This window comes from Rhinichthys klamathensis, unplaced genomic scaffold (genome assembly GCF_029890125.1).
Source record: "Rhinichthys klamathensis goyatoka isolate OS25496 unplaced genomic scaffold, OSU_Roscu_1.1 h1tg000449l_1, whole genome shotgun sequence".
Taxonomy (NCBI): domain Eukaryota; kingdom Metazoa; phylum Chordata; class Actinopteri; order Cypriniformes; family Leuciscidae; genus Rhinichthys; species Rhinichthys klamathensis.
The window spans coordinates 1-72089 of record NW_026606942.1 but is presented as its reverse complement, the minus strand read 5'-3'; the positions used below and the strand labels follow the sequence as shown (position 1 = coordinate 72089).

At 38.4% G+C, this 72089-nt stretch overlaps 1 protein-coding gene across 1 annotated transcript; it reads right to left on the bottom strand.

Moving 5' to 3' along the window:
• Positions 1-16645: 16645 nt before the first annotated feature.
• Positions 16646-71975, bottom strand: cpne4a (copine IVa). The gene is made up of 15 exons (XM_056236501.1): positions 71770-71975; positions 51123-51302; positions 50147-50218; positions 49619-49693; positions 45073-45156; positions 44903-44992; positions 40761-40859; positions 39239-39325; positions 38875-38934; positions 37544-37677; positions 29535-29589; positions 26413-26464; positions 20678-20811; positions 20363-20599; positions 16646-17526 (listed from the first exon to the last, which is right to left on the bottom strand). The coding sequence occupies exons 1-15, from the start codon at positions 71938-71940 to the stop codon at positions 17395-17397; spliced, it is 1662 nt and encodes a 553-aa protein (XP_056092476.1). The 5' UTR covers positions 71941-71975; the 3' UTR covers positions 16646-17394.
• Positions 71976-72089: the final 114 nt, after the last annotated feature.

Sequence of the window (72089 nt, the reverse complement as noted above, 5' to 3'; positions counted from 1 at the left end):
CGAAAGTAAATCGCTACTTTTTTCTAAAAAGAATCACTACTTTTTCAAAAAAGAATCGCTACTTTTTCAAAAAGACTATAATATACAAAATAATAATGTAAGAAATGTATAATAATAACAAATGTATAATTACATTGTAATAAATGTATAATTACATTGTAATAAACGTATAATTACATTGTAAAAAAGTATAATAACACTGTAATAAACGTATAATTACATTGTAATAAACGCAGAATAACACTGTAATGTATAATTACTTTGTAATAAACGTATAATTGCATTGTAAGAACTTATAATAACACTGTAATAAAAGTATAATTACATTGTAATAAACGTATAATAACACTGTAATGTATAATTCCTTTTAATAAACGTATAATTATATTGTAATAAACGTATAATTACATTGTAACAAATGTATGATAACACTAATGTATAATTACATTGTAATAAATGTATAATAACACTGTAATAAATATATAATTACATTATATCAAATGTATAATAATACTGTAACAAATGTGTAATTACATTGTAATAAATGTATAATAACACTGTAAAAAATGTTTAATTACATTGTAATAAACGTATAATAACACTGTAATGCATAATTACATTGTAATAAACGTATAATTATATTGTAAAAAAAACATAATAACACTCTAATAAATGTATAATTACATTGTAACAAATGTATAATAACAGTGTAATGAGTAATTACATTGTAACAAATGTATAATAACATTGTAATAAATGTATAATAACGTTGTAATACATGTATAATTACATTGTAACAAATGTATAATTACATTGTAATAAACGTATAATAACACTGTAAAAATGTATAATTACATTGTAAAAAACGTATAATTATATTGTAAAAAACATATAACACTGTAATAAATGTATAATTACATTGTAACAAATGTGTAATTACATTTTAATAAATGTATAATAACACTGTAAAAAATGTTTAATTACATTGTAATAAACGTATAATAACACTGTAATGCATAATTACATTGTAATAAACGTATAATTATATTGTAAAAAAACATAATAACACTCTAATAAATGTATAATTACATTGTAACAAATGTATAATAACAGTGTAATGAGTAATAACACTGTAATAAATGTATAATTACATTGTAACAAATGTATAATAACATTGTAATAAATGTATAATAACGTTGTAATACATGTATAATTACATTGTAACAAATGTATAATTACATTGTAATAAACGTATAATAACACTGTAAAAAATGTATAATTACATTGTAAAAAACCGTATAATTATATTGTAAAAAACATATAACACTGTAATAAATGTATAATTACATTGTAACAAATGTATAATAACATTGTAATAAATGTATAATAACACTGTAACAAATGTATAATTACATTGTAACAAACCTATAATAACACTGTAATAAATGTATAATTACATTGTAACAAATGAATAATAACATTGTAATAAATGTATAATTACATTGTAACAAATGTATAATTACATTGTAATAAACGTATAATAACACTGTAATAAATGTATAATTACATTGTAAAAACGTATAATTATATTGTAAAAAACATAACACTGTAATAAAATGTATAATTACATTGTAACAAATGTATAATTACATTGTAACAAATGTATAATTACATTGTAATAAACGTATATTTACATTGTAATAAACGTTTAATTACATTGCATAAATGTATAATTACATTGTAATAAATGTATAATAAGACTGTAACAAATGTATAATTACATTTTTACGCTACTTTTTTCAAAAGAATCGCTACTTTTTTCAAAAAGAATCGCTACTTTTTCTAAAGTGAATCGCTACTTTTTTCTAAAAAGAATCACTACTTTTTCAAAAAAGAATCGCTACTTTTTCAAAAAGAATATAATATACAAAATAATAATGTAAGAAATGTATAATAATAATAAATGTATAGTAATAAACGTATAATAACACTGTAATGTATAATTACATTGTAATAAACGTATAATTACATTGTAAAAATGTATAATAACACTGTAATAAACGTATAATTACATTGTAATAAACGCACAATAAAACTGTAATGTATAATTACTTTGTAATAAACGTACAATTACATTGTAATAAACGTATAATAACATTGTAATAAACGTATAATAACACTGTAATGTATAATTACATTTTAATAAACGTTTAGTTACATTGTATAAAATGTATAATTACATTGCAATAAATGTATAATTACATTGTAATAAACGTATAATAACACTGTAATTTATAATTACATTTTAATAAACGTTTAGTTACATTGTATAAAATGTATAATTACATTGCAATAAATGTATAATTACATTGTAATAAACGTATAATTACATTGCAATAAACGTATAATAACACTAATGTATAATTGCATTGTAATAAATGTTTAATTACATTCTAATAAACGTATAATAACACTAATGTTTAATAACATTGTAATAAATGTATAATGAGACTGTAACACATTTTATGATTACATTTTTTACGTTACTTTTTTCAAAAAGAATCCTGTCAAAAAAGACACCTGTCAAGTTTGAAATCCATTGGACTAACGGTTCGAGAGAAATTCAATTAACAGACAGACAGACAGACGTTCCTGTAATTTATAGATAATAGTATACACTAAATCGCTACTTTTTCAAAAATGAATCGCTACTTTTTCAAAAGTGAATCTAGTGTACACTTGATAGTAAGTACATTAGATAGGGAGTACACTAGATAGTGCACTAGATAGGAAGTACACTAGATATTATTTATATATATATATTTTTTTTTCATTCAACCAATGAAATATTATGCAACTGATTATGCTGTAGAAAATGTATGCTTTTTCCTTTGAGTATAATAAGATAGTATAATAATAATTATAATAATAAAATTAAACCTGTAGCTGTATTTTGCCTTTTTTACCAAATCATTTTGTCAGATAAATACCTTAACCAAGTTTAGAGTTTGTTCTTCCCTCATATTATAGGGTCATTTAAAACAAATATCCCCTCCGGACATCACTACTGTACAGTGACTTTAGAAGTCGTACGGACTCTTTTTATGGTGCTTTAAATGATGGTGTTTTTGTCATGTTCCAAACATGACAGCTGTTTTGACTGCATAAAAAGAGCTGTTGAAGAAGATAGTAAATGATGACTGAACTGTTCTGTTTATTCAAGAAAACTGCAATATGACAGGGCATTTAAATACCACAACATCAGCGTCATTCACCATTATTGTGCCATATCATACCATAGCAGACAAAACAATCCATCATTTTCCCCTCTGAGTCCTTCCCAGCATGCACCAGGACATCACTGATCAAACATTAAATGTACACCATGAAACTTTCGGCCCTCTAGCAGTTCAAAAACAAAACTGCATACTTTTTACGGAAGAAGATTGTTGAGGTTGTGCTTCGGCTCTGCGTGACTGTGCGGATGAATATGGATATTCTGCTCATAAAACATTCACTACTATAGATGTATAACCAGTTTATATATAAAAGGATCTCAAGCTAGTTAATATAAATTTGCATGACTGCGATGTCTTCAAATGTTGCTTTGGTAGGCAGCTCACTAGGGTTTGGCTAATGCATAAAAAACAGAAGGAGGTGGGCTGCTTTATCAAAGAGTCTTTATCCCTGATGTTTACTGAAGAAGATTTTTTTTTTTTTTTAATGGCAGCATATATAAGCTGACACACAGCAGCTGGTAATTAACAGACCCGACTTCAAAGTGTCCGCCAGAGAACTGATCTCAGATGGACGGGAGAAATGGACTCTGTCTCTGTCCTGTCTTCCTCTGTCAGGCCCTGAACCTTTTTAGGCCAATTTCAACCTTCAGTCAGGCGGAGGTCTGACTGATTATTAAATTAAATAGTTTGAAATTGGCCCAAAAACTTTGCAGATATCTCTAAAAAAAAATGCTGGGTTGTTTTAACCCAATTTTGGGTCAAATATGGACAAACCCAGCCATTGGGTTACCTTTTTTTATTACCGGTACATTTTTAACCCAATGTTTGAGTTTGTCCATATTTGACCCAAAATTGGATTAAAACAACCCAGCATTTTTTAGAGTGCCATTTTTCCAGGAAGAGGACAGTCTTTCACTGTCCTTTTTTTTGTTGATGTATTTGGATTGGATTTTGATTTTGTTTTAGACACTTGCTTTGCTTTCTGATTGTTGATGTAAGAACTGATAAATTGAAAATAAAAAATAATAAAAACACTATTCTCGATTTCAGAATATGCATTATGTTTTAGAACAAACCCCCTTTAGATGCGTGGTTTCATTTCAGATCTAAATTAGGACATAGATCAGGATATGTGGCTGTGGAAAGAGATCCGGTTTTGATATCACGACCGGATGAAGAACGCTTTCACTATGTTTCCTCAGATCTGCTCTTCGCAGGCTTGATCTATTGTGCTCAGCATAGAAACTCTGGGTGTCAATAGCCCAAACTTCCTCTATATTTAACCCCCCAGCACTACACAGGTGATATAACCTTGAGCAGTGTCCCGGCACATTAGTCCAGTGAATATCTGGACTTGCTCTGTGACCCATTTTTTTAGTTTACACTTTTTTTTTGCAACCTAGCACCCCTATCTCATCCTCAAAATATTGTTTATTATGTTTAACAGGAGAAAGAAAGTCATACAGATTTGGAAAGAAATGAAGGTGGGTAAATTATGACTGAATTTTCATTTTTGGGTGAACTATCTCTTTAAGTTATACAGTTTGCACAAAGTGCTTGCAAATGGTCAACAGTTTTACGATGCCAAGTTTACATCTTTGGCCTAAGGTTGTGACCCCAAAGTTGAGCCTCTGCTGTAGTCAGAGCGACTGACATGTTCATGAAATAAACATGTTGGGTTTTTATAATTTGTCATTTTAATTATTTAATTATAATTTCTTCATCATCAGATTTCCCTTCCAAAACATGTATCTGCATGTTCTGCATAGGATGGTCTCAGCACTCTAAAAAAAAAGCACTCTAAAGTTCAGGTTTCCATTTAATATCAATTTAAACTAAAATACATTTTCATCAGTTGCAATTAATATGCATTAGATGTCTGAAAACATTCCATTCAGTTTGCACTGAAGTAAAAAAAAGTATGCTAAAGTGTACTACTTTCTCACAGGGGATAATCTGAACGAGTTATTTCCATGCAAGTTTGGTGTTATTGTAAGGTGGAAATTAAACCAGACTATATACCACACTATTTAAAAACATCTTTTGACAGCATCCTACATATTTCATGACATATTTGCTGGTGTGGTAAAATAGCCCTCCCCTCCTCAGACAAGAGTCTTCACTGGCGGTGGCTAATTTGAGTATGATACACACGCTCAGAGAAAGTGAGAAATACAAAGAGAGAGAAAGGTTGCGGGAACACGCAGAGACAGAAAAATTCCTCCACTGATCCAAACATACTCAGTCGGCTGGATCTCATTTGCATTCATTATTCAAAAAGATGTTCATTTTAGTGGAATATGTAAATATCAGCTCTAGTAGAGCCAGAAACATGCCCAAGCTCTGTTTGCTCTATAAGTAGAGCGCTTCTCTGGCTATATTAATTAAACCACAGCTATAGGTCACTTCTCTACTGGTATGTTGTGAAATGGGTCACAGACAATGAGAAAAAAAAACAATGCTAAATTAAAACTTACCTTAAAATAATGCAGAGTTATCATAGAAAAATAGGCTTAACATTTTTTAAAAAGGAGGGCAAAATGCTCTTTACCGTACACTGTAAAAAATAAAAATGCCATTTTTACGGTAAAATACCGGCAGCTGTGGTTGCCAGAACTTTACCGTCAAAAATATGGTACAGACGTTATTGGTTTTACAGACTTAACTTAAAATTTACAGTAATAAACCGTATTTCATTATCTGATATAATGTTAATTTACCAACCTATTTATGTATTAATATCTGTTTTGTACAAGTCACATGATAAATCAAAGCTCATCACAAGCAGCTTCTTGAACAAAACTGTAAGGAAAAAGAAAAAAACTGTGAATATTCCTATTCAGCCCACATTGTTTGATTCTCAGGGCATTTTGTTTACTTTTGCACAATAAAAATGTAAAATCTGGATCTTGATCTTGATCAAACCCTGTTGAGAAACCCTGCAATCTTTCTCTCAATGAAAGACGTGTAGATTTATATCACGGTTTTCTTTGTTATGATACACTGTATCGGTATCAGCGTGACAGCAGATCAAGGGAAGGTAGGACATGGATCCACAGAGGATAAAAAAAAAAAGTTACATTTTTTCAATGTTTTAACTTGAAATGTTGCCATGGGAACTGGTCAAAGACAGTGAAATCCCCCATCCTGAACAAGCTTTGCCTACGGAGGGGTTCTGGGTAGAGGAACTGTCATCAGCAAACCGCAACAGTGAGCTGGAATATCACATCGAAAAATATCAACGTTCCATTATATTCAAGATTATTATGCATAAATCAGTGCTCAAAAAGCACATACTTTCACCCTTTTTTTTTAAAGAATCGATAAGAAATGTAATAATACGCCTCTTTTTATGGAGCCACATGATTTGAGGTATCAATTATATCTATACAGCACAAACAACGTGGGAGCAAACTCTAATCAAAAGTATTACAATTGCACTATTACAATCAAATCACCCAATTACAAAATCAAAAACGACAGCAGGAGCCCAAAGAGTGTGATTACAGGACAGTAAGAGAGGATTCATTCCCGTGTCCCTAAGGCGGAAGTGGTGGACCGTCCCACTCACACACTCTTCAAGGCCAGCTCTGCGCTCCAAATGGAGCCGACAGCAGTGCCAATCACCTTCTTCCAACTGACACCCCCCTCGAGCCCAAAAAGTCCTCCTGCTGAGCATGTTTACAGGCAAGTGGGTAAATGTCACGAGGAAATGTCAGCGGACATGAGGGTTGCAAAAAACCCTAAAATGTGTTTGAAAATCTCCTGAAAAGCAGCATCTGGTTAGCCTGCCAGGTACAGAATAATAATGTTGCAGGTTTCCGAGGAATAGTGGTAATTTATACAAAACAGTAATCTCTCCCGAGGACCAGCTCGCTACCACAACTCAATTAGTTTAATTCCACAGGACTCACAGTATGCTAATGGATGCCTCACTTTTACTCTTTCACTGCAACCTAGACCGCAGAGGATCAGCACTCGTTCACCTTAAACCATATTCCTCCTCAATAACGTTAAAGGATTAGTTGTGAAAGGTCTGTGTGCTTTCAGAGTCGCAGGGGGTCCTTTGCAGCTGAGAACATAACATAACATATTAATAAGAATATTTATTTATTACATAATTTTACTTATTTGAGCAGAATATTTAAAGAAAAACAACAAATATTTACATTTTAGTTTATTCATTAAATAAATAAACCAACAAAGTAATAGATCATTAATGGACATTATTTTAAGATGGAAGTAGAAAGATACTGACGAGTATTACAAGAAGACTAGTACAGCTACTGTATGTAGAAAAATCCATTGACAAAAAATATACAATTACATTAAAGGATTATGTGGATAAAGGTGTATACTGTGTACCTTTAGATGAAATGCACTGTAAATGGTGAGTATATATTTCACAACATATTAGTGCTGTCAAATCGATTCATCGCGCTTGACATAACTTTTTTTTGCTCACCAGTCGCTGTGGCTAGTGGTTTTTTAAAGTTACAAGCCACTCAGCATTTTCACTGTCCACAATTTTGACATCGATACCATGAGGGGAAACTGCCATATAGATATTTTTTTATATTATCTCATAATATGTGTTATTTTCCATGATTTTATAGTTAGAACAACACTTTTAAGTGAGATGTATCTTAAAGGGGTCATATAATGGTACATGCACTTTTACAAGTTGATTGTACTGAAATGTGTGTTGGCAGTGCCTGTACACAACCATCATATAATGATAAAAATCCATCCAGTGTTGTTGTTTTAATCTCCTTATGTTTTCCCCTGCCTCAAATTGAGCCGTTCGATTTTGTGACGTCACAAGCTTGCACGCCCCTCCCACGATTGTTGATTGACAGGAGCGTTTCAACACAGACCCGCCCTCGCTCGTGAGCGAGCTGTCAATCATAGTCCGCGCGGACGGGCGCAGTCATTATTGATATGCTGAATCACTGTCTATGAGCAGAATGGCGTCTAAGCGATTGTGGTGTTCTGTTCTTGGGTGCAATAAGGAACACAGCAGTCATTTTAATGTTCCCAAATCCGAACCGCTGAAGACGCAGTGGCTGAGTTTGTTTTCGAAGGGAATATTCCCCACGAGCAACGTCAATGCTTTCATGTTTCCGCGAATCATTTCTCACCAGACTGCTTTATAATCGAGGGTCAGTATAAAGCTGGTTTTGCTAAGAAGCTGCTGATGAAAAAAGGATCGGTACCAACTATTCGTGTTCCTGCTGAACCTCTAGAACAACTGAAGTGAGTGTAACGTCTTATTAAACTTTATATTAATATTTATATTAGAGGTGGGCATAGATTAATTTTTTTAATCTAGATTAATCTAGATTAATATTGAAATTAATCTAGATTAATCTAGATTAAAATGGCTCATTTGAATTCTCCCGAAGGCATTCAGAATATGTGTGCTACCCAAATAATGACTAAAAGTAAGTCTTTGAGAATAGTTTGCCTCGCGTAGGGATGTGGATTTCTGCCAAAAATGCCGCAAAAAGTCGAATATCGTAAAAAAAAAAAAAAAAAAAAAAACGCAATGACAGAAAGGGAGGCCAATTTCATCTTTAGCGATTTGTCATCAAACAAACTGTTTATTAATTGAACAAGTAACATGTTTTCGTCCTTTTTTTTAACATAGTAGGCTAATTGGAAGAAGAAGAAAAACAATACGCACGACAGTCCGCTTTTGCATCGCCAATGCTCGTTAGATCAAAAAATAATGTCATCATATTTTATGTGAACCTGCCTTGTTGCTGCAATAGCCTCATTTTTAAACAAATTAGTTTCAATCAATGTAAACTATTCGTGTGATTATGCCACTGCGCAATACACGCGCAATACACACACAATGTATTACCTGAATGAAATGAAATCGAATGTATCGTCCTGTGGAATCATTCATTCACAGACAGCTTACGAAGATGTTCAACTAATAAAGATCTTCATTGCTGGCAAAAATATGATGCATTTGCAGATTTGCATTCACTAGACTAGACTGTAGATCGGCCACTTCATCCAACGCTCTTGATGCTCTTAAATCTTCCTGTTTCGACTCCGAGTGTGAATTGAAAGCGCTTCAGACGATTCAGTGCGCGAGGAACTGAACAGATCAACTGATTCGCGAACCGATTTGGAAAGATCATCTGACAACTTGTTTGATGAAGTCTTTGAACAGAATCGACTCAAAAGAGTGATTCATTTGTAAATGAGCATCGCTCATGCCCATACAAAGGACACAGCGCGCTTGGAATAAACTCATTTAACAACGTATTGCATTACAATAAAGTAAAGAGAGGAACGTCGCCCAACGTAACAAAGTAAAAGTACACCTTGTGTCCCTGACAGGAAAATACCCTACTGCGCGATCTGTGACAGTAGGCGCGGCGTCATACTACACATTAGAATTGCGCGAAAATATAACGATATTCGAAAAAGCTATTTATGATCCCAGCCCAACTTTGATTAACGGCGATATTTTTTTTATCGCCCGATAATAGTCTCACGTTAACGCAGCACGTTAACGCCGATAACGGCCCAGCACTAATTTATATTAATCTTTGCAAATCGCTAGCTGCATGCTTCACAATGAATGCGTCTAAGGTGTACACTTAGGGTACATTACGGCATGTTTTCTATGTATGATGTTCTCAATATAATTCATAATCCCACGTTTATACTGAACAACGCGTTATGGTTATTGTGTTACAAACAGTGTACGCACAGAACAGAGAGGCGGGGTGAGCAAAGCTCATTATCATTTAAAGTCATATGCACTGAAACGGCGTGCTGAAAACAGAGCTGTTTTTGACCAAGTAAAATAACTCTTTTCTTACAATACTAATGAGAATTTGTAATTAAAGTATATTACAAACTTTTAATTTAGACCCTAAAGAATCATACTAGCTTGTACAAAAATGGCATTATATGACCCCTTTAAAGAAAGAGACCATATAACTTTGTTTAGCATGTCTGTTTAATTTGTAGAGTGTTAGGCAATGGGTGTCCCTCTAAACCACAGTGGTTACATGGTGTGTGTGTGTGTGTGTGTGTGTTTACAACTTTTATGTTTGATGTGATTAATCGCGATTAATCGATTTGACAGCACTACAACATGTTATAGAAATATTTATTTTTACATAATTGGATGGATGGATGGATAAAATAGCTTATTTAACTGATTTAGCTTATTGTTTTAAAGGGCCTATATGTAGAATTCAGAAACCCTTGATATTACCCTTTTTACATACAGTATAGCCCCTTTAATATAGGAGTAGAGATTAGTTAATGATACAAGAACCTTAGTACAACTGTACAGGAAATCCATTGACAAAAATAGGCAGTTATTATTTAAAAAAAAAAAAAATTAAATGAACAAAAATAGTCGACCATATAACGCCGCAAGTGACCAAACAGAATGAACTACTTACTTACTTACTTAAAGTTTCTTTGTTTTCACTTTAAGCAAGGTTTCCCCTTTGTCCAAAACTCAAGATTGACAGGTACATTCAGACACTCACTGTCAAAGCCTGTGCCCGGTTGCATAAAGCACCTTAAGTGTAATTTTCCCTTAAAGTCGCCCTTATGTTTCTCTTAAACCTAAAGGTGTTGCAGAAAAATAAGTGTTACTTAACGGTTTTTTTAAGTGAAACGTCATAAACACTTAGAATTTCCCTTAAATGCTGTTTTTTCACTTAAGTAATCGTTAAGTGTTGCATAAAACCCCTTAACGGTAATTTCCCTAAGTATAACTTAAGGTTTGGAAATCGTAACCTTAAAGGAGAACTCCGGCGCAAAATGAACTTTTGGTCTAATTACACATTGTTACCTAGTCAACCGTTATCTGAGATTTGTTTTCATTTTATTTATTTATTTTATTTTTATTTATTCATTTTAGCTGACGCTTTTATCCAAAGCGACTTACAATTGCTATATATGTCAGAGGTCGCACGCCTCTGGAGCAACTAGGGGTTAAGTGTCTTGCTCAGGGACACATTGGTGACTCACAGTGGATTCGAACCCGGGTCTCTCACACCAAAGGCATGTGTCTTATCCACTGCGCCATCACCACCCCATGATTATCGAATGTAAATAGTTTTATCTCTAAAAACAGTTTAGCCTATAAAGCTAGTATAACGGTAGTATATTGGGCATAGATCAATGACAAATAAAAATCGCTTGTTAATACCACTAACAAGGCTCAAAATAGCCCCACACTACCACGGTAGCATAATGAGGCTCCCTACCTTCAAACCGAAGCATTGAGAACTTTGTCAGTGTCCAGACAGTTTAATAAGAAGATATTTTAAACATACAGTCAACTTCGCGTATACAGGCAGAAGCCATATTTGAAATACAGCCTTTACCAGTCGATCTACGAACGCCGATCCAAGCCTGCTGTTCGCGCTCACCTTATCATTCTCACCAGCGCACTTGGATCGGCGTTCGTAGATCGACTGGTAAAGGCTGTATTTCAAAGATGGCTTCTGCCTGTATACACGAAGTTGACTGTATGTTTAAAATATCTTCTTATTAAACTGTTTGTACACTTACAAAGTTCTCAATGCTTCGGTTTGAAGGTAGGGACCCTCATTATGCTACCGTGTTAGTGTGGGTCTATTTTCAGCCTTGTTAGTGGTATTAACAAGCGATTTTTATTTGTCATTACACTATGCCCAATATACTAGCGTTATACTAGCTTTATAGGCTAAACTGTTTTTAGAGATAAAACTATTTACATTCGATAATCATGAAAACAAATCTCAGATAACGGTTGACTAGGTAACAATGTGTAATTAGACCAAAGGTTCATTTTGCGCCGGAGTTCTCCTTTAAGAGTAACGCGGACAAAAATAAGACGACATGGCTGAATTTATGAAACCAGCTGAAGATCATAGGGAATAAGGAGAACCCTTTGGACCAATTTAGCCATGAAAAATTGTTGCAAGAATACCGATTTGATCGAGGCGCAATATTTGACATCGCTATCAAACTAGACGGCTGTCTGTCTGTCATTACACGCGACTCGCATGTAAACTATCACAACGTTAAGTCAGTGCGCGCACGGAGAGTGTGTGGCCGACAAAAAATTTACAGGAGAATGAGCTGATTCTGTGTTTTAAAAGGAATCATGACAGAAGAAAACAGGTATGCTATGGAAATATACTCAGCTGTATTTCGAGACACAGAGCCAGAAGTGCATTCACAAAACCTAAACAAATGCCAAAGCATGAGACGGTGAACAACACAAACTGCCGCAACGTTCGGAGCTAACGCTGTGTTGCGTGATAGCGTCACTGGACTGACACTTGATATTCCCATAGACAGTAAAAGAAATGGACAGAGCCATCTCATTGGAACTCAGTTGAGACAGTTGAAGCCCATTTTTAGCGATTTTTGAGAACTTCCGTTCCTGACGCACCGACTCAAACTAAGCTTGATGACGTGAGCAACCTGTCTGACAGACATTAATCTTCTAGTAGCTGTGCGTGAAAACTGCCAACGTTAATCTGGCAGAGACGGGGAACTTGAGCAAAGAGTTATTTGGCGTGAGTGAGCAGGAGTAAGTATTCCGTTGCTTTTATGGACTCATTATCTACGGGCTTCTCTCTTGACGGGACGTCCCCCCGATTGCCTGCGAGCTTCTCCTCCTGTCTGTACGGTAATTTTTGTACAGCGCGACAGAGAGTCGAGTGGTTATGACGCAATCGTTAGCCTATTTTTACTAAATCTGTTTCTACGGGGCCATAATGTAACATAGAAGGTAATGGAGCCCTTTATACATTGCCGTGTTTCTTTAGAAATAAATAATGGACAAATGGAGTCTTTAAACGCCTCAGATGTAAAGTTATTCGCTGTCAAAGTGACGCCAAAATGAATGGGAGTCAATGGAAATGCTAACGCAAGTGAAGTTCTGCTACAACATGGCGGCACCCGGCCGGCTTCAACTTCCGGTCGATGGATTACCCCCTTGGATATTCCGACATGTTAGTGTTTTGCATATCTATGGCAACAACAGACTTTTATAACATGAATCCTTGATCGCTGTCGTGAAACACTTAAATGTTTCCCTTACCTAAGAGAACCGTTTAAGAGATTATATGCAACACCCTTAAGTTGTTCTCTTAGGTAAGGGTAAATCGCCCCTTAAGTATCATACTTAAGGGAAAAACTTAAGGTGCTTTATGCAACCGGGCACAGGACTTTATAAGAGAGCATGAGGTTACCATGGCGATTTAGAAAACGGCATACATTGCTGTTTAATGAATGATCCACTGGACTGTTTTCTATTAACGCGTGCAGCCTTAAAGCCCTTATGTTGCTAAAGTATTCAATATGTATTTTAATCTTAATGAAAGTGAAACAGGCTCTGAGAACACAAAAAGAAGCTTTAAAGAATGGCAGGACCTTTTTAAGCTCATATGCAGCGCAGAGCCCTTCCTGATCCTTTGTTCAGTGAAGCTAATCAGCTCCAATCACGGATCTGTTCCTCTAGACTAGACCCTCATTAGACTAATACCTGTCTTTAGACTATTTATAAACCGCTGCCGAAACAAAAGAAAATCTTAGAAGTTTTAATCACTTGGCAAATTGGGACGAGACAAGCTTGTTGCCTTATAATTACAAGGCAGATGCCAGAAGGGTCATTGTTTAAGATGCTCCGAATATGAAACGTTGATTGGTGAATTTGAGCATGCACACAGAATTAATCAGCTTCATGTCAAATTAGCATTGGATTTCCTGTCCTGAATTTTAATTATCTGCTTTATATGTAATAGGAAGTGATTTTTTACTGCTTGCATCTCGATGTTACTCACAATCAATCTGGACCTTAATTTATTCATTTATTTTGATGACTAGATGTATATACTTACTGCAGAAGAAAATAATGCTATTGAACTGGGACATGACTTTCTCTTTATATTCATACGTTTTATTGGAATGTATCTCATGTTACACTTCTAAACTGCAGCCTGGGCCACAGATCTCCATGACAACTACACAAACTGATCCAATCACCAACCAAAGCTCTTCCGAATGCATTGGCCTAATGATATAGGATCCTGTTGTCGTCCTCAAGTGGCAGATCAATGATGGACCTAATAAAAAATACAAATGACCCGTGCAGGCTTTTAGGGAGTCACGACATGCTCTGATTGAGAACAAATGAGATAATGAAGTACCGAGAGCGCTAAAGCCTCCAGAGACTTCTGTCTGGATGTGGTTTTACCACATTCTTCTCGCATTTCACTCAATAAAAAAATGTGGCTTCAACACATCCACCAGGAAGTTTTTTTTTTTTTTTTTCTAGATTTAGAGCCATTTTGGAAGGGACCAGGCTTGGAAACTCTTTTATTTATCCAAAGTTTGTGCAGATGCTGTTGTAAAATAGTTTATGGTCACACAGCTCAAACAATCCGAATAAAGTCCCGACATTATTGTAGCAATGTTTTTTTTTCTTCAAAAAACATTGTTAGTGCATATAGTTAACATCTTGTGTGTTTTTGTCTTGTTAACAGTGTTTTAATGAAATATCATTTTCAGGTTTCCCCCTTTTTATATCTTGTCTTTTTTGATTGTGGAAATAAAAAATAATAACCTTTAGCAGTGTTGGGAAAAGTTACTTTTAAAAGTAATGCATTGCAATATTGCTTTACTCCCCAAAAAGTAACTAGTTGTATTACTTATTTACTTTTTATGGAAAGTAATGCATTACATTACTTTTGCGTTACTTTTTCTCATCTGGGCTGTGTTGGGCTTGCTTGTTTGTTTTTAATAAAAGTTCTATTTTTGGCAAATGTAAAGGACCTTTCACATCAAAAGTGAAATGAATAAGCCTCAGGCTGAAGGAAATGCAAATTCACGCCACAGCTGCTGGATTGCAAAAAAAAATAGGATGCAGGAGGTTCAACACTTCAGCAATACAAAAAAATTAAACACAAATGTGGTTTATCTTAAGATTTTGTTGAATTGGGTCATCGAAGGATAGCAGCAAAGACATTGCTTAATAAAGTGTATATAAATACAGTATATTTGTGTAATTTAACATTTAAGTATTACAGGTTTATTAAATATTATCAGTTTGCGTTTCACTGTTTTTATTCATTTTGAGGAATACTGAATCTGTTTTTACGAGTGAGATGAGTAAATGCAAACTCACATTAGAACAATAGCCATCATGTTCACACACTATGCATTTACTCCCGGTTTCTCTCAGTATGGGGACAGAAGAGGTGTCTGGCAATAACTGTAACTTGTGTTACTTATTTGAAAAAAGTAACTCAGATATTTTGTGAATTTAAAAGTAATGCGCGGTTTCACTTTATTTTGATGGTCCCTTTAACACATTCTGTTGACTATAAGTAACGCTGCACATGTCTACTAACTGTCATTAGAGAGTTAGTAGAGTGTTAGTAGACTAGGGTCAGGGTTAGAATAAGTTGACATGTAGTTGCAAAGTTACTAGTAAGTACAATGTCTGTTAGGGGAGCATCACAATAAAGAGTTAGCAGATAAGCAGACAGTCTACTAATACTCTGATGAGAGTTAGTTGATATGTAGTTGCAAAGTTACTTATAGTCAACAGAATGTTCAAAAGGGACCATCAAAATAAAGTGTTACCTAATGCGCTACATTACTAGTTACTTGAAAAAAGTAATCTGATTACTTTACTTGTAATGCGTTACCCCCAACACTGTTCTTAAGCAAACATTTTTGAGAGTAAATTTGTTGACAAGATTACCAAAAACACATGTTAAAGTGACCCAGATCCAGTTATAGTAGTGATGTACATGCAAAGGTTTCTCTGTGATGGTCTTCAGGGGAAAGCTGGAGTCCCGTAGCAGCCGTGTGTGAGCGCAGCGGCTCATCAGGTTCATGGCAGGTCTGTCAGCACGCATTATGACAGTTTGAGGACCCACACACATTGTTGGTGCTTTTTGTGTTTTATTTTAAAAATTGTCCCCTGACATTGCTTATAATGAGCATGTCTAGCGGTTTCTAAAATACAGTTCTCAGCTCTGGGAAGCCTGAAACTGAAGAACTGCGTACTGCAAAGATAAATGGAAATCTCATTACAAAGTGTGTATCACTTGTAAAAAAAAAAGAAATATATATATATATATATATATATAGGCCAACTTATAAGTGCTTTTTCAACAGTATGTAGTAGTCTAGATAGATAGATAGATAGATAGATAGATAGATAGATAGATAGATAGATAGATAGATAGATAGATAGATAGATAGATAGATAGATAGATAGATAGATAGATAGATAGATAGATAGATAGATAGATAGATAGATAGATAGATAGATAGATAGATAGATAGATAGATAGATAGATAGATAGATAGATAGATAAACTACAGTGTGGCCAGTAAATGATTACAAAATGTTAATTTTTGGGTGAACATTTCTTTAATGAGTTTATCAAAACATCAATTAACATTATTTTTGTTTGGTTGCTTCAACATCGGTCAAAATCCACACAAAAATACATCATTCATAACACAAACATTATTTTCAAACAATTTGTCACATCATCACTTATAACTACCAAAAAAATACTTCATTCTAAAGTCGTATTTGTGGACAGGTCAGAAGAGCAGCTTCACATGAACTCATATCACTGGCCCCAAAAGGAACCGATAGAAAAACGAGGCTGGTTTATTATTAACATGCAAAATACAATCATGCATCTGGCCCTGCATTTGCAAAAAAAGAACGAGAGAGAGAGAGAGAGAGAGAGAGAGAGAGAGAGAGAGAGAGCCTGAATGTCCACAGATATTCTAATTCAAATAGCTGTTCATTCTCTAAGATCCAAAATGCTTTACAATGTAAGAACATTACGAAATTTAGCAAAATCTCAATAAACCTTTATATAAAAGAAAACAACAGACATTCCATGTATTTCTTCAACTACTGTAATCCCAGTCATCATGCTTAATTCAGTAGGTCTTTTTGAGTTTTTGCTTTCTTCATAGTTGTAAGTCTGTACATGTACACATGTACATAAGAACGGTAGCATTGCAACACCTATGCAAGCCTCACAGGCTACGCATGCAAACAGAACAAAGTAGAACAGATTAGGTTTCAAATTCACAGAAACGTGCTAGTTTTTGTAATGAGCGAAAGCTCGGCGCTTCAGTGACCAAACGTCCTGGAAGACTCATACTCGCTGGGGCACTTGGGCTTGATCCCCTTGCTGTTGTAATAGTCAACCACCTGGTTTGGGACTTCAGCTAAGACACTTTTTGCCAAAGCAGCAGGAGAGGCCTGAGAAGAAGAACAGAAACAAAAATTTGCAGGGCCATTTTTCCATTTCGCCATCTGGTCCTGCACTAATGATGTGTGAAGATACTGTACTTGCTGAAACCCACATGCACACTGATGAAAAACATCCTGAACCTTCAGCAAAAGTGACTCAAAGACGCCTCGAGGAGCTGAGAGGAAATCAGAGGATGCCCACGTCAAAGGAGACGTGACAAACCCCTCCAACCCCTGTTGGCCAATTAGATGGAGGACAGGAGAGGAGACACGGCTGAGAAGATGGTGTTGTTTATCAGGGGCCGTCAATACAGTATGTGTCTGGAAAGGAAACAAGCCTTGGCACTCCTCCCGAGAGGATCCCAATAAACTGTCACTTTGGCTTGTATGTACACGGTCACATTTAGATGCCATGTCAAATGTCTAGATTCATTCATTCAGTGTTCTGTATGTTGACTGTTGTAGTAAGTTTAATATTGATATTATAGACACTTACATTCAAAAGTGTGGGATTCGAAATGTTTTTGAAAGACAGAGCATTTGATCAAAATTACAGTAAAACGGTAACACTGTAAAATATTATTAGGTAACGCTTTATTTCGATGGTCCACTTTAGACATTCTACTAACTACAGTATAACGTGGCAACTACATCTCAAATACCAGTCATTAGAGTATTAGACTGTCAGCTTAACTCAGCTAAGCACTTTTGACCATTTTCACAAGAATTGAATGGCTTCCAGAATATTTTGTTGTATGAATATCTGAAAATGCAATAAATTAAAAGAAATAGCAGCTTCATTGAAAAAAAGCAACATTTTGCACACAAAGCTGAGCAATTTTTTCAAAGACTACGTCTGGATTGGTTTCAGAACGATGATCAAAACATAGAATTTTGATATGCTGTTTAATGTTTGATGATCACGCTATTATACACGTTATTTATCATTTGTTTCTGCTTCTTTTTCGACTGTGTTTTGATCAGGAGATACTGTACTCTTTCAATAGATGTGTAAAAGCACACCACCCCCCCCCCCCCCCCCCCCCCCCCAGTCTTCAGTGTCACATGATCCTTCAGAAATCATTCTAATATGCTGATTTGCTGCTCAAGAAACATTTCTTATTACAGTACTATCAGTGTTTTACACCGTTTGTGGAAACGGCGGGGGAAAAAATTCAGGATTCTATGATAGAAATTTTAAAAGAACAGCGTTTATTTGAAATGTAAATATTTTGTAGCATTATAAATGTCTTTACTGTCACTTTTGATCAATTTAATTATTGATGAATAAAAGTATTCATTATTTTCAAAAAAGTCTTACTGATCCCAAAAACGATTGAATTTTCCGAAAAAATCAAAATCGCAGAATCCACAGCGTTCCTCAGACCTTTGGGCTCTGTATTAAAAACACAACCCTCTATGTTCATGTGAAGATGTTGGGGTTTGTCTTGCGCTAGTTAACCCACTCAAGAGTTAACCCACTCTCTGCATTCTGTGGTTTGTTTTCCACCATGGACCGGCAGTAGATGTGGTAATTAATGGAGCAGTCAAGCTAAAGGTTATTAGATTGCTCTGAGTCTGGGTGGGAATATGAGATGGAGAGCGAGGAGGAAGAAGGGAGTAATTAACCAGGAGAGATTCTCCTAAGAGGTACTTCAGACATTGTAAAGATGCTGGATGAAAACCTCGGCATAGCAATGCACTGATTAAAGGGCATGATCTACAGTTTAGCTGCATGTATAATCATTTTAACTTCCAACTCCAACTAAAGGGAGCTCAGACGTGGGGCATGAAAAGATCTCTTTAGCTGTGAAACATTAGGCTCTTAGAACTAGTAAATAGACGTGATAAACATTTGCTATTGATTTCAACCTTGATTCTGCTGAGGGTGTCTCTTAAAATTCAAACAGCTCTCGAGGACATCACGCTGGACCTTTTGCCGATAATACTAAATGCAGTGTTGTTATTGTTAACTAAAGCTAAAACTATGAAAAATAATTTTCGTTAATTGAAATAAAGCTGAAATAAATTACAAATATTCAATGAAAAACTTAAATGAAAACCGAAAAAAAATCAATAAAAACAAAACAAAGATTAGGTTAAAGTACGAAAATTACGAAAATTAAAACAGAAATAAAATTGTAATTTATAAAAAAAAATATTTAAATAAAAAAAATTACAAAATTTTTCAAATAAAAAATAAAAGCTAAAGTATTCATTAATAAAATAATAGTAAACTTACTTTCCACAAATAAGGTACACTTTACTAAAAAAAGATTTGGATGTACAACAATCACGTTTTTATGAGTTTGCTGTGATGTTACACTATTATCTGACTAAATTAATCTGGTATTTGGCTAGTTTTAAATGCCTTAAAGGTCTGCATCGGCCCCTTAAAATGGGAATTTAGGCATTCTTGACCTTCTCGACTGTATCCAACAACTAAAATCATGTCATCATTTTGCAATTAAAATAAATCTTACAATTGTGACACCCTATACATAAAGTAACATCATTTGGGAAGACAAGTAATTACTCGCATTCCATATTGTCAATTTTTACATAAGTTGACTTGCATTGCAACCCTTGTTAGTCCACACTGACTGAGTTTAATTTAGTCTAAATTGAAAAAAAAAAGTATTTATTCATTCATTTGCTTATTTATTTATTTTATACAAGTAATTGTTTATTGCTTTATAGCATTTATTAGGGCCTATTTAGCACCCTCATTGTGGAAAATGTCAATATCAAAACATATTTTAGCACAGCTGAAACACAGTCTATTTAATAAATGGCTATTTTACTGCCATTTAAATGATTAGATATAAACCCCATGTAAACTCACATGTTTGAAGTTACGGAACGGCACAAACTGTACGATGTCACGCAACACTGGTTCCCCTTTAGGCGAACGAAGGATTCCGTCATCCCCGTCCAGCATCTCCATGTCAGTGAAATCTGCACTTCCAACTCCCACGATTATGACAGACATGGGCAGGTGAGAGGCGTGGACGATCGCCTCTCTAGTGTCCGCCATATCCGTGATCACCCCGTCCGTCAGGATGAGCAGGATGAAGTATTGCTGCATCAAGGCAAGAGGGGACAATTAGAACAAGAGGAACTTTAGTGATGAAAAGAGATGGGGTAGAAACACACTCACCATGGCCTCTTTGGTGTGCATTTCCTCAGAGGCAAAGTTGGCCACTTTCTGGATGATCGGGGCAATGTTTGTGGGACCGTACAGCTGAATCTTAGGAAGGCAGTTCTGGTAGGCCTCTACCACACCCTGGATACCTGCAAAGTTTAAGAAGGAAAGTCTGGAGCTTTTTTGGATGTTACTTCATACGGTTACACTTTATTTGAAGTTGTCTGTGTTACAGTGCAATTATACATTTAAGTACTGAGTAATAATAATTAACTACATGTACTTAGGGTTATGTTTAGGATTAGGGTTTGGTTTAGGGGTAGTTGTATGTAATTATGGCTAATTTATGATTATTACAATAGTAAATACATGTAACGTGAAACAAGGACACATTAAAATAAAGTGTTACCCTTCATACTGCTAACTAAATACCAGGGTTATTGTTGTTAACTAAAACTACACTACACAAAAAAACCCCATTAAAAACATATGTTTTCTTTACTTTAAATAAAATAAACATTAACTGGAATAAAATAAATATATATATAAAAAAACTAAACTTATTTTATTTTAGCTACATAAAAATGTAAACTACATTTTTCATTTTCATTTAAAGTTGAAATACTAAAATAACTCAAAGTAAAAAAAATCCATAAAAGACAACAAAATTACTCAAATTAAAATGAAAATGCAAAAATAAAGTCTAATTCAAATATTAACAAAAACTATAATAGTATATCCATGATACTAAAATAACTGATAAATACTACTAACGATTTTTTTATTTTTCTTATATTTGAAACTAAAGCTAAAACCATTTTTTTTTTAAACTTCTTTGTTACCAGGTATAAAATACACATGAACTGACATGACATGTACGTTTTTTAGATTTTATTTCAGTTAATGTTTATTTTATACCTGGCAACAAAGATGTTGAAACTAGCTGAAAGAAATATATTTTTTTTCAGCTTAGTTTCAACATTTTCAGCACTTTCAACATTTCTCATTTTCATTTAGTTTAACTTGTACTAAAAAAAAATTAATTAAATCAAAAATAACTATACATACAGACTATCTAAAAAAAAAAAAAAACTTTAAATGAAATTAAAATATAAAAATAAAAACTAATTCAAAATATAATACTGATATTTGATCAATCAAAAATATTCTGCATGTGCTATGTAAACGAGTATTTAACTGGAACGAATGTCAGTAATCTCGGCAATGAAGCAGTAAGGCTGTTTACTGACTCGATGAGCATGAATCTTAAGGTCAGCCTGTCTTTCCTCTCTACGCCTCCAGCTGTTTCATTTAATTAACACCTGTGAGCTTGAAGACGCTCAAACAGGGGCTCAAAGGTGAAAGCATGCCATGCTGTGCAGCAGCAGAATTAAGATGAGAGGACTATCAAACCGGAGATCAATGGATGTAATCGCTTCAGTGGCTTCCCAGCAAAGAGGAATCAAAGATGCTCAGGACCCTAATAGACTCTTCAACTTTGACACACACACACTGCACTGTCTCTTTAAAGGATATGTCATGCTTAAGACATTAAAAGGCTTGAATTAACCTACTGCTGACGTCCTTTCGTCACAAGACCTTTCAGATTTGCATGCATCGTCAGTGACATGACATTAGGCCAATTCACACTGCTGCTGTGAGAATGTCTCACCCTGGGGTGTGCATGTGGCCTATAGTGTCTGTATTGTTAGCACAATGAATGAAACTCCAACACCCTCAGGAAATAGAGTGCTGTAAACATTGTTCGATGTGATATATCACAATGGGAATTCCACCTAGAAATCATTGACAGGTGAACCGTCCCACAATCGCTCAGGGAAAACCACACACACACACATTGCAGACAGTAATCAGCTAAAAGAGCTCTTTGCCTTTTTACCCCATTTCTAATTACAGTCTACAGTAATTGCATTGGCCAACAAAAGTCTCCTCAGGGCAGTAGCTTGTGTGAATGTGTAAAAGTTCTCTAGGAGGTCTACCAGGGGGAAAAAAAATATCCATAACAATTCTCATTCATCTCAATCAGTTGCTTGGCTAGCGCGGGATCCACAGAAGTGTTCAACATGCTTGCTCATGGGAATTCTTGTGTCATATTTATAAACGACCAAGTGGAAAACTTTGAATTCTAGATAATACTCGGGTTAAAAGAGGCATGTCAGTGTGAAACATGGCAGCACTTTATTTGATTTTTTTTGTGAAATAATTAAAAATGTTCCTGCTAAATTATATTATTATGGTGTTATAGATGAAAAAGCATATAGACGTAAATAAAGGTTTGCTTTATACAAGATACATGTTTTTGTTAAATCCATGCATAAATACATAAGCAATAGAAATTAAAATAATATATATTAGCGTTTAAAAGTTTGGGGTCCAAATTTTTAAAAAGAAATGAATACTTTATTTCAGCAAGGATGCATTAAATTGATCAAAAGTGACAGTAAAGACATTTATAATGTAATAAAATAAAATTTTATTTATCTTTCCAAAAAATGCTGTTCTTTTAAACGTTCTATTCTTTAAAGAATCCTGAAAAAAAAGTATCATGGTTTCCACAAAAATATTGTGCAGTTAAATCAACATAATAATAATTAGAAATGTTTCTTGAGCACAAAATCAGCATATTAGAATGATTTCTGAAGGATCTTGCGACACTGAAGACAATAGGAGTAGTGACATGTGACACTGAAGGAGTAATTTGCCATCGTAGGAATAATTTAAAAAAAATTCGACTAAAATAGAGAAAACTATAGCAGCTTGTTTCCGCCACTGAATAAAAAAATAATAATAATAATTGCGACTTTTTATCTCACAATTGCGAGATATGAAGTCAGAATTGCGAGAAATAAAGTCGCAATTGCAAGATATAAAGTCGCAATTCTGAGAAATAAAGTCGCAATTGCGAGAAAAAAAGACAGAATTGCGACTTTTTATCTCACAATTCTGACTTTATAACACATAATGGCGAGTTTATATCTCGAAATTCTGACATCTTTTCTCAGAATTGTGAGATATAAACTCGCAATTGCGAGTTATCAGGCCAATTCTAAGGGGGAAAAAAGACAAACTTTTTTCCCCTCAGAATAGTTTATATCTTTACAACACGCAATTTCGACTTTCTATCATGCAATTTCGACTTTATATCATGCAATTCTGACTTTATAACACGCAATTGCGACTTTATTTCACGCAATTCTGACTTTATAACCTGCAATCGTGACTTTATATCTCGCAATTCTGACTTTATAACACGCAATTGCGATTTTATATCTCGCAATTCTGAGAAATAAAGTCAGAATTGCGAGATGTAAACTCGCAATTGTGAGAAGAAAAGTCAGAATTGTGAGATAAAAAGTCGCAATTACCTTTTTCATTCTGTGGCGGAAACAAGCTTCCATAGAAAACACCTATTTTAAAGTATAATAATATTTCCCAAAAGTACTGTTTTTACTGTATTTTTGATCAAATAAATGAAGCCTTGGTGAGCATAAGGGACTTCGTAGTGTCTCTAAACTGTTGAATGATAGAGTAAAAAAATAAATAATAATCTAATAAAAATGATAGAAAACTTGTGTTATTATTTCAGCTTGAATGTGTGACTTGAATTCGTGACTTCTATGTCTCTTACAAAAAGTAGTGCCAGAATTCAAGGCTACTTTTGAAAGGTTATAACGGGGGAAATTAGAATGGCAGCAGAATGGTTTAGTCATAATATCAAACAGCAGGGTAATGCTAACCAGTCAAACCTTGACCCGTTGTCTGTAGCAAGATGTTTACACCCCACTGCTTAAAGGTCTACAGATGAGAAAAAAACGTTTTAAAAGATTTCCAAAGGAGTGACATTGGAAGAGTCAGAAAAGTGGCCTCTTTCATGGAAAGCAAACAGCCGTGCTCTCTAGACGCCTCGCCACAGCTCGTCTACAACAGGTTGTCAATATTTAGAAAGTAAAAATTGTTTATAATTTCACACCAATGTCATTCACGCTATTCAAGGGCTTTGTGTGTCTCGTCCGGGTTTGTTGGAACCCCGTTACTCTCATGCCGGATTTTCCAGACAATACCAGGGCGTAAAGGTGCGCTCTCTGCTCGGGGGAGATTGGCTGGCATGTGTCCTGGTGTGGCTGAGACTGAGCCATTTGCTATTCCTAGAAGAGACAGGCCTGGCTGGTTGATCAAAAGCTGAGTGGTCTGTGCTCATTCTGGGCGCCACCCTGGTGTGTCTGCGCTGATAGAGGTGGTACAGAAATAGCAAGGGAAATTAAATGACACCAATACACTGGAGCGATGATCAATTTATCCTGCTCATGGCCGAAGACAGGGATGATGGAAAAGCTAAGTACCAAACAAACTGGAAGCAAACTAAATACAAAATCCAATAATTTGCAACTTCTGACCTGACTTCCAAAGTAACACCATCCCAAAGAGAGCTAGGTTACACCTGAATGCATAGATGGCTCGGCAGGGGCTTTCTCACAATAGCAGAATTATCATTTATATTACTTTACTGTCCCATCTGTTTCTGTGTTTCTAGCACTCATTGTTCTCATATTTTCCTCTTTACTTTCTGATAGCTACCACCGTTTTAGGAGACAAGTTTCAAACTTTAAACAGGTTGTGATGATGCAAGCATACCAAGAGATTACGTTCTAAAAAACAATCTTGCTTTTGCAGCGGAGGGCAGTTAAAGCAGCACTAAGTAGGAATTCCGTTTTTGTCAAACAGCGCCCCCTGTCGCTGTGGAGTACTTGTACTGCCGTGAATAGCACTCACGCAGAGATGGCTCGCACTCACGGCCGGATCCCCTCCCCCTGTACACCGGTACCTGTTCAGTAGGATGGACGCTGTAACGAGTGGAAATATAAGGTATTTAAGAGCTGCGCGCGCCCAACAACACATGTATATGGCGCCGGGTTATTTCTGTTTGATGCTCATTTTATCAGAATTTTATCAGATCTGTTTTTTGCCGTAAAGCAATTCGTTACTTAGCGAGACCTGATATCACACGATACTTCCTAACACTGAGGAAGGGGCGGCCCGCCGGCCCAAAATTGCAAGGGTGGTTTTGCGGCTCACAGGCACCAGGGGGGTGCGAGACGACCACCATTCAACACGAAATCAGTAATATAAACATTACAATGACTCCAAAGCTGTTCGGTTAAGGTAAAAAAGTTACTTAGTTCACCTTTAAATAAAAAGCAGAGTGTTGACAAATTGCAATAAAATATGTAAACATGTATCCTACAATATTAAACCAGGTCCTAAAACTCTGTACAAGAAGTTCTGATCTAATGCAACCAGCTAGAATAATTTCACCAGGCCTTAAAACATTTTGTGCTGACAGTCATTCTTACCTGCTGTCAAGGCCCAGAGAGACTAATTATTGGGGAAGGGGAGGGTGTGATGATGACATCATCCAGGTCTCCCTCCTTCAGACATTCCCCTCAGGCGTATATTTTATAGCAGCATTAAACATTAATGTGTCCACTTTTGTCAATAGCGTAGCTCTGTAATTCAGCTTTGTATATATTGATCTCCTTTGTGTGGGGTGACAACACTATACTAAAGGGCTGTTTGACTTTGCCAATGTTATGTTGAGGCTTTGAGTTGTTCAGTCCCAGTTGGCAAAGGTCACATGGGGAAGTTAATGGATCTGTATTGAAATAAATTAAGATATACGGTCTAGAATGGATATATGGAAAGTATTGGAATGAATGAATGCTCTATCATACCTGCACATTCTGGGTTGTCCTCGTTGAAGTTTACTGCAAAGTCATGTGACACCTGTGAATTAAAAAAGAAAAGAAACGAAATTCTTATTTGTGACATCAATAATGTACTTTTCAAGAATAATTCATACCACAGAGTTGTTAATTCCTTGAATTTGATTGGCTGAGCGACGTTCCAAGAGTGCTATATACAATCCATCAGCAAAGGGACTTTTCACTGTCATTTGTCAGTGACTATTTCTGCAGGTTACATCGATACACCAGTAGGTGGTAACAATTCGCGTTTTTTATGAGTGAGTCAGATCCCTCCTTCATTCAAAAACACGGGCTTTATGCCGAATGTCACATTAAAGGGATACTCCACCGTTTTTTCATATTAAACTATGTTATTCCCTTAACTAAGACGAGTTGATACATACCTCTCTCGTCTCAGTGCGTGCACTAAATCGCTCTGTCTTGCGGCGAAACTTTGATAGCACTTAGCTTAGCCCAGTTAATTAATTAGGATCCAAGCAGAGAAGCGACCAAACACCTCCAAGTTTTCCCTATTTAAATACAGTTACACGAGTAGTGTAACTCGACCAAGAATGGTGACAAAATAAAACGTTGCGCTTTTCTAAACGTGTAAAGTGGATAACTATTATGTATGGCGGAATACCATAGCAAGTGCTTGGGAGCACTTCGACTCGGCGCAGTAATATCATCACTCGTGAAAAATCCTCTCCCCCTCTCCGGAGTGATGATATTACTGCGCCGAGTCGAAGTGCTCCCAAGCACTTGCTATGGTATTCCGCCATACATAATAGTTATCCACTTTACACGTTTAGAAAAGCGCAACGTTTTATTTTGTCACCATTCTTGGTCGAGTTACTCTACTCGTGTAACTGTATTTAAATAGAGAAAACGTGGAGGTGTTTACTCGCTTCTCTGCTTGTCACGTATTGAATGAACTGTGCTATCAAAGTGTCACTGTGCGTCAGAGCGATTGAGTGCACGCACTGAGACGAGAGAGGTATGTATCAACTCGTCTTAGTTAAGGGAATAACATAGTTTAATATGAAAAATCGGTGGAGTATCCCTTTAACAAACAGGAAAACCAGTCTGCATACACTTGTCGGCTGATGGCCGACACTGATGGCGATATCTATGGACTTTTAAGGTATTCAGCAAATCTAGTTCTTTTTACTGTTAGTGTTTTATTCTATTTAAATTTAAAAAAATTTGTGAGAAGAAGAAAAAAAAGCTTTTAGATATCAATCTGCATATGCGATGAACATCGGCTATGCACATCTTTGCTTGCTCCTTTGAAGAGTAAAACGGCTCTATATTTAACGAAGCATATACAAAAAAAAGACTTAAATATTGACGCCGGTTTCACACTGCACGCATTAGCAGAGCGTAAGCAGCGCAGGAGCAGTGCGTACGGTGAGCGGAAGCAGGACATGCGCGTTTTGCTTTCATACTGGCAGCGTTTGATGCGCGCGGCGTGTTTACAGACAAAGTACTCTATAATGGGTAAGTTGGCATTGCTTTATTTCGTTTTCAAATACATTTAAGAGAAAAGACTTGTCGAGAAGCTTATTTAATTAATTAATAGGCTATATTATATAACTTTTGGTTCATATTTGTTTTTGTTGACTTTGTTTTCTGTTTAAATTGATGAAGGTCATTTGATTGACTGTTTAAAACACAATAGATATCACCAATGCGTTTTTGGGTCAAACTGCTGTGTGTTTTGGCCATGATCAATGCATTGTCACTTTAATCCAGCGTGAGTCACTGAATCATTCACTCAACTGATTCTTTCAAAACGCTGATTTATTCAGGAATGAAACACACCATGAGGGGAAATCCAATTTATTACCGCAAACTGAACGGTTCTTTTGGATAGTTCGTTTCAGTGAACCAGTTCAAAAAATGGTTCATCAGTTATTTTTTAAGTAATCACGTAATTCTGACATTGTGTGTACACTCAAACACATTAAAACCATAGGTAGGCACATTTTTATATTAATTTACATTATGTTTATTGTCATCCATGTTAGATTTCGATCGCGATTGATTAGGTGTACTGTTGATTCAAGAACTGCTGGTTGAGTGTGATTTTAACTCCAGAACTTTTGAAATCGGATCCAGAGCGGAAAATTGCAAAAAAAAAAAAAAAGAGTTAGCAAAAGCAGACATTATAGTTTTAGGAACATATTGCTCACTTTTGAGTCTAAAAAAATTGGACACATTTGAGAGACCAGTTCACTTTTGAACCGAATCCACTTTTGCTAGTTTAACGACGGGAAAAATGGTCGGAGCGCCCGGCGCATGGTCTAAAAGAGTTGTCCATATTCCCTTAATGAGTAATGGGTGTGTTTTAGTCTCATCTCCCATTCCCTTTACAAGCCGGTTGCGCTCGAGCCATAGTGGTTTTATTTACATGACGGAATTTGCAAGCGGAAAGACTGAACGCTTCTCCAGAGAGGAAACAGAGCGCGAGCAGACCATCTACGGGATAAGCCGTACTTGATTCTGATTGGTCAACTGCTGAATTTAGCAGTCAAACATTTTTATATCCTGACTGCTAAATTGTATAATTATCCCAAGCATCTGATTTCTTACATAGCTGTGCTAGTGTCACATCTATCACTTTGCTGTCTCTATCTTCTCACATAATAAATAAATCAAACTTAAATTAATATTGAATATAGATTTATTTATTTATTTGTTTGTTTATTTATGTGAAGTCAGTAGTCTTGAAATAAGCAGGATAATGTACATTTAGCTGGTCAATATCGCCGGTCAATAACCACTTCAGGGGGATTCAATACCCCTCGCTTCATGTTGTAAATAAACACAAGATTTTCCATATCAATGTTTGAATACTTTAAAGAGATTTTAACAATAAGTCTGCAGACTGCATCCAGATACTCAATCTATCTAATCAAAAACACTTAAAGCTTAAGATGAATATAAAACACTCTCAGCCCAGCACAAAGGCACATTATCTGTCACAGAGAAATGAACCTGCTGATATCAGTTCATACATTACTCCTGCAGTAGCCTGGTTAGAAGTATCGCTCAATCTTCATCCCTTTAATGAAAAAAAAACCCGCTAGAAATGCTAAAGAAGTTACCTTGAAGTCCGGAGGTATTCGAGCACCAAAGCCAAACGCCGGGAACATTTTGTCACTGCATGGAAGTGAAAGCGGACAGGAGATTAGAGCTAGCAAGAATTGAGGATCTTGGGAATTACATACCAAATTTCCTATCATGCTTTCCTTTCTCAATGGCCTCTGATCACTGCTCATTTGTAATAGACACATGATTTGCATAATTGTTATTGTTAGTGCCTGACAAATCAGCATGCGCTGTGATTTCAGATTTCATCCCAACCAAATGGCCTGATGGATGTGTATTCATCTTGTTCTGGAGTGAAGCCATAGCTTGACATGGAGCTGGAAATGAGTTTTTGAATGACCTTTCAGAGAGCTACAATAACAGCTCAGCTACAGTGGTAAAAATGCTGGGATTTAGAATGTTATACAAAGACTGCTTCAGGGTTTCAAAAGAATCAACTGTTGAAATTCAAAGGTCACAGGTCTAAAAAACAATCTTTAATTAAAACAGGCCTAATCTGTGAATTACATATTCCACTGTTTCTCCCGCAAAAGGCAGCAGATAAGTAAATTGAGATCAAAATAAAATCATGTTTTTCATAAATTCCAATTAACATCTTTCTATTTACTGTTTGAAGTGAAAAGCATAAATATATGTATTGTGTTGTGTCTTGGTTCTCTTACGAGAGGTTCTCTCGTATTGCGTAAGTTTAGCTTACGCTACGGGAAAGATTCATCTTCTCGAGATATTGAAGCCAAAAAATTATCCTTAATTTTGTATTCATTGTCAACGCAGTGCAGCAGCTAGCAGACCTAGAGCAGGCCATCTCGCGTGCTTATTGGCTGCCCTGCATGCATCTGCTGCAGCCTACCAGTGAGCCCCGCGTGACGTCACACCCAATGAAGGGCGCTCGCGCCTTCATAGCGTCATAGCCCGCCAGAATGGGCGTGGCTTAGCGTATATAAGAAGGGGCTCGTAGGCTGAATTCCCTGATTTTTCGACTCTTCAGCGAGCTCTCCGCATCGCTGGATCTGAGAGAAGCCACCGCTGCCGTCGAACAGCGAACAGCCAGCTTAGGACAGCGCTGAGGAAGCCGGCCGTCTTCGCCACCTTCAGCCATCCGTGCGAGCTACGCTATCCGGCGACGTATCCTTTTACATTGCATTCTAAAAGAGCTATTTCTAAAAGAGCGCGAGCGTCTTTTTAAAGATGCCTCGCACTTCCTGCGGCTCGTGCAGAGCCCCGCTCAGCGTTGGAGACCGCCACGTGATCTGCGCTCTCTGCCTGGGCCTGGAACATGCAGAGCTCGCCCTCGCGTCCGGGGGCTGCGAGTTCTGCGAAGCGCTTCCGCTGTCGACCCTACGGGCTCGACTCGAAGTCTTTAACCCGGATGCAGCCGCTCCGCCCTCCGGGGGACCGCGCAGGAAGAAGCGCCGTTCCCTGAGGCAGCCGGAGCCCGTGGCCACAGCGACGCGCTCGCCGGAGGATCTCCCTCGAGCCTCGCTTTCGCCCTCCCCGCCTCCCCTCCCCGACGCGCAGCTGCCGCTCACGAGCCTCACTGCCGTCGCGTCTGAGGAGGAGGCCGAGGAACATGCCACGAGAGACTGCTGCTCCATCCTGGCATCGGACAGCGAGGAATGGTCGCTTCACTCCGGCTCCTCGTCGATCCAGGAATCCAGCCGTTCCCGCGTTGGAGCTGACGCGGAGCTTATGCGACTGCTGACGCAGGCCGTCGACCGTCTCGGGCTCGAGTGGTCGCTGCCGAAGGAACCCGCGCCGAACAGGCTCGACGGCTGTTTCCTTCAAAGCCGCCGCCGTGCAGCTTCAACGAGCAGGCCCGCTCCTTTCCTGCTGGAACTTCATACGGAGCTAACGAAGTCCTGGAATGCACCATTCTCCTCGAGACTTCAGTCCCAGGCCTCCGCGTCGCTCTCCCAAGTGGACGGCGCCGCCGAGAAGGGATACACGGCTATTCCCCCTGTGGAAGAGACGGTCGCAGCGCACCTTTGCCCGCCCTCCGCGAGATGGCGGTCTCGGTCAGCCCTCCCGTCTAAAGCCTGCAGAGCCACGTCCGCCTTGGTCGGCCGCGCATATGCCGCCTCCGGCCAGGCCGCGTCTGCTCTCCACTCCATGGCTGTGTTACAGATCCTGCAAGCCGACCTCCTCCGTGAATGGGACGAGAAGGGCCGGGATCCAGCTGCGGTTACAGATCTGAGAAGCGCGACGGATCTCTCTCTCCGCGCCACCAAAACCGCAGCTCAGGCTATCGGACGAGCCATGGCCGCGTTGACTGTAACAGAGAGGCATCTCTGGTTGACGCTCGCCGATATGAGGGAAACTGAGCGAGCCACCTTCCTGAACGCGCCGCTCTCCCCCACTGGTCTCTTCGGCCCAGCGGTTAACGGGATCGTTGACCGTTTCTCTGAAGTGCAGAAGACCACGCAGGCCATGAATCTCTTCCTGCCGCGACGCTCGAGCTCCGCTACAGGCCGCTCTCGCGAGAAACAAAGCCAGCCTCCTGTACGAGCTAACACCCAGCGTCCAGCACAACCCCAGCCTTCGCAGCGACGTCAGGGCGGCCGCCCTAGGTCGCGCTCAGACAGCCGTCACAGACCGCCGCCCCCCAGGGGGCCTCGGCAGAAGATCACGCTGAAGTCTGAGCACGCGAAATCCTCCTAACAAAGAGAGAGAAAAGACGCGCGTGTCCCGCCGCGGCCGGACCGCCGTCGAAGCTTATTTCCCTGTCAGTCCCCTTCAGTCAGGCTACTGCAGTGGTTCATTTAGCAGCCAACGAGCCGGTTTGTCCACCCTCTCGCCTGCACACAAACGCCGTTTTCACGGCGACCCAGAGAAATCTCAAAAAGAGTATTATGTCTGGTCCGGCTCACGCCGTCAGTGTTCTAAGTGTAGTGAAAGTGCCCACCTTCCAGTGTTCACCCCTACACACAAGCACATCAAATATCGTGTCACCCACAGAGCACACTCTCATAAAGCGCAGAAAAGCCGCTCAAGTGTTGAATGTAAGAAATGTGTCCACAGTGTTGTGCCCACTATCTGCCCGCTCTGTTACACGGTCAAGACAGCAGGTTATGAATGTAAGTCCCGTGCCCGCCAGAGAGCGTTCACGCTTGCTAACACAAACCTCCCCCCGGGCGCCGCCCGCGCGTTTAAGTGTTATCATGAAACGCAGGGCGATAATAAAACGCTCCCCATCCATTTTGATCGGGGCGTCAAATACATGTGTAAGTCTCGTGCCCGCGCAAACGCGCTCACGCTTACAGAACGCTTTTCCGCCCAAAGCGCCGCTCGCGTGTCAAAAAGTGAGGAAAAAAGGTTCCCCTTCCCTTATGATTGGGACATCTCACACAAAGCAGCCGGTATCGGTTTTCAGCGAGCAGCCGTTGCCCAGAACAGAGAGCGCGCGCGCCGCGCTCTCAGCTCCAGTTCAGTTTCACAAGCCCGCGAATGGCGGCGATCTGAACCTGGAGGCCATTCGCCCCCTAGCGGCTCACATAGTTGCGTGGGAATCTATCCCGGGGATTTCGGAATGGGTGCTGAGCACAATAAAGCAGGGCTATACACTTCAATTCATTCGCCGTCCCCCGCGCTTTCGAGCCCGGACCGCGACGATAGTGAATACGGAAGTAGCACACCTACTTCACGCAGAAATAGCAAAGCTGCTGTGCAAAGGGGCTATAGAAAAGGTGCCGCCTTCTCTGAGCGAGTCAGGCTTTTACAGCCGTTATTTTCTCGTACCCAAGAAGGACGGAACCTTCAGACCGATCCTAGATCTGAGACATTTGAACAGGGTGCTTGTGAAAAGACCGTTCAAAATGCTTACGACCAGGAAAATCCTCGCGCACGTTCGCCCGAGGGACTGGTTTATTTCTCTAGATCTGAAGGATGCCTATTTCCAGATTCAGATAATACCCCGTTACAGGCGATTTTTGAGATTCGCCTTCGACGGTCAGGTATATCAATACACCGTCCTGCCGTTCGGCCTGTCTCTGGCACCCCGTACATTTACGAAGTGCATGGACGCGGCGCTCGCCCCCCTGAGAAGTCAGGGGCTGCGGATAATGAACTATCTGGACGATTGGCTGATTTTCGCACAGTCAGAGACGGAGCTGCTGTCTCACAGAACAGTGCTTCTCAGTCACCTGGAAAGCTTGGGTCTCACGGTCAACTGGACCAAGAGCTCATTCCTACCCAGCCAGTCAATTTCCTTTTTAGGAATGGAACTGGACTCGGTGACTATGTCGGCTCGTCTATCGGCACAGCGCGCGCTCCGTGTTCGCCACCTAGCCGCGTCTTTCCAAAGGGACAGCTTTCTCCCTTTGAAAACTTTTCAGAGGATGTTGGGCTGTATGGCGTCAGCTGCAGCGGTGCTTCAGCTGGGCCTACTGCGCATGCGCCCGCTCCAACGCTGGCTGAATGCTCGCGCGTCCCGCCGAGCTTGGGTTTCTGGCGGTCAGAAAATCAGAGTGACTCAGACCTGCATAGCGGCTCTGCAGCCCTGGTTAGTGGCCGACTGGTACCAGCTGGGAGTGACGATGGGAACCGTCTCTTATCGGAAAGTCATTTCGACAGACGCGTCCAACTAGGGTTGGGGCGCGCTGTTCGAGGGCAGACCGGTCTTCGGCCAGTGGTCAGACCAAGAGAGGTGTTTTCACATAAACTGTCTGGAAATGATAGCGGTCGAGAATGCGCTGAAGTGCTTCCTCCCGTTCATACAGGACCAACATGTTCTCGTCCGCTCGGACAACATGTCTGTGGTATCCTATGTAAACCGTCAGGGCGGTGTCAGATCCAGAAATCTCTGCAATCTGACGGAGCGCCTCCTTATTTGGTCCCAGTTGCACCTGCGCTCGCTGAGGGCGGCGCATGTGCCGGGCCATTTGAACGACGGCCCAGACAAACTGTCCAGGGACAACGTTCCCCCAGGGGAATGGTCCCTGCACCCCCAAACGGTCCAGAAACTGTGGCGCCTGTTCGGCAGGGCGGAAGTCGACCTATTTGCGTCAAAAGACAACGCTCAATGCCCAACGTTCTTCTCGAAGGACGAGGACGCGCTGGCCCAGGTTTGGCCCAGCCTCCGGCTATATGCTTTTCCCCCGGTCTCTCTGTTACCACAGGTAATCAAGAGAATCAGGGAAACGCGCCACTCGGTGCTCCTCATAGCCCCGCGTTGGGAGAATCAGATTTTGTTCCCGGAGCTGGCACGGCTGTCACATACAGCTCCGTGGCCGATTCCGGTGAGGGCAGATCTCCTCTCTCAGGCTCGCGGCACGATCTGGCATCCCCATCCAGAGCGCTGGTCTCTGCACGCATGGTTGATCAACGGGTACTCGTTGCCCTGCCAGAAGGAGTAATGAACACGATCACGCAGTCTAGAGCCCCTTCTACAAGAAGGCTCTACGCGTCTAAATGGTCGGTGTTCTCGGAATGGTGCACCGACAGAGGTCTGGACCCGCGGACATGCGGGGTGGCGCAGCTGCTCTCCTTCCTACAAGAGCTGTTGGATAAGGGGAGGTCCCCATCCACGCTCAAAGTGTATGTGGCGGCCGTGGCAGCGTTCGCAGAATCGACGCACGGCCAGTCATTGGGAAGACATGAGTTGGTCATCCGCTTCCTAAGAGGAGCTAGGAGGATGAACCCGCCGCGCCCCCCGTCGGTTCCCATGTGGGATCTTTCACTGGTCCTGGAGGCCCTGAAAGCTTTTCCCTTCGAACCACTGGATTCTGTGGAGTTGAAATATCTATCACTAAAAACCGTCTTTCTGACTGCACTGTCGTCAGTAAAGCGTGTGGGGGACCTACATGCGCTGTCTGTCAGCGCGTCGTGTCTTGAGTTCGGGCCGAATGACTCTAAAGTCATCCTCAGACCTAGACATGGTTATGTTCCGAAAGTGATGGGCACTCCGTTCAGAGCGCAAGTCATCTCGTTGTCAGCGCTCCCAGCATCTGACAGCGAAAGTGATGTGAACCTCCTCTGCCCTGTCAGAGCGCTGAGGTTTTACATTACGCGCTCCGCCTCATTCAGGCGTTCGGAACAGCTGTTTGTTTCGTTCGGTGGGCGCACCAAAGGTCTCGCCTCCTCGAAACAGAGCCTGTCCAGATGGATAGTGGACGCTATAGCAGCCGCTTACGCGTCAAAAGGTCTGCAATGCCCTCTGGGCATCAGGGCTCATTCCACGAGAGGCGTGGCCTCTTCGTGGGCATGGTCCAGTGGAATTTCTATCCATGACATATGTGTGGCGGCGGGCTGGAGCTCCCCGTCTACCTTTGTCAGGTTTTATAACCTGGAAGTTCCTGCCTTGCAGGCTAAACTGTTGTCGGTTTAGAGGAGAGGTGTATTCTGCCCAGACCTCCTGCTCAGATCACTCTCACATGACCCAGCTCTCCTGGTTGAGCTGCACTAAGTGGGGTATGAGCCATGTGCCTATATAGACCGGCGCGCTGCTCTGTATTCCCTATGTGTGCTTATGTACAAGTGATGGCCCGCGTAGCTGGCCACCTTATTCTCCACCTCATAGGGGTTCCCTGAAAGTTCGGGGCCTCATGGTGGATGCTTGGCGCGCACGGCGTTGACAAAGTGTTCCCGTAGCGTAAGCTAAACTTACGCAATACGAGAGAACCTCTCGTAAGAGAACGATACTCGGTTACTAACGTAACCTCGGTTCTCTCTAGAGAGGGAACGAGTATTGCGTAACCGGCCGTGCTCGCGCCACGAGCGACTTCGCTTCAGTTGTCGAAAAACCAGGGAATTCAGCCTACGAGCCCCTTCTTATATACGCTAAGCCACGCCCATTCTGGCGGGCTATGACGCTATGAAGGCGCGAGCGCCCTTCATTGGGTGTGACGTCACGCGGGGCTCACTGGTAGGCTGCAGCAGATGCATGCAGGGCAGCCAATAAGCACGCGAGATGGCCTGCTCTAGGTCTGCTAGCTGCTGCACTGCGTTGACAATGAATACAAAATTAAGGATAATTTTTTGGCTTCAATATCTCGAGAAGATGAATCTTTCCCGTAGCGTAAGCTAAACTTACGCAATACTCGTTCCCTCTCTAGAGAGAACCGAGGTTACGTTAGTAACCGAGTATCGTTACGTCACTATAACTGATTTCCTGTTTAATATCTGAGGGTTATCAGCCTGTTTTCACGTAGCCTAAATGCGTCTCTATAGCACGCATTGTGTATTATCGTGCAATTTATACGCGAAAATGAGTTTTTACGTGCATATGATACGCAGTTTTCATGTGCATTTGATACGCAGTTCATTTGCGTGTAATACACACGCACCCCACACCACTACTGAACCTACCCTAACCAACTCATGCGTATCCTATGTACGTAAAAACTCATTTTCGCGTATAAATTACACGATAAACACACTGCGTGCTATAGAGACGCATTTAGTGTGATCGGGTTGGGGTTATGGAATCATACGTCGTTACATTGCTGTGTCTGAAACTATAGGCAGCAAGTCAGTCACTGACTTAGACTTTGTTTTGTATGAAGGAACCTCCTAAGGAAACTAGTTTCAGACTGGCTTCCAAGGCACCATAACATCATGTGTAAGTAAATATACAACCTGCATACTGCCCTCTTTGCCTCGGGGCTTTTAGTTTTTCACACACAAAAAAATATGACACTGATAAAACACCTACTATCTTATGAAATATTTATTTATTTCTTGGAAAAAAAACATTCTTTGGTCAGAATACATGGCTACTTTTGAATGTCTGTCAATGGAGAATGATGCATCCACATCTACAAGGTTTTGGAACCATGCTATCCAACCAAACCTTGAACCTTTGATTCATTCACTTCTACACATTCACTTTAGCACATACTAAATAAAACCTCAATGCTGGGGCTCTACTTTACTCACTATACTGTCAAAATCCTGCACACTCTGAGAAAGAGAACTCGCATATGTGTGAACCTAAGCAACAGTCGTGTGAAAAAAGTCAAGAACCTAGAGAGCAGAAGTTGGGATTTGATTGGCTGTTCAGCCTGCTCACCTGTCATAGTCTTGGCAAATCTCCCCCACTGCGACTAAAGCTTTCAGATACTCGTTTGGCTGGTAGGGGTGGATGTAGTGTAACGAACAACTGTTCTTCGGATCCCCATTAGAGGCTGTGAAATCAATCGCTACCTGAAAAGACAAGCAGCAATCAACATGGAGCTTTGTGGAAAATCTCTACAGAGTAAACAGCTTGTAAGAGCTGTAGCGCTGTAAAATGCATGAGTTGGGACTATGTATGTACATAAAATATACTTGGTTATGACACATATTTCATAACACAATATTCATTATAAGCTATATACCAAAAGAAATGCACCAAAAGCCAAAAGTTTGGCCACACTTGACTGACTGTTTCTTATGGTCACCCACGCCATCTAAAGTAATGGTTCTCAAACATCTTCATCAACCAATAAAACAAAAATTGCGAACCATATAACACTCCAAATCAGGGGGAAAGTAATACCTATAGTGTATAGCCTATTTCTTGAAATAGTCTCTATCACCAACCCAAAAACTTTTGTTTTATTCATTTCATTGAATTTAACTACATTTATCACAAATTATTGTTGACATAATCATATATTTCAATGACTCAGGCAATTAATTAAAGGTTGGTGCTTTTGTCAATTATAATTTTTATAATCAAATTAGTAAGTTCACAGGTCACAAGTACAGTCCACGATCAACCAGTGAACCCCAATGGATTTTATAAATAGTGATTTATAAAGTGCCTGAACCAACATTTAATTAACAATAACCCTGAAAGTAAGGTCCTTCTCCTTAGTAACAAAATGTTCTATTTTAGCAGAAAAGGTTTGTAAAAAAAAAATGCAGGTCTACCATTATGCTTTCTAGAGAAATATCAACACTTATTAAAATTGCATGTTATATAAATTCATTACACAACCCGAAAGCCTTTAATTGAAACTAATTATAAAAACCTTTCAGAAGACCTCACATGACAACAATTCAGAAAGATCTTATAGTGGCAGATAATAAAAAATAATGAAACACTGCAGTGCACAGTGTCATGTGAAAATTACAGTGCTGCAAGCAGTTGAGACAATTATTATTTTATAAATTATGCAAAAACTGAACATTTAGAATGACACTTTTTTTTCCCTGTTCCCATTAGTATGTACATATTAATGAATAATAAATCACGAATGCTCTGACTAATAAGAACATAATTCATTAAACAAAGCTGACGGCTATGCTAATGTCAGAGAAAACAAATGATAATGGATGATACGTTTTATTGATATAAACACAGAAAAATGAACTCCATCGACTAAGAAAACACAAGTGGTATCAACCTGGACTTACTGTAAACTGTATTTGGCAACCTCCCATGATGTAGTCCAGAAAGGAATGCATCTTAATTATCTGTGGATACAAAAGGACAGGCTATCGTGAATTCAAGCACTTTTTTATGCTGCTATCTTCTTCTCATCACTTCTAATTTACGTCAACCATGATCAAATTCAGTGGCCATTTACAGAGCCAAGATCTCACATTTTAGCCGGATGGAATGACTTCTAGCTGTGTGAAGTTCCCACCTCCATCTACTGTAACCATCAACGCCTCTGCTGACAGTGTGTGACACTGCCGCTTTTTGAAATACATGGCCTTCGGGGAGACAAGGGCCAGATGTCCTCTAGAGAGCGTCATTTTATGATGAAAATATTACCTTGCACTGATTCAGAATGACAATCCCAGAGTTCTTGTAATTCTTCTTCTTGACTTTATATTTGGGGTTTATGCATTCCCACTGGACCTGTCATTGTTTTAAAAAAAAACAAAGTAAAACAAAAACAACCATTAGCTTTCCATCAGTACGGGTTGGAGTGTGTGATCGAGACAACCTGGACAATGAAATAGCTTCATTAGAATGTGTGAGATGGCGCATAATCGCTTCCCATTGGAGCAGCAAAACAAGTGCTCCAGTAGACAATAGACTCAGAAAACAACAATTTTACTTATAATAATGAGGAATGATGTCAAGCCTGGAAGCGATGTTCTAAAATAATTAGCAGAGTCTGGTACTGATGCCTGCGGTATTGAGATACCAGCCCAGAGCGTTGGGACTTCACAAGTGAACGAGGTGTCATCCAGCTGTAGCTGTACATTTTAGCGGAGTTACAATTAACTGAGAGCTTAAAAGACAATGGCTTATTCTTATCAAAATCAGAAAGAGATGCGGTCTTAATCAAGCCTTTAGCAGTAATGGTTAATCATGGAGCCATTTTTAGAGCAAGTTTTACATTGTAGACTGTTTAATAGGGATGTACTAAAAAAACTCTTCAACACCTTACACAGAACAACATCCTCATTATTGATTATTAAGGAGGATGTGTTTCTTTTTGTGTGAATTTTCAACCTTAAAAATGCCAATTATCCTGTTTGCTTCCACTTTCTACACAGCATAGTGGTCTTGAAATGCAATAGAGAGTAAACTACAAATTAAAGTTGTGCGGAATGACTTAATGGACACTCAGAGATCTAAAAGGTACAGGGCTATGAACTCTGATGTGATGTTTTTTGTATGTTTACGTGACATTTAAAGTGTAAAGCAACATGCTGTTTTGCAACGGACTTACAGAATAGCGTTTCAAAGTCATTCCGTCAGTTGTCATTAAGGTTTAAAATTATTCTAATTATGCAATTATTCCACTGAAAATTCCATTAGAGCACATTGTTCGTTTCAAAGCCAGTCATTTTGAGTTTAATTATGTTTTTGGAATGTGTATGTCAGGTCCTTCTTAGAAAGATTTGGTTTCAAAGTCTGTATGTTTGTCTGTCTGTCCATCCATCCATCCATCTATATATATCTTTTACATCTATTACTGTAAAATTATCTATCTATCTTTTACATCTATCACTGTAAATCCATCCATCCATCCATCTTAGCAGTTCAGGTCAGGGACACTTGAGGTAATTCTCTACAGAATTTAGAAGAAACTAAACTGACTGTGACCCACATGAAGATCTCCTTATGTAACCGCATTTCTCTTTCATCTTTCACTTTTGCTGATTACTCTTTGAACCAAACTAGTTCCTTCTCATCAATAGCTTAACCTGCTGTATCTCAGAGAGCTGTTTCAAATAAAGCCAATTGGATTTAAAAAAAGCTGTTTGGCTTGTAGATGTGTGGTGGATGTGAATGCTAAAATAAATTGCAGTATGTTTTCTAACAAGTTTAAAACCGTTACCTGTTTTCCATCCATCGCCAATCGCATCTCTTTGAACGTAGCTTGAAACTCCCCAATGAAATCGTGCTTTCCGTTCGAGTCCCAGTCCCAAACTGTACACTGGATGTTGAGGGAAGAACACAACAGGCAAAAAATGAACAAAGGCAAACAACAGATTTAGATAAGGCATCTAAAGCCCCATATCACAATCTTAAACCTTGAAATCGATTTAATTTACATTTCAGATATTAAATTAAATACAAAAATATCACTAAAACCCATATGGTATGTGTTGGTTTAGTTGTTCTTGCGTGATTCAACCTCTCTTACACTTCTGCTTTTTTTCCATTCAATTTTTTCATCACATTATATTTCTTTTCTCTTCACACTCCCCATCCCCCTCACATATAGATACATATTTTTTGTTTCCTCTATAAATGTTTGGATACCAGTTTTTTTCAGCATTCCTCTGGAGCATACATAAAAGATATTCTGAGGGATGGGGACACCATACCCTTGTTGAACCCACTTTGTAGTTGCCTGCATACGGTCCACAGAGAGCGCTGAAAAACCAGAAATGTCTGGAACCCGAACACACAGCACAGAACTGGAGCAGACTCACCATCACAGTGCCCCATGCATCCATGCATTAAACATAAAGTGACATGACAAATTAATTAAAGTTTGATGGTTTCCTGCAATTTCTAGGACAACAAGGGGCTGACTTATATAATGTTGCTGTAAAAGATGAAACCAGAACATAGTGTGGGTGCTTCTCATTCACACTAGTCTTAGCTTGAGCAATTTTGTTAACACATTATCATACTTTTATGATGCAAGACGGAAAGAAATATGTAGAATTTAGAAACCCTTGTTATTGGTGACAATGGTGGCCGTTAAGAGAACTACAGCAATCAACTTACTCCTCGTTCTCGGACTTGTGCACACGTAACATACAAGAGACTGAAAGTGATGCAATGCCCCAATTTATTTATATTTACTCTGTGCATCTTAAAACTCTTGAATGGTAGTGTAAAGACAACTAATGGACAACAATTCAAGTTACAGCTGTCCTCAAAAGGAGACTTGTGTCATGGTTTGCTGACATTTTATGTTCACTGGATCTCTGAACCACATTAAGAACCAAACAACTGATGTACCAACAGCCATGTTAAGCACATGGTAAAAAGACTGAGAGTCTAATGTTCATGAAGGAGTCTGGTTCATCATTTTAACTGACTGTTCCTCTGTTAGAAGGAGAAGGAGATGTCAGTGTACAAGAAAAATGAAATCCAAATGCTTAATATTTAATTAGCCCACAACAAATACGCTTCACTGGAGTCATAATAAGTCCTGTCGAATATCGGAGGGATTCAATCAATCACAGCCATTACGAGTTAACCACATGGCTCGATCACGGCACTCCTTAAGTGTTCAGTAGCTTCTAAAAGGAAGACATGTTTCCCACACTGAGTGTTGTTGCTCTGAGTGGTGAGACAGCAGCGCTCTAATGGACTCCTAAAGGGCAGGTCTGTGAATGGGGTGAGCTCCAGCTGTGAGTGGTGTGATTCTGCAGATGGCATGGAGGATGGCTGGCACTAAATGAGCCTGAGCCGTTTGCTGTATTAAGGTCTGTGTTCTGTTAAGTCATTATAAGTGGGCAGAAGGGAGGCCACACGCAGCCATATGCTGATGCACTATGAGCAGAAAGAGAGGCACAGAGGTGCCCTTAAGAGATGTTTATAGAGGGAACAAAGCATCTTGTTGTTAAATGGACTCAGTTTATTGAGTACACAGACTCCAAGACCCCAGTGTAACACTGCGCTTTAAAGTACACTACCAATACCATTTTGTTTTGTTTTAATTTATTTAATGCATCCTTGATGAGTAAAAGTATTATTCTACAAGGATGCATTAAATAGATCAGAAGAGACAGGGAAGACTTTTACATTGCTATAAAAAATTATATTTCAAATAAATGCTTTTGAACTTTCCATTCATAAAAGGATACTGAAAAAAAAAGGATCATGGTTTCCACAAAAATATTAAACACCACATTTCAACTGTCATAACAATAAGTTGATATACTTGAGTACTAAGTCAGCATAGCAGACTGATTTCTAAAGAGTCATAAAGTAAAAAAAAAAAAAAAATCTTACAGACCCCAACTTTTGAACAGTAAGTCTATATCTAAAAATCCAGCAGTTCATATGTTTTTACTATTGACAAATTAATCAATGAATCAACTATAGGAATAATATAGGAATTTTTGCTAGTGAGGATAAACATGGTTTGTGCTGATAATAATGTTTGTGAATTATTGAATTTAAAGAACATGAAACCTTAAAAATTCAAGAGACATTTTTAAACAAAACATGTAAATTTATATATTAAATTGAATAAAATACATTGAAGAATAATAACATTTCTATAATGTAAAAATGTAGACAGTAGCCACATTTGATTATATATCATGATTATAATAATTTAACAGAAGGTTAATAATTTAACCTTTGCTACTTTTAATATTAAATTAGTGCGCTTGAACACATTGTTTAGCATAAACTTTCCCTGAGTAATTCCTTTCCCAATTAAATCAAGCAGTCTTTGATGAATATCGAACGAATAAATGAAGCAAGAGAAGGCCAGAGACCAGAAAGAGGAAGGCAAATTAGGGAATGTAAATATTTAAGTAAAACCCATGGGAAATCCTGGGAAATCATTGCTGAAACACATGCTCACCAAGCCTATAATCCTGAGCCAGTGTAACCAGGCCATGTGACTGATGAGAGTTCCTGCCCCAGATAACTGATCTCAACACACAAGGTGGTCCAGCAACACATGAATTTCAAAGTAGTATGAAAATCAGCAATGCTCGTCTGTCCGCGCATAAATGCAACCTCACCAAGCTTGTCTAGCTCTGCCCAAGAAATCGCCTACCAGTAAAACGGTCAATTCTAGATTAAGAACATCATTTAAATAGTGATATAAAATAAAAATCTGTTATATAGGGTATTCTGTAAAAATGAACACCATCTTTTTTTGCATTCCGATTCTGACATTTAAAGGCAAACAAGAGATTTTGTATCTTATTCCGTGGATATCGCCTATTTTCCTCCACTTGTTACCACTGTTTTTCTGCTACCACAATGCGCGTACAAATGCGGTGACGTAACTGTGACGTCTGCTCCCAAATGGTCTATAGCTAATATATTCTTCAAATAATGGTTAAATCTCCATTAAAGGGATAGTTACCCCAAAATGAAAATTCTGTCATCTCAGGTTGTTCCAAACCTGTGTGAATTTCTTTCTTCTGCTGAACACAAAAGAAGATATTTTGAAGAATGTCAGTAACCAAACAATTAATGGGCCCCAATGACTTCTTTAGTATTTTTTTTCCATAAAATGTCAACTGTTTGGATACCCATATTCGTCAAAATATCTTGTTTGGGGTTCTGCAGAAGAAATAAATTCATACAGGTTTGGAACAACTTAAGGGAATGATGAAAGAATTTTCATTTTCGGGTGAACTATCCCTTTAAACATGCTAAATATTGGTGCCCCAAAACAAACAAAAAAAGTACTAGGGCTGTCAATCTATTTAAGTATTTGCGCATGATTAATTTCACATTTTATCTAGTCATGTTGATGCCATGAATTCCTTTTTAAGGCAAAATATATATATATATTATGTGCAGTTGTTGGGTGGATCAGACTGTGAGGATAACATAAAGCAGAATATATGAATTTATATAGCAAAATACATGATAGCAGACCGACAGATCTTCAGACAGATCTCGCTTGCACACAAAAAAACAGATTCTATTTCTGAAGTCACATCAAAATACACCGGAAATCTAAACATTGAAATGTATTAATTAAAACAACTTTTCCCAAAGTGCTGAAGTGCCTTTCAACTGAAGTGTAGTAGAGTTATTGATGGATAAAAAGCACAGCAGCTACATCAAATTACAGTACAAACACAATACATGTACTTCTAAGCTTCTTACAAGCTGCCGTCTGCCAGGAACATGAATTGCAGATGCTAATGTAAATGTAAAACTAAATTAAAATGGATCCATATATTTATTTGTTAGTGTCAGTCAAATACACATGATCACGCATTCATCTCCTACAGCAAGTGTTGATAAATCATAATTTACCTTCAGTATTCTTTCATGGTCTCCACTACAGAGCGAGTTAAGGGATGTCTTGAAGGTCTTCCACATGGGGTTGAGGTTATTCATGACGGTCTGTGTGAAGAGAGGGGGGAAAACAATTCAATGGTGAAGCTCTATCACAGGGAGCTCTTCGAGAGAAACTGTTATCCTACCTCTGTTCTGTGCACTAGCTGCTGAGTGTTGTCATCATTTACCCTGTAGATCTCTAAAAACGGATCTGACTTGCTGAAAAAATCCTGAGGGAAGAACAGAAGCACAGAGATCAGCTGATAGCATCACAAACATGACCCATAATGTGATCCTGGAGAGAATGGTAGAGTTTTTAGAGGTTACACTTTATTTCAATAGTCCACATGAGATATTTTGCCTTTGCAACCACATGTCAACAAACTCTCATTAATTTGCAACTTCATATCAACTAACTCACAGAGTATCCGTGGAATGTTATATGGTCAGGGTTAGAAGTTGGCATATACTGTACTTGCAAAGTTACTTATAGTCAGTAGAATGTCTGTAAAAAATAAAGTTTAAGCAGATATTAAGCAGACACTCTTATGATTGATAGTAGACATGTTGCAAAGTTACTTAATTAGTAGCATGTCTAAAGTGAACTATCAAAAAAAGTTGTACCTGTTTATATTCCATAATATGTGTTATGCATCTAATATGCACTTATGTGACCCAGCAGCATCGTCAATACTTGAAACATCGGTTTTAGCAACTCACTGTCTTTATAACATCAGTTTAATCACTGACATGCACTCCACTGCTCTTTCCTGGGATTGCACCTGCTCTAAATTCTGCCTGGCACTGTCAGTGAAAACTAATTGTGTCCTTGCTGGTGACTTTTTCTGAGCAGCTCTCTGTGCAACCCCTGTCCCCATCCCATCTCTGCTGCTATCTGTCTGATAGGGGTCTCTTCACCTGCTGGGAGCCAAATATTGAGGGGATGGATGTTGCATTAATAGCACCATAATAAATGCAATCAAATTTGTCCCATTACCTAGTTTATTTATTTATTTATTTTTAAATGTTTTTCAAAACAAATCCCTTTTATTATTTAAGATTTAATAATGTTGCCTCTGCAACGTAAAAAGCATTTAGCTATTAAATATGTCTGAATAATGACATTATTCCTCACATAAAATATAATCAAAATCAAATGACCTACAGTTAATTAGCTGGATAATAATCGGGTGAACAAGTAAATTAAATTAAATAAATGAAAGTAAATAAATATTATTGGTAACACTTTGCAATAAGGTTTCAGCATTTATTAATCTTAGCTAATGTTGATCTCAGCATGCACTAATACATTTTTTATATTAAAAGTTGTATGTGTTATGCACTGTGAACTAACATGAACAATTCTATTAACTAACAGAAGCATATATACATACACTGAAGTTGGTAACTGTGGGTAATAAAACACATTTTTCAGAATACTTACAGTAAGTAACAAACCATTCAAAAAAATAATCACTTGCTTAATGGCAAATCACTTTCTTAAATTGTAAACAATTAGAGGGACGTACTGTATTACCTATAGACCACAAATATTTCCCTTCTTTTAAACTATTTTCAGCACTTGAAAAGTTAGCCTTCATAACATTAAAGCAGCACTAAGTAGGAATTCCGTTTTTGTCAAACAGCGACCCCTAGAGTCGCTGTGGAGTACTTGTACTGTCGTGAATAGCACTCACGCAGAGATGGCTCGCACTCACGGCCGGATCCCCTCCCCCTGTACACCGGTACCTGTTCAGTAGGATGGACGCTGTAACAAGTGGAAATAAGGTATGGCCCCTTTAAGAGCTGCGCGCGCCCAACACCACATGTATACGGCGCCGGGTTATTTCTGTTTGATGCTCATTTTATCAGAATTTTATCAGATCTGTTTTTTGGCGTAAAGCAATTCGTTACCTCGCGAGACCTGATATCACACGATATTTCCTAACACTGAGGCCGGCGGCCCGCCGGCTCAAAGTTGCAAGGGTGGTTTTGCGGCTCACAGGCACCAGGGGGGTGCGAGACGACCACCATTCAACACGAAATCAGTAATATAAACATTACAATGACTCCAAAGCTGTTCGGTTAAGATAAAAAAGTTACTTAGTTCACCTTTAAATATATGATATATGCATTTATATCTCCCTAATACTGTATAAATCTTAAACTAAAGACTTAAACTAAACTTACTATTATCTGCTGACAATAAGAAACTAGCATGCATGTATTTAAGTTTCCTGCAGTTGCAGATTTTCCTCAGCTAAAATAGTCACTTTTTCTCAGAGGACAGGGGGCAGGTTTGCTGAATGATCAAAACTGCACTGAATTACCAGGAGCCATCTTCAGGACTTTCAGATCTTTCAGAACAACTTTAACACATAAAAAGAGCAGAATGCACAAAAGAGTCAAAACAGACCACTCACAGCTTAACGTTCAAAGATGTTGTCTACAACAGTAGTGTTCTCCTAAATCCTTTATAGTCATTCAGTCAAAGTTAAAGACGGGGGAATGAAAAAGCAACTATCAAAAGTTTTCAAAGAATCTTGACAGCCTGGGTCTCTGATCTCTCCACCAGTCTAGAAGCTTAATTAGAGTTTTAATAACTCAGATGCAGAGGATATGATTTTCACTGAAGGATTATGACTAAGGAGAAGAAAAGGGCTCTTAAATGAAAAGTGATTTAAAGAAGGCTTTCCTGTTCTATTGTAGCAGGGTGAAGTGTACCCTCGTTGTTCATTGGCGAGTTTTCCACAAAAAAATCAGTGCTGGGGTTTCATAATATAAAACGGGAGGGGTTGGGTTACCTGGGATGCGTTAGCATTCATCCATTCAACTTTACGGAAGTTCTCCATTGAATGAGATAGTGTTTGGTGTTGCGTCTCTGTGCATAAGCTGCCCTGTGTTTTCAGGTTGGTATTTCTGTTTTAAGAGGGATTCTCGTCAATGAAATGGTTTATTTATTTTTTTGAGTTTCTATGTGTAGTTTTTCAATGAACAAATAGCTGCACGCTGATATGGTGAGCGACCACGCATATTACCGTGTTGTGAACATCTCTTGGTATGTACGATAGTCGTTCTCATTTTTTTTTGTCTTATGACTGTTTTCTGCTGTTTCATGTTCGAAAGGTTGATTGTACGTCTAAGGGTTTCTTCGATTTATTATGGGGTGTAATGTACATCTACTGATGTAATGGCACTTCTGCCTTGCCTTGCCTGGGTCACATTTTCCCGGTGTATATTCCAGGTGTCGTAGTCGAGCGTTAGTTAAGAGTTTCTGGTGTCTCCCTATCATTTTCTCAATTACCTGAAGGCCCTGTCACACTACCATTTGACGTCTTGTCAAACTGCAGTACGAGACGCTCCATGTGAAACTAAGACACTCCTGTGGATCATTTGTTATGCTTGTATTAATCCCTCTTCTTAATTTGAGTCCCTTGTAATTACCCTGCTGACAAGAGTTGATTGTGTCTCCTAAAGTAGAACAGTATACTCTTCTCTGTCACTCGCTCTCACTCTCGGCCTTTTTCTTTCTCAACTGTCTGACCGCATTTACGAGTATGGGGACTCTTCAAGGCTGAAGTTTGTTTTTAACAGCATCCCTGATCATTTCCGTCTGATCTCAACAGTTTGAGCAGCTCAATTCATATTCCTCTCACAGTGTAATGCATGACTTTGCCAAGAGGCAAGGGTGAAGGATGGGAGAGTTAAACTATATTTGACACGTGATAACAAACACAAGTCTTAATGCAAGAGAGCAGAAAACTGCTCAGCTGCAAAAAACTGGACTGTTTAATACTAGGGATCAGAGAGACTTCGATGTAAAGGAAATTATTCACTACTATTCAAAAGTTTGGGGTCGATAAGATTTGTAATGTTTTTGATAGAAATCTCTGCTCCCCAAGGCTTCATTTATTTGATCACAAGTACTGTAGAACAGCAATATGGTGAAATATTGAATATATTTGAACATGTACTCCTGTGATGGAAAAGCTGAATTTTCAGCATACATCACTCTAGTCTTCAGTGTCACATCATCCTTCAGAAATCATTCTAATATGTAATCTAATAATATTTGGTTCTCAAGAAACATTTCTTATTATTATCAATGTTGAAAGTTGTGTTGCTTAATATTTTTGTGACAACTGTAATATTTTTTTTCAGGATTTTTTTTTAATGAATAGAAAGTTTAAAAGAACAGCATTTATTTGAAATAGAAATATTTTGTAACATTATAAATGTACTGTACTGTCACTTTCGCATCCCTGCAAAATAAAAAATTGTACTGACCCCAAAACCCAGGGTTAAATGGTTCTGATAAATGGATATTTGAGCCCGTTCCCATCCCAAGGCGTCATAAACTGACGCTTTTGACATTTCGTCTAAATCCCACGCACATGGCACCCTTTAGTGTGAATATGAGACGCAGATATATATGGGCCAGAAGGCGCCTCCTAGTGGTTTAACCCTACCCCAGACCTAAACCTACCCATAACTATATTGACGCTAAAGGGTGCCATGTGCGTTGGATTTAGACGAAATGTCAAAAGTGTCAGTTTATGACGCCTTGGGATGAGAATGCGTTGGATATTTATGATATGAACCCTTAAAAAGCATCATATGGCATCATATCCTTGTTGTTATGGAAGATCATTTTATATTCTGAATAAACATATACACCGGAGGTCTTCCTACCTTATCATCCAGCTTCCTCGCACTGAATGAGAGTTCAACATAATCGTTATTTCCTGTCAGCTCCTCAGCGGTGATCTGGAGAGATTGAGAATGATGAATTGTTTCCAGCAGAAGAGAAAACTGAATCAGAAGCTAACCATTTGTTTGACATTTGTTTTATAGATCTCATTCCTCTCACCCACTGAGCCTTGCATGTCCAACTGTTGCTACTGCGTTCTGTCAGCTTGTATTAACAAGCTCCTCTGGCTATTTTCTACCATTTTTGTTTTACAGCCCGCCTTCAATACCGCACCTGACTGTTTAGGAAGCTTCTTGTGTACATTGAAAATTTGTTCTGTTTGCCTGGGTTCAATAGTGGCATTGATAATTCTAAGCACCTCTGTCATATAAAGTGCAGGGCTTTTAAAGGTTAGGCCATGAAGCGCTTGCGTAAGGCCATTTGCTGGTGTTGTGCACTGCTGGATGTTTGCATAAGTAGAGCGTGAGAGAGAGCAACCAGATAAATTTTGGATTCGGGAAAGTGCTCACCGTAATAGACGATTTCCCAACTGTGTTGCCCTGTTTAAGCAGGGCTTTGGTGAATTTTCTCTGGGAGATGATCTATTTGGAGAGAAATAAGATATTTCAGTAGGTCGGAGGCTACCTTGTTTTGACGCTGCTTTTAATGGGCATGCAGAACACACACATAAAAATACAAATATGAGCAGAGAGCAGCACATAATAACACCTCAGGGAAAATTTGGCATGTAAGCTTAGTTCATAATTACACCAAGAAGTCTTATCCACTCCAGATAAATGCTTCATTAATTAGTTGTTAAATATTTATAAATAGGAGTGAGTGTTTTTGGTTTTATTCCCCTAGAAACTCTGTACGAGCGAGCTTCAACACCTCGCTCTCTCCCTTTCTTAAACGCAGATCATTTCAACAATTATCCTCTCCTCTTCCCCCTCAAACCAAAACAGACTCAACTAAAACAAACAACCCAGCTCCCCGGAGAGAAAACCAGACCTAGAAAGTGGCTTTGATGCAAAAAGATAAACACATGAATATTGAACAAAATGAATATTGGCATCCGCTATACATTATAAGCTTCTAGCCAATTCTTTACTGAGAAACTGCAAATCTAAACCATCTGGCGGAAGATCATGTGTCTGGTTTTCCATTTGCTCAAACTACAGATAAGAGAGTGGCATGGCCCATCTGGGCTGGCATTCCCCCCACACTGAGGCAGTTCCACAGACATCTCACGTTTCACAATTCAATCAGCCGTAAAATGTCCGGAAATGCTCTTAACGGTTGTTGGTGTGATTATTTAATTAGAAGGCTTCATCTGATTTGGGCACAGTGCCGGACCTACTCTTCCCTGACTGTGTGCAATCCATGATCACATAGAGATCCTGTTGCAAAAATGAGCATTGCCAAGAAAAACATGAAAAACCATTATTATTACACATAGCATGCTTGAATTTCTATGCATATTGTGAGATGGAGATGGCTGCTCACTTGGCCCAGTGTGCACTCAACGGCTCCCAGGCAGTCTGCCTCTCTCATGCCATTATGACTGCTGCTGATGTCGTAGAGCTCGAAACGTAGTCGCTGAACCTCTTCGAAGTAAAAGTCCAGGGTGAAGACCTTAGAAAACGTGGGGTTTATACAACTCCGAATTACCTCCGTCCTGTCCACCTGTAAACATAGCAGGAAACAAATACATACTTGGATTATGTTCAGAATAGCACACTAACATACAGCAATGCTACTATTTCTGCAGTAAGCACACAATGTGCAGGACATAAAATGTCTGTATTACGAGAAAGAAAGACCGATAATATTGCCCAAATTTACAGTATTGCACAGAATACTGCATCAAAGAATGCAATGCACTCAACCTTGTGTGACCCATAATCTAGAACAGTGGTTCTCAACCTTTTTGACCCCAAGGTCCATTGTCCACAATATTCAAAGGTCCCATGATTTTTCCACTCGTTCGTTATTTACTGGATAAGGATTAAGGACAAATATTTTTTAAAGTATTTTTATTCAATTTCTAACATACTTTAAATCTTGACATAACTCGAATTTGTTTATTTGGTTGTTTTATTATTTTTATATAAATAAAACTTGTGAAACTGCTCTGACACTCCGTGGAAATGCCGTGGTGACACAAACAAGATTTCGCAAAGAACGAGTGAAAACACAGCCGATAGCAAATGACATCTGGCCCAGTTGTGGCCCACATACCACATGGAATGACAGCGATGATGACTCAACCCGAGTGTGGCTGGCAATAGCACACATATCAGGGCCTCATCTGGGCCAACTATGGCATATATGGCTTAGTTGTGGCATCAGCAAAGGTCACATGGGCCACACACAGCAAGCCACAATTCTACAACCAGCTTAATGTGCATGGGCCAGATACCACCCATATGACCTTTTCTGCTACCAGAACTGAGCCATATGTGGAATAGTTGGCCCAGATGAGGCCCTGATATGTATGCTATCTGGGATGGCTTATACAGGCAGGGCTTAACAAGCTAATGACACACAGGTGAACCTAATCACAACATAATGAGTCCAGGCAATGGGTTGTGGGAATTTAAGTTTATGATTAGATAGCCCAGGAGTCGGGAGGAGTGCCCTCTGGTGGAGATAATAGGCACTCCAGCTGGTGGAAGTGACACATTTTGTGGGGTTGAATTAACATTTTAGTTGTTTAAGCTTATTTTAATGCTTTTGTCTTGTATTTGTGTAAATTATCTTTGAGCCCCCCTTAGAAGTTTGGTTGGTTTTTGTGACTTGTGATTTTATTTACAAAATTTCAGCCATTTTAACATATAATTTGAATAAAAATGCAAAATAGCTGTTCTGAGACAAATGGATATTCTGAGATTATTTCTAATTGGATGCCACTCAATGAACTAAACATTTGTGCAGCGTTGTGCAGACCCGATCGGCGGATGACTTGAAGCAGTGCATGGCGGTTAGAAATTTTGTCCGACTTGAGACAGCGCCGACGCCACGTGACTGTGACGTATGCCATCATAGTACCGCGAGAGCGTTTCGAGAGCAGCCGACTGGTTCATTCTGCGCAGCTTCTCCAGAGCGGCTGCACAAGCTCTGATGATGACACAACTGTTCCCCGATTGGCCGGATTAACCGCATGACAACGATCACGTGTTTTTCGTGCTTATTCTCACATCTCCAGTTCCACTAATGCTCACAAATCTTTTTTTTAATAACAGTAAAAGCTCTTTTCATGTAATCGCAATGTTATGTTGTGTCATGTTTATCAAAATAAAACTGATCAAAAAACATAGACCCCACTTCATTGATATGACATTGACATTGTGCAAGTTCCCATACAATGAAAGGGAATGGAATGACGGATATTGACATTAGTATATAATGACATACTGTATGTCTTTTTTTGGGGAGAAGCCTTTAAATTGGCATTGGTTGGAAACGTTAATCATTACATATTGCATATTGTGTCACTTTTTTATTTAATGCACACACTGTATACTATTGTATTCCGTTCAAAACACAGCCTCGGCTTCAGTTGAGCTGAAATCATTGAAGTGGATGTTCAGGAGAGTCTCCTTACGTTAATCAAGTTAACAGCTTTCCAGGAGGATTTCTAAGGTCAATATTCCAGCTGCTTGATAGGGAAGTAACAAGATGTTTGGCAAGTGCTGATATCTTGGACTCAGTGACCTGGGAAGTGACCTTAAAGAACGGATCAATTTGTACTGTACAACCCAAATCCATTTATACTTATCTTACCATTAACCACCAAAGGCAACTCTAGTTGTTTTTCCTAGTGCGCTTAGCCTAATGGCCCTAATGTTTTATCATCAATCTCAACTAAAGTACAATCTACTAACTGACAAGTACTAATAGCTGATATAGCAAAGCATTTTGATGCAGAGGATTCAAACAAGGTTTAATTCACTCAGGAGATATGGTATGCATTAAATAACCCTAATTATACCCTCATTTGAGACCTGTAATCACCTAAAGTTAACTTTTTTACTGCTGTTTTAAATGAAACCAGCAAATGTAATAAAACTCAGAACAAAAAAGAAAACAATCTGCAGATAAAGCCATGTCACTGCCAAATCCCTTTTCTTGAAGAATGTATCTGCCTCTCACCTCACACAGGCAAAGAAAATGGTTTGTTTTATCTGACATGCCTCAGCTGCCTAGTCATGGTTTAGTCTCAGTTGTTTAACTTTCCTCAGGCAGCTTAGAGACTCCAGATTCTGTTCTGTTTTTCATTTCAGTCATGCTCTCTGAGGGGAAGTGCCAACCTTTCTTTCCTTATTTCTTTCTGACTGAGATCTTTTACCATTTAAAAAGATTGAATCATATAAATGTCTGCCACAATAATGCATTTCACTTATGTGGATGTTTATCATGAGCTGTGCACCGTATGTCATGTCATTTGTGTGATATCATAAACAAAAGTTTAACGTTTAAGCACTTTTCCAAATTTCAACTTCAGCATATTCATATTCAGCATACTGGTTTCCAAAGAAGCAGGAAAAACATGGCTCCGGGAGTTCCTCCTCCTCTAACTTTTTACCGCCCGCTCCAGAATCTTGTTTACCACAAATGCAAAACTATAATTTTATTTTATTTATCTAAATCTTTTTTCTTTTTAAGTGTTTTCCTCACCATTAAATTGGTCTGTTTGCATAACTCAGGCTACCCGTTTCATTTGAACCAACCATCTGGAGACACCACCATTCCTCTTCATCTATAAATATTTGCCTGTTTCTTCCAGGTGTTTTCTCTTTGTTTACAGGGGCTTCCTCTGGGCAGCTGGAGCTGTTTTATTGAGAAAGTTGCGTATATCATCTACTCAGCATGCACCTGGAGGGAATAAACATCAATCGGGGAGACATGGACCTCAAAGCAGCTGCTTAATTCTGCTGGTGAATATGCAAATAAATCTCACTTCTCAAAGGGAAAATAATACAGTTCTGATGACGCTTAATACACATCCCTTCTCTGTCTAACTGTTGTTTGTACAGGGAATTTTCCGACACTGCTGTCAGGAAACATATGCTTTGTTGTACATGAGATAACTTGTTAACCTATCAGAACGCTCCTTGTGATTATTCATCTGAAAAGAAGTAATTGCCACTGTTTTGTGACATCTGGTCTGTTAAAAGAAAATAAACATTTAAAGAGCATGTTAAGCAAGTCAAAAACAGTCACACATGAACTGTGAGAGGATTGAACATTGTAAACCTTAATAAGTAATTGAGTAAAATTAATTAATTAAGTAATCTCTCAAATACTTCAACCATAGTCAAGGTCTTTATGATGAGCAAGTAGTTGAGGTTTGGCGTTTTAAGCTTCTGGCATGATTTGCTGTGGCTGAAAGGTATATTAGAAAATTAACTGTTATGTTTTGTATATGTTAAGTAATGTGGAGACCTGTTATTGTTGAATGCTGTATAGTTGTTTTGTGGGCATTTAGAGCTGGTTATCTGTTAACTAATTAACCAATAACATCACAGCAGCTAAATCCGATTGTCAGTTTATCTTTTATTGGTTAATCAAGTTCAGTAATTTAAGGGAGTGATAACCACATTCTACGACCAAATTAATTCCCGAAAAATGTATGTAGCGAGAAGCGTGAAACCGAACTGAAAACCCAGTTGTTAATGCTGTATGTAAAATGTGTCTCTGATATGCGTGGTGCAAGAAAATCACAAGGAACGAGGTAAAAGCCTTGACTCATTCATGTTGCTAGATCTTGAAGAAAAAAAAGCAGCAAACAAGAACAAGCCCATAATAAACAAAAATAAATCAAAATGCTTTATATTGAAAATAAGTCTTTAAAAGGATAGGTTACCCAAAAAATTAAATTATCCCAAGATTTACTCACCCTCAAGCCATCCAAGGTGTTTTTGACAATCTTCTTTCAGACTAACACAATCGGAGTTATATTAAAAAATATGTTGCCGCTTCCTATTAAAAAATATCCTGGCTCTTCCGAGCTTTATAATAGTAGTGAATGGCGGTCCTGATTTTGCATCCATCCATCATAAAATAATCTACTGTATAAGACTAGGAGGTTATTAAAGGCCTTCTGAAGAAAAATATCTATATTTAAAACTTTATAAACTAAAATAGCTTCCGGAAGACGGCCTACTGTATGCATGTCGACTTACGCCAAAAGAGCTACACTTGACGACGTAGGATGTAGGAGTAGCGTAAGCTTTGGCGCTTCTCGCGGTTCAAACAAATAGGGCTGGACAACAAATAGGGCTGGACAACAAACCCAAGCTCCTCTTCTCTTATATTGAAATCCTCCAACATTTCTCTTTAAAAATTATCGTTTTATACTTTTAATTCGTGATTGGTGTTTTGTTTGGCTCTATCGTCTGCGCTTCCGCGTTTGTCAAAATGTCCTGCGTCAGGTCAAGGGTTAATCTTTTGCTGTAAATTGATGCGTATGGCCGTCTATCGGAAGGAAGTTATTTTAGTTTATAAAGTAACATCCGTGAATGTCATTCACAAACAGTAGTTGGAATGCCCACTAGTTGGAACGAGACCTCACCGCCAGCCACTGGCGACATGCAGTGACAAAGGCGCTGGTAGTTTGAATGCAGCTTTACTATGAATGGGAGAAAGTGCAACGCGTAATATGTCTAAATAAAAGAGTCAATCGCTGATTGGTAAAGTCATCGCGTCACTGCAGCTGCCGTTAGAACAAAGTCCCTTTAAAGCAGCACTAAGTAGGAATTCCGTTTTTGTCAAACAGCGCCCCCTGTCGCTGTGGAGTACTTGTACTGTCGTGAATAGCACTCACGCAGAGATGGCTTGCACTCACGGCCGGATCCCCTCCCCCTGTACACTGGTACCTGTTCAATAGGATGGACGCTGTAACGAGTGGAAATAAGGTATGGCCCCTTTAAGAGCTGCGCGCGCCCTACCACATGTATACGGCGCTGGGTTATTTCTGTTTGATGCTCATTTTATCAGAATTTTATCAGATCTGTTTTTTTCTGTAAAGCAATTCGTTACCTCGCGAGACCTGATATCACACGATACTTCCTAACACTCAGGCCAGCGGCCCGCCGGCCCAAAGTTGCAAAGGTGGTTTTGCGGCTCACAGGCACCAAGGGGGTGCGAGACGACCACCATTCAACACGAAATCAGTAATATAAACATTACAATGACTCCAAAGCTGTTCGGTTAAGGTAAAAAAAGTTACTTAGTTCACCTTTAAGACAAGTTATTTCACTCGACGGCCATCTTTGAAACGCCCCTCGGGCATGCAAGTGCAGCTCCTATCTCTTTGAATCGGAAAACATCAAATTCTCCAAAATCGTTCGCCACGCTTACTATTAGATTTCATATTTGAAATCACCAATGAAATCTGACACCAACTGTCACATATATTTTGTTTCGATACAAATCATGACAAAAAAAAATGCATTTTTCAGGCTGGTCCAAGCTAATGTGCATTTGCAGCGTTTGAGTTTCTGTAGGAACCAGAGCTTCTAACGACGCAATGACTTAACCAATTACAGATTGGCTCTTTTCTTTAGAAGGCAGGACTTATTCCACACTTTCTCCCATTCATGAAATGGGAGAAACCGTCATTCTATATATAAAATCTTTGGTTAGAAGCTTCAGTTGCTATATAAACAGTCAATGTTCTGAGATGCGCACCTAGGACCACACATGTGCATTGGCTAATCCAGCCTGAAAAATAATCTTTTTTAATGTTATTTTAACAGAAGAAACCCCATTTATGAGACAATTGTTGTCAGATTTCATTGGTGATTTCAAATATTACATTTATTTGTAAGCTTGGTGAACAGCTTTAGAGAACTAGATGTTTACCCGTTCAAAGAGATAGGAGCTGCACTGAAATAGCTGCCTGAGAGATGTTTCAAAGATGGCCGCCGAGTGAAATGACTTGTCTTAAAGGACTTTGGTTATATTCTGTACAAACACGAAATGATAATTATGGGGATTCACACTCTGGTTGTCACCCCTGAAACTTCACAGAGTGTACATGGCTGAAGAGACTTCTTAAACTTGTGAGTTTGTTTGATTTAAAAAAGAACATCTGTGTCTTCAAACCACATACATTACTGATCGTGAAAAAACTGATATTCTAACGTCATTATTTTTTTAAATAGAATAAAAGTTCGTGGAAAAATTCAGAAAAAAGTGTAAAAAATAAATATAAAATAATTTTAAATAGTCAGTGCATGACCAGTGCTAATGCTGATAACAAATGGGGTCTACATTTGACATTATATAAGATATACATAATACAATTTAATGAGATGCACACAAAATTGCTGAAATTAAATGGACACTATTTTTCTTAAAATTCACTAAGCAATAATTCAAAACAGAAAATTACACAAGGGGAACTACTACAATTATTCAAAAAAACAATAATGGTAATAGTGTCAGAATGGCAAAATATTGACAAGAACTTAATTTCATTGCTTACTGATAATAAATCAGGCTTTACAGGATTTTTCCTCAGGCAAATCAAAAAGTGACCTGGAACCATAAAAGCGGGATCATACGAAGCCAAGCCTTCCATTCATGGATCTTCCATCGCATACCTACACATCAACAAGCAGAGCCCACATGACAATTTCTGACAAGAACGCCTGGACAAGCCAGCTTTTCAGAAAAGACGTGTGTCCTCTCAGCCTTAGAAAAGTCCCTTTATGCCTGCATAAACAGGGGCCTGAGAGCATCTCTAGACTGGACTGACAGTCTTTTGGCAGTGAAGGGCAGAGCAGTCAACACCTAGACATGCAGCAGAGCTCTGGAGATACAAATAAATATTCAAGACACCACTGGTGGAAAGGCTTCTAGTCATTCAGTTATGCTTCAAAGGACAACTGCTCAAATGGTAATGATATCAATATGTTGAACAATAATGGTTTAAGGCAATTGAAAAACTATGATACCATTTTTCAGGATTGATCATTTGATAAATAGAAAGTTCAAAAGAGCAGTGTAATATGCTGTTTAATATTTTTGTTGAAACCGGGAAAAAAAATTCAGGATGACTTGACCCTGTTTACACCTGGTATTAAGATGTGTTTTGGTCGATCGGACCACAAGTAGAGGCAGACACATTTTCTATTGCCATTTTATCAAGACGACATAGATTATATACACTGAAATGATCAGCAAAGAACCATAACCTGTCAAACCCCAAACCCTAACCATCCCCACACAACGGAGGGAAAGAGAAAATAAATAAATAAACAAAATGAAATAATAAGTTAAATAAAATTAATTAAATGGATCAATAAATAAATAAAGACACATTATTCTCTCATGAATGCTAAGTATTATCCAAGGCAGGATCAGAGGGCTAAGGGATCCGAGATGTTACTAAAGGGTTTAAGAGAACCTCGAAGAATGGACCTTAATTTCTCCGATTTGATGTAGAAAAAATATATTGTATCCATCTATTGTGAGTAAAGTAGCGGAAGTAGCACATCTCCATTTAAGGAGAATATTCCTTCTGGCTAATAGAGTAGTAAAAGTGACCACCTGAGCGATAGAGCTAATGGAACCAGTATTTGGTAGATTCCGGTTCCTCTACCGGTATTCACTCCCGTTATAAAGCTAGGAAGAACCAGGATATTTTTTATATAACTCTGATTGTTTGGCTGAAAGATGAAAGTCATACGTCTTGAGGGATTTTATTTTTGTGTGAACTAATCCTTTAACTTCTACAGAACCTGGAATATTCCTTTAAGCATGGCCTTGAAAGTGTAACTGTGTTATAGTTATATATTGTTGTGTACACATATTAAAAAAATGTCTGATCTACTGAAAAGAGCATACAAAATAATCTACTATAAATGGTTTCACACCAGCCTTGTTTCTTGGCCTTTCTTGTGAGTGTGATATGCCGGATGGAAGTTTGGCTAGCACAAGCATATTTCATAAGGTTTCATCACATCTATTCTCACACATACAAAACACACACACATATACATACACAAGTCACAAATACCACTGCCCCAAAGGATGAGCCTCAGCATGTGCAACATCCCCCACACATGGGTCTAATTGCCCTTGGAAGCCACATTTACCTTCCTTTCCATGTCTCCTTTGCAGAACGTGGGGTCTCTGATTCTGCAGCCACATTCACTCTGCATTAATAGGCTGCTCTCCCATCTCCACGTTTATGAGAGCAGGCCCGAGAGGAGGGCTGCAGGGTGCAGCAAGAGCTATCATTAACCATTTCAACTGCATGCCAGCACCCCAAATAAGCTGTTTACCATGCTCTCACATCAGCGCTTCACTTTTTTTAACAGCTTTAAATAAGGCCAACTTGTGTGAAGAAATGTTTCCTTCGTTCAGCTTTCCACTTTAAATGAGGCAAAAAAGGAAGATTGACACAACTGAGACCTCGCTAAGGCAGAAAAGTGGATTTTTCGAAGAGGAAGATAAAAGGAGGAGGAAGAACCAGAAAGTGTGAATGTCCCAATTCAATTGCTATTTGCAGAAAAAAAGCTATTCTGAATAGAGTACTAATATTTCTATTTGTTATGAGATACTCTCACAATGAGATGCTTGAGACAACACCTGTTTTGCGTAATTAAGCTGTTGTGAGGGATTCTTTTCAGGGGGTTGAATAATTTTGAGATTGCAGTCATTAAAAGTTGATTTTCAGTTGGATCTGGGGAAACAATGTGAAACATTTGTTGTGTTGAGGTTTTTTTCAATTACTTTTGTTTGATTTGATCATTGCAAACACCTGAAAGTCTGTAAATTTTGCAAATAAACCTGATTTGTAATGGGGGAAGAATAATTTCGATTACAACTGTATATATTTGAAACAAATGTTGTTGTTCTTTTGTACTTTCTATTCATCAAAGAATCCTGAAAAAAAAAATGATCACAGTTTCGGTTAAATAATTAAGCAGCACAACTGTTTACAACATTGATAATTATAAGAAATGTTTCTTGAGCATATTAGATTGATATCTGAAGGATCATGTGACACTTAAGACTGCAGTAATGATGCTGAAAATTCTGCTTTACCATTACAGGAAGAAATTACATTTAAAAAAATATGAAAATTAAAAAAAAAACTCTTATTTTAAATAGTAGGTAATATTATTTCACAATAGTCCTGTTTTTACTGTTTTTTTATTTAAATTAATGCAGCTTTGTTGAGGATAATAGATATTAATAGATAGACACAATAGCTGAACCTGCATGGCAATCGACATAAATTCAGTCAAAGAAGCAGCATTTGACTATCATCCAATTGTATTGTTAATTTGAAACTTATTCACAAAATGATCTTGATCGAAATGATCGAAATTCATGTATAGGCAAGATCAAGATAGTAGTCAAGTCAAGTCACATTTATTTATATAGCGCTTTTTACAATAAAGATTGTTTCAAAGCAGCTTTACAGAGATAACAGGAAAATAATGCAATGTTTCCAGAAGAAAATATCGTCACAGTCCAGCTTAATAAGTTTAGTGATGTTTCATTTTTGTTTTTAAAAAAAAGTTATTAATTTAGTTCATTTATATATATATATATATATAGCCACTCTGAAGTAAACAGTGATGTCATCGTCCAGCTCAGTTCAGTTCTTGTATAATAGTGTGAAGGGGGTGGATTGGAATCAATGTATATGTAATGAATGAGTGATTATAATCATGGTATTATTCAATATTTTTCCTTCTAAATATCAAATGGGTTGAATGACTTAGGCTTGTGAGGTTTTACTTTGTTAAAGTTACCAGTGTGATTACTGAAATGTTAGTTTCATGTATTCTTTAATGTCTGTATTTGATATCTGAATGCAGTAACAGTGCTTGCTCTTTTAGCCCGGCTTCCAGAAGTGAAATAGGGACTTGTTTTGTGTTTGAGAAAGGTCTTCAACGTGTTAAAACATATAGGGGTCATTGAAGCCAATAGTTTAAGGCACCATTTCTTTGTTAAAATGTAGCTCTCCTTGAGAGAAAGAACGCATTATCTTGATGTTTTGAGAGGACTCTCCTGTTTAGTTAGAGCCTGGCCAAATCCAACCTTGGAAAAGCTGTGTGTCGGTGTGTGTTAGTCTTTTTGGTAACAGGTTAAGGAACCACTGGCATTATTGGAGATTGACTGAGTTGTTGTTCTGGACATGCTGGCGCCCCACAACCCAAATCTGCGACCTGGAAGGTTACAACGTGCCTGACTTTAGGGTCCGAGTGTCAGCTGCATAATCGATGGAGATATGCTTCCGTCTATCTGTATATGTGTGGAAAATTACTATGTTTATCTATTTATTTGTAAGCAATGACGTAGCTTAGACCTTGGAAATGGTATAACTGCTGTGATCTTTGTAACTGTAAGCGGGGCGGCCTAAGAAATCCAGTGTGAGTCTTGAAGCTAACTTCTGCTGATGAAACTGCAAACTATCTTCAGTAAAACTTTTCTTTAATTTATTATAATTCTGACTCCGGGTCTTCATTCATCATATCTGGTTCTGGGTCTTTAACTGTTTTCCCCTAACAAGTGTCAATGCAGGCAGATCAATATTATTGTTGAATATTAAATTTAATGTCCCCAACTAAGCAAGCCAAGCCAATGGCAACAAAGGTGGAAAAAGGCGACAGTGGCAAGGAACCAAAACTCCATCAGGTGGCAGAATGGAGAACAAAACCTTGGGAGAACTCAGGCTCAGTCGGGGGCCAGTTCTCCTCTGGCCAATGAAAGAACAGTGTATGATTATGATTCAGGCATAGGTCAGAAGTCAGTTTGGTTTGGAACAATCGGAATATTTTCCAGTTCCATCTGGTTTAAGATCAGAGTCATCACACCGGGATGGAGACGGGTTTGAGGATCAGTGCATAGTCATAGAATTCCTACTAAAACACACTCATAATTAACATTTTGAAACCATTTGAACAGTCAGTGAGGCAAGATGCCGCAAGAAAATGTCCATATGGGAGAAACTCTCAAATTCAAGTTTAATTGTGGTAAATGAATGATGAAACAGAGCTCCCAAATGCTAGAGATGTTCAGCCCCATTCCATCGTGTAGATGCAATGGACAAAAAAGAACAGCGAGAAGACCTTACATGTGCACACAGAGGGGTGATGGAACAGAAAGGGAACATACAGAGAAAGGAAGTCTGCCATCACATGACTGACAGATAATAATAATAATAACTTTATTTTTATATAGCGCCTTTAAAGCAGCTTCTCAAGGCGCTTTACATAATAGAACAAACAAGTTAAAATACAACACACAGAGAGAGAAAAAAACAGTCAAGTAAAAGCTAACCTAAAAAATGCGTTTTTACATGAGATTTACTCTGATTTAATTTAATTTTAATCGTGAGTGCCCAGATGACCCACGTCTAACCGCATAACTCTGTCAGCCTGCTATGTTTATGCTTGCGCTTCATGAATATTGATATTATTTCTTAAATGTCACTGAAGTTTAGAAGCTGCATCATGATAAGCCACAGCTTCACTTCAGCAAATGCCAAAGCAAAAAAAGTTGAACAGACAAACGTGCCTCTCAAATTCATGACTGCACAAAACCTGGAGTGTATGATAGAAAAGGAGACATTAACAGGGGCAGAAGAAAAAGAAGGAAAAGATGAAGAAAGACAAAATGTTCACTTTCAGAACTGATAAGCCATGCCATGGCAAATATAATTTTAATCAGCAAAAAGAGAAACAAACTTGTATTTGTCAAGGAGAGTCCTGCTAAGGCAAGCATCGAAATGACTACTGCGTATTACCTAAAACGGTTACTCCATCAAAATATTCATTTTAATATTTTTTTTTTTCATAAAATAAACACCAGCAACAAAAAATATAACGTTATTACACATTTATTCCTCCGCCAAGCAATGTAGTTCCAAAGAGGTTGCCAAGCAACACAAGCAGCAACAAAGAATCACAAAGGGCAGTTGCACTGTCAGGTTATGTTTGTTTTTGATCTGTTTCCCTGTTTTGTTCATGTCTGTGTTTCACGTGTTCCTTTGTTCAGTTTCCCTGGTTACCGTCATTATTAGTTCATTGGTTTCAGCTGTGTGTCATTTATTAGCTCGTTTCAGTTTGTTATGAAGCCTCACCCTTGCCTTCACTCTTGGTCCAGTCTCGGTTATGTTGAGATGTGTTTGCACTGCCTGTTTGCTTGCTTTTTGAGTAAGAATTAAACCTATTAGTGTTTTGTGAGAACTTGAGTCTTCTGTCTTCAGCTTCCCTGCATGCATCGTTACATGCGCAGTAATACTAATGTAATGCGGTCACAGGTGTACGTTTGTTGAGTCCTTTACAACGGCTTTGTCGAACGCGGCTCAACCAATCAGATTCAAGGACCGGAACTATCCGTTTTATAAAATGTAATTTATTCCTTTGATGGAAAAGCTGAATATTCAGCATCATTACTCCAGTCTTCAGTGTCACATGATCCTTCAGAAATTGTTCTTAATGCTGATTTGGTGTTCAAGAAACATGTATTAATGTTGAAAACCGTTGTGGAAACTGTGACAGAAAGAAATGAATACTTTTAGGACACAATAAATTGATAAAAAGTGACCCGGATATTTCCACAAAGTATAAAGCAACAAAAACTGTTTCAACATTGATATAATAAGAACCATTATTAATAATTGAGCACCAATACTAATGGATAATAATTCACCAAATCAGCATAGTCAAGTCAAGTCACCTTTATTCTTATAGCGCTTTATACACAATAGAAATAGTTTAAAAGCAGCTTCACATATTAATAGCTAACTTCATCAAATATGAGACAGATTCAAATTACAAAAAGAGACAATAGTGTAATTTTTTCATCTCAATGCAGCTCAATAACTGTAAAGTTAATTAATTATGAAACAAGTTCAATTCAGCAATAAGCAGCTCTACTGAAGACATGTCATTATTCAGCTCAAGTCAGTTCAATTTTGATTCAATTCAGTTAAATAACAGTGTTGATGTTGCAAACTTTTTTTCTAAAAACAACTGCTTCACCTATAAAGCAGAAGATAACAGTGTCATTATTCAGCTCAATTCAGCTCAATTAGAATATACAGACAGATTTCAGGACAATTCAGGACTTAGCAACTCCATAGAAATGGTCTGGAAAAACACCCTGGTATCAGTGACTCTTTTAATGGGCAAACATCGCTAGGCCTATATTGTGCGATTGTGATGAGAGGATCACTAGTATGACATCACTACATCTTGAAGGTTTTTTTTTTTTTTTTTTTTTTTTCACTCTTTTTACATCAATATCCAATTATTTCAGACCATGAAATCAGTCTTGATCAGTCTAAGCGAAAACTAGATTGCACCCCAAAGGGAGCGATATGGAGATACGCTATCCTTATTCAACAGGAGTGCTCCCTGCTCCTGTGATTGGCATAGATGAAAGAACAGCTCCACCTGCCACAGTCATTCACATGTGTGTCTGAATGCTGTAGGTGACAGTCAGACTCTCATCTTCAGTTCTGCCTTTTGTCTGATTATTGGTGAGAGTTGACAGCCATGGCACTGGGATCTGACACGCTGACAGGTCATTATAGCCAATGGCAATGTAACTTTAGAGCTGAACATTTTGTGTGTGTTCTTCACATAGCATTCATTTTTAGAGAAATTGAGAGGGTGGTGTCAGTTCTATCAGAGCTCAAATTATGAGGCTCTTTGAGTGAGAATTTTTTTTTTTATTGGTATTTCTCACACATAGAATTGGAAATGAAGTGTTTGATGATACGGTATACAGGGCTCCCACACCTTCTGACTAATAAATTCATCATCGCTGGACAAGGATCTTTCAAAATCATTGTATATACTTGCACGCATAAAGTCAATTTCTCTCCATTAACTAGACACATTTAGAAAAAAGTCATGAATATAAATAAAAACCTAAAAGGACTTTTCAAAAGTGTAAAATTGGAATTAGCCTGGAAAACACACATTTAAAATGTTCTAGTAATTCTAGGTTTTGCATGACTGTAGAAATCCTGAACATAAATCTGAATATAATAAATATATTGTATTTATATATTTATAAAGTAAAGGAAGTAATATTGTCAAATTTTAAAAAATATAAAAATATAAAAAATGCATTTTGTTAAGTACCATAATATATAATAATTAAAGTATGCATATTCAATTAAATAAAAATCAAAAAAATGTTATTAAAATAATTTGTTAAAAAAAAAAAGTCCATTGTTCCAAAATAATAGTAAATTGTAATAGGGTGCTTTTTAGTTTTTATCATTAGTTGAGTCATTAATTTTTTTGTTTAACTAGATTCTTTTTAAAGACCAGATGGATAGATGATGATAAGAAACTATAAAACGCACAAAAAAAGCAAGAAATGTGCACCTAAATCAAGTGAATTGTGCTGTCTGTGTGAGTAAATAACAGAGCAGCTGTAAAATAAAAAGAAAGAAAAAAAACAGGATGAAACACATACAGACACACAGACTGTATGGCAGATGGGTTTTTTAAATGGAGTATGGTTGATAAGACCATAACTTGTCTCTAGTCCATTCCGATTCGCTGTCTGACAAGTAATCTAACTATGTTAGTAAAATCTGTCTCTCATCCCATGCAGGCACTATAATTTCAGGAATATGGATTCTAATGGACAGAGGATAAAAAACATTGCAATAAGCCATGAAACAGGAGCCACTTCTTGGCATTTCAAACTGTAAATGTTTTAAAAGTTGCATTTTTCATGGAGATAAAGGAAAACAACAAATGAGAAGTTGGAAAAATGCTGATCACCGAAAAGATGAAGGCCATTTACCCTGTATTTACAGATCACATTAGACAACTGCTCAAGACCATTGAACAAAATCCTCTTAGAATGGAGTTGCACAAATGTACTTTCAGCACATTTTCAAGGGCACAACATGGAAACGTCCTGAAATACAGTACGTTAAAGGCCCTTCACCCCAGAGGCTGAGGGCCCATCATAATTTAGTGTCCGCAGTCAGCATTATGGAGTGCCTTCTTTGTGATTCAGAGCATACTGGATTTGCTGAGAGTGTTTGTGACCATCTCTCTCTGTTTGATGGTGCTCGAGCTCGCAGGGTCAGCAGCAGGTCTTTACTCTCCCTGACTGCCATAGTTTAAAAGCATGTTCAAGCACACAAGTGCTGTTTCCTGTACTTACACTCATTCAGGAGCAACCAGCTAAACAAACAAGCACTAATCTTGATCAAGGGTCAACAGACAAACACTGCTGACTCTGAAACTTTCAATACTGTAAGAATTTTTGATGTTTTTGAAAGAAGTCTCTTATGCTCACCAAGGCTGGATTTGTTTGATCATAGATACAGTAAAAACTGTACTGTACTGTACAGTAATACTGTGAAATATTATTACAATTTAAAATAACTGTTTTATTTTAATGTATAAAATTATATATCGCATTTATTTTTTATGTTACTGACCCGAAACTTTTAAATGTTACTTACCACATTGAATTCTTTTTCACTGCTTATTGCCCTTAAACGGTCAAATACACACAAAGTAATGTCAAAATGCCGGTCTTGATGAGTATTCACGTAAACACGGTCAGTTATGTTTTAAGTGAACGTAAACAGTTGAGAAAGAAAACGCATGTGTAACAGTATAATGGATCCGTGCATCAGGTCTTAAAGTGACAGAAGCCTAATAGGCTATACCTTCAGCCAAATTATGAGATAAATTATACTATTTAAAATATCTATATGGGAGCATTTCCATGGTATCAATGTCAAAATTGAAAATGCTGAGTGGCTAGAAACTTTGGAAAACCACTAGCCACAGTGACTAGTGAGCCAAAAAGGTAATGTCTTATATATATATAATTTAATGATTAATATATCTGAATGTAATACATCAATTATACATTATATACAATTACATTATACATCAAATACATACATTATTTTAAACATGCATATAGATAAATATAGATACTCTCTTTTTTTTAAAGCTGTATCTGGCATTTTTTCTACCCAAACCAGTGACCTCTGAAACAGTACATAGAGTTATCTCCTCTCACAGCTCCAGATGAACGAGAGATATTCTAGGTAGCGAGATACAGACCGAATTTAATTAACACTGTCATACTTTAGCTAAAGATTTGATAATGGCTCCCAGTGTAGTTGGAAATTGATAGATGAGCAATCAAACGGAGAGAGAGACTATCACAGTGGGATATTCCACTCAAATTAGATTTAGCCAAAACCCACGGATATGAAATTTAAGTCATTGGGGCACTCAATACAATAGCATGTATAAGTGACATTTTCAGATAAATGAGTCTGACCCATAGCACTGCATACTGAGGAAACAGGTTAAGAGGTGTGAAGAGAAATGCAATCATGACTGCAATAAATCACATAGCTCTTGTTTGTTGCACTAGAAATGTAAATTTGCTTCAGGCAGCATCAGAGAAACGAAATATCAGGATATTTCTCTCTTAATACACATTAGCTTACAGCTCATAAACACTCTTTGAAAATGTGTTTGGTTTATTGGCGTTATTTTAATATTTATGACATTATACACAATGTCACACGTAATCCCATTTAAAATCTCCAATGTGCAAGTCATTTGAAATTGGAAAAATGGTAGAAAAAGCATGATGCAACAGGCTCAGCCAGCAGCCCTTAAAGAACAAACAGTGCAGCTAAACAGAAGACGTTCTTCAAATGTTCTTCATAGCGGGATTTCCAAGGGGAATGAAGAGATCCTTTGAGGACAGGTACGAACCGGTTGCAAAATTAAGATTTTAGAGTGGGGTTTCCTTTAGAGACACACACACTCAGAGAGCGGAATCACTATAAGTGAATATGTGAATGTCTAATGAGACAGAGCGTGGTGAGAACAGATTCCCGATGGTGAGCTGGCAAAGCCTTCATAACCTGACAGGGAGATTTCTCAGTGTACATATGCTGTCAGCTTCTCTCGTTCACTCACACACAAATATATATATATACACTCACCGGCCACTTTATTAGGTACCCCATGCTAGTAACGGGTTGGACCCCCTTTTGCCTTCAGAACTGCCTCAATTCTTCGTGGCATAGATTCAACAAGGTGCTGGAAGCATTCCTCAGGGAGTTTGGTCCATATTGACATGATGGCATCACACAGTTGCCGCAGATTTGTCGGCTGCACATCCATGATGCGAATCTCCCGTTCCACCACATCCCAAAGATGCTCTATTGGGTTGAGATCTGGTGACTGTGGAGGCCATTTTAGTACAGTGAACTCATTGTCATGTTCAAGAAACCAATTTGAAATGATTAGAGCTTTGTGACATGGTGGAAGTAGCCATCAGAGGATGGGTACATGGTGGCCATAAAGGGATGGACATGGTCAGAAACAATGCTCAGGTAGGCCGTGGCATTTAAACGATGCCCAATTGGCACTAAGGGGCCTAAAGTGTGCCAGGAAAACATCCCCCACACCATTACACCACCACCACCAGCCTGCACAGTGGTAACAAGGCATGATGGTTCCATGTTCTCATTCTGTTTACGCCAAATTCTGACTCTAACATCTGAATGTCTCAACAGAAATCGAGATTCATCAGACCAGGCAACATTTTTCCAGTCTTCAACTGTTCAATTTTGGAGAGCTCTTGCAAATTGTAGCCTCTTTTTCCTATTTGTAGTGGAGATGAGTGGTACCCGGTGGAGTCTTCTGCTGTTGTAGCCCATCCGCCTCAAGGTTGTGCGTGTTGTGGCTTCACAAATGCTTTGCTGCATACCTCGGTTGTAACGAGTGGTTATTTCAGTCACTGTTGCCCTTCTATCAGCTCGAACCAGTCTGGCCATTCTCCTCTGACCTCTGGCATCAACAAGGCATTTCCGCCCACAGAACTGCCGCTCACTGGATGTTTTTTCTTTTTCGGACCATTCTCTGTAAACCCTAGAGATGGTTGTGCGTGAAAATCCCAGTAGATTAGCAGTTTCTGAAATACTCAGACCAGCCCTTCTGGCACCAACAATCATGCCACGTTCAAAGTCACTCAAATCAACTTTCTTCCCCATACTGATGCTCGGTTTGAACTGCAGGAGATTGTCTTGACCATGTCTACATGCCTAAATGCACTGAGTTGCCGCCATGTGATTGGCTGCTTAGAAATTAAGTGTTAACGAGCAGTTGGACAGGTGTACCTAATAAAGTGGCCGGTGAGTGTATATATATATAATTCTGTTGTTATTGCTGCTGCTGCTGCTGCAGAGCAAGTCTGGGACTTACTACTGTCAATACATATACAACACGCTGCTGTGAGCAAGTAAGATATGTTGCTGCTTTACAATGGCATACATGAATTACCCTATACAGGTGGAGCTGGGGAGGTGGAGGGTTTCTGAAAGCACAAGTCAAGCAGCAAGCTCACTGGCTGCTGATACAGCAAGAACCAATCAGCTGTGCCCTATAGAGAATGCGATAGCAAGATTGAGTTAAGGACCCTGCACCATCTAGAGTTTCATGACATAACTTTGGTGTCTCCTTGTTCTTTTTATGTCTCCTGAAAAGAACAAACAGCTTGTCATAGATAAAGCATACATGGGAGAACCGTTGGGGGGAAAAAACTATACTTAAGAGGCAGGTTGGTTATGAGGCAATACTGTGGATTTGTGTTATACCTGAGGTCCTTGTGTAGGTAGATTTTAAAATCAATTAAACTATACAGAGGCACCACGTTTTCACCTACACACTGAAATGATCTGTTGGCTGAACAGTTGTTCAGTTGAACTATTAACTCACTAATTTTTGTAAACGTAAATTTCAGTAAAATACGTCTCAACAGAAATAAAATCCTGCTATTTTACAAATGTAAACATTACATTCTTATATAACATTCACTCACAACTGTGATCACTAGAAATATTATTTAGGATTATTCAGTTGTCTCTTAACTTTGGTAGGGACATCTCCATATATTTACTTTTAAAAATTAAGGTTCCAAAATAGGGTTTTCGCAGCAATACCATAGAAGAACCATTTTGGCTTCCCCAAAGAACCGTTTAGTGATCAGTTCTTAAAATTAAAAAAAAAAAATCTTAGTCTGAAGAACATTTGAACTCTTTTCTCGCCTCAGTGCCACTGCCAGCATTTTTTAAATCATTTTCACAAAATGTTCATAGCCCCCAGAATTGTATGAATATCTGAACATACAATTTATCAAAAGAAAGAACAGAACCTCTGCTTTTAAACAAACAACAACAAAAAACATTTTACTCTAGCTTCATGCATTCTTTTTTTTATCAAACCTTGAATTTGGGTTAGTTTCATAAAAAAAGCAACATTTTGCATAAGTTTTGATCAAAACATAGATCCAGTAGATCGAGTCCATCAATACCCTCAAAAATTGCTTAGTCCTATACCTCTTTGTGAGTTTGAAATTTCATTCGGTTGATTCATATGCTATTTAATGTTTGATGGTCACGTCAGCTTACATGTGCGTAAGCAATGCTTCTATCTCTTGTTTCTGCTTCTTCTACATTTGTTTTTTGATCTGGAGATTCTGTACTTTTTCAGAAGATGTGTAATAGTGCCCTCTACCGTATGTAACAGACGTAGGCCAATAAGAGCTGTGCGTGTAAACCTCACTCCCCTGGCCTCAAGAGGCGCGCTAGCGACTGAAGTTAGAGGCTTCTTGTTAGTGCGCCCCGCCTCCTACGCCGGAGACCACGCTTCGAGTCCTGCTCAGAGCGCCTCGAGTGGGACCAGTTACACAAATAACAGTGAAAACATGGATTGCCAGAAAATGACTTCAATAGCAGGAAAGCATTATGTCATAAATAATGGAAAATTGTCAATGGCAGGGAAAGAGTTAATAATCTAAAGAACCGTTTTCCCCTTTTGTGCAATGGAAAGTTTTAAAGGATGTTTAAGATTCTTCACGGAACCATCAATGCCAAAAAAAGAGTGTATATACCCAAAGCTACGCTCATGTGAGATATGGTGTGAAAATGAGAGTAAAATTGGAAGAAAGCAGCAAAGGAATGTGTAAAAAGGCACAAGTGCTGTGAAAAATGCATTGATACGGTCCACAAAAACGATTAGAAGACCTTATTACCTAAAAATGATTTCATTTAGTCACATAACCAGAAATGTTATGCATCTGACTGGAAACACAAACCCACCTCCAACCACTGGCCATGAGACTGCATTTTGATGACCACGCAGGGATCAGGTTTGTTGAGGGCATCCCTGTCTGAGATGCCTTTACAGGTGACCCGCAGCTCTACTTTGGTCAGGCAGGGGCTGTTGAACAAGCCCAGAGAATTGGCTGCAGACTCGTAGATGTCGCTCATGTTTCAGGAGATGCTTGTGCTGTAAAGAAAAGAGAGATTATATTTTATTATATTTTTCTTTTAGCTGTGATATTTTTTTATGTGATCTATTACAATTAATTGAACAATTTTAAAATACAAAAATGTGTCCTTTGTAAATGGTCCCTACT

Coding starts and splice junctions, on each gene's coding strand:
- cpne4a (XM_056236501.1), bottom strand. CDS start 71,940: ATGAGCGACATCTACGAGTCTGCAGCCAATTCTCTGGGCTTGTTCAAC. Junction 50,219..51,122: donor TTGAGTGCACACTGGGCCAA/GTGAGCAGCCAT, acceptor CTCTCCAAATAG/ATCATCTCCCAGAGAAAATT. Junction 29,590..37,543: donor ATTTGCCAAGACTATGACAG/GTGAGCAGGCTG, acceptor ACTTCCATGCAG/TGACAAAATGTTCCCGGCGT.